At 46.9% G+C, this 53,476-nt stretch overlaps 2 protein-coding genes and 2 pseudogenes across 2 annotated transcripts; all 4 read left to right on the top strand.

The window, feature by feature from the left end:
• Positions 1-330: 330 nt before the first annotated feature.
• On the top strand, positions 331-1,477 carry LOC140126033 (E3 ubiquitin/ISG15 ligase TRIM25-like; annotated as a pseudogene).
• A 7,818-nt stretch (positions 1,478-9,295) lies between these two features.
• On the top strand, positions 9,296-21,317 carry LOC140125868 (E3 ubiquitin-protein ligase TRIM39-like; annotated as a pseudogene).
• Positions 21,318-25,487: 4,170 nt separating this feature from the next.
• On the top strand, positions 25,488-29,351 carry LOC140126032 (E3 ubiquitin/ISG15 ligase TRIM25-like). The gene has a single exon (XM_072145087.1). The coding sequence runs from the start codon at positions 25,514-25,516 to the stop codon at positions 27,242-27,244; it is 1,731 nt and encodes a 576-aa protein (XP_072001188.1). The 5' UTR covers positions 25,488-25,513; the 3' UTR covers positions 27,245-29,351.
• A 2,144-nt stretch (positions 29,352-31,495) lies between these two features.
• LOC140126031 (E3 ubiquitin-protein ligase TRIM39-like) lies at positions 31,496-34,125 on the top strand. The gene has a single exon (XM_072145086.1). The coding sequence runs from the start codon at positions 31,505-31,507 to the stop codon at positions 33,167-33,169; it is 1,665 nt and encodes a 554-aa protein (XP_072001187.1). The 5' UTR covers positions 31,496-31,504; the 3' UTR covers positions 33,170-34,125.
• The last annotated feature ends 19,351 nt before the right edge of the window (positions 34,126-53,476 follow it).

Here is a 53,476-nt window from a genome sequence, read left to right as displayed (position 1 = left end):
GACAGATTTTGGTCCCAGGGACAGAAAATGGTCTCGGGGACAGAAAATGGTCTCGGCGCCAGAAATGTCTCTGCACAGCTCTACAATATTAAATGTGTGTCTTCTTTCCGAGAGCAGGTCGGTAACAAAGCCAATGCAGACACCGACACTTTATGTAAATGTCCCCCATAGAGTTGCCTGTGACATTCCTCCACCACCAGGGAAGGTAGGCAGGTACGCACATTACAGGATTTATAGATTTCTCTCTGATATACAGTAGGTTGTGCAATTTCCTGCAAACCTTAACACGCCCATTAACAATACACTTTCAGTTTCCATTCCCAAAAAGCCATGGCGTCTGCGGATGTGAGAGACGAGCTGCTCTACTCCATCTGTCTCAACATTTTTACAGATCCTGTAACCCTGAGATGTGGACACAACTTCTGCCGGGTCTGTATTGATCAGTTCCTGAATACACAGGAAGGTTCTGGAGGTTATTCCTGTCCTGAATGTAGAGCAAAGTTTTACGAGAGGCCTGAACTGATGAGGAACATAAATCTACATAATGTGGCTGAACATTTCCTATTTACTCATCAGGAGGAGGTCACCGGGATCTGCTGCACTTACTGCATTCACTCTCCTGTACCTGCGGTGAAGTCCTGTCTACACTGTGAGGCTTCTCTGTGTGATGATCATCTGAGAGTCCACAGTAAGGGACCAGAACACGTCCTGACTGATCCCAGCACTTCCCTGGAGAACAGGAAATGTCCTGTCCATAAGAAGATCCTGGAATATTACTGCAAGGAGGACGCGGCTTGTATCTGTGTGTCCTGCAGTCTGGATGGAGAACATCGGGGACACCAGGTGGAGATGCTGGATGAGGCCTTAGAGAAGAAGAAGAAGAAACTGAGAAATGTTCTCCAGAAACTGATAACAAAGAGAGAGAAGACTGAGGGAAGACTCCAGAGTCTGGAGGTGCGCAGGAAAAAAAGGTCAAAAAAAAGCATCTGGAGAAGCGGAGAGAGTCACTGCCCTGTTTATAGACATCAGGAGACGACTGGACTACCTGGAGAAGAGGGTCCTGAGTGACATCTCCAGGCAGGAGAAGGAAAAGTCCCTCTCACTGACTGCTCTGATCCAGAAGCTGGAGATACAGAAGGACGAGCTGTCCAGGAAGATGAAGGACATTGAGGAGCTGTGTAACATGACTGATCCACTGACTGTGTTACAGGAACCAGACACAGGTGACTTGTGTGATCCTGAGGAGGGGGGAGGTGATGAACCTATAAGGAGATATGATAACAGGCAATATGGTGGAGATCAGTATGCAGGGCAAACATTATGTGTGGTCTCACCACTGTGAGAAATGTTTACAGAAATCCCAATGAGGGTGGAAATTTCTTATCTCAGTAAGTTCAATTGTAAACCCTAATTTACATCTTGGACTATACAGCCTCAAGGTCCAAATGAACATGAGACAGAGGTGGATGAAACCCAAAATTACCTAAGTGACCCAAAAGGGGGAAAAATGCACCCATTCAAGGAGCTGAAGCTGGCTTTTTGGTGGCTTTTGCTGTGAAGATGCATGGAATAATCAATTTTCATTGATCATCAGGGTGAGCCTATAGTGAGTCTAATGGTCCTAATGTACAGATGAAGAGGATGAAGCCCTCAATTTCTTTAAGTTGCCCACAAGAGGAAAGTGGTCCCATTAGGAACACAACCTGAAGTTGGCTTTCCAGTTTGTGGTGAAGACGCATTGAATGTGGCTCCTGAGGGTCACTGATTCACTAGTGACAAAAAGAAAACCTTCCTAACAAGTGGAAACCAACTCTGTCACCAAAATGTGGGGGTGATGGAGAGTGCAAGTTCCAACTGATATTGACTCATCTTGTTAAATTGTCAACAGGAGAGGTGAATGAAACCAAAAGTGGATGCACGAGGAAAGAGGGCACTATGGACCTGCCAAGACACTTTACATGAGAACTTTTTGCAATGGTAGCATGGTGCAGCACATGGTAATTGGCAGTCAACCATTAGCAACCCACCACAGAGTTTGGGTTCCTACACACTTTCCAATAAGAAGTTGCCTATAGACATTGCAGATCATAAGATGATGTGTAACCAGACAGACCAGAAGAACCACAATGAATCCATTCATTATAAGGTGGTCTGGCCGAGAGACCTCAATGTACTGGTGCTTGAGAAGAAACCGATGGTCGGCCAGATAGCCACGTATAGTATACAACACCAGAAAACAAGAGAAAGCAATCAAGCATGAAATTAGAAGCTCACGTAGAGTAAAAGACCCACGGAAGAAGAAAAGTTGGAATTCCCAACCTTTAATGCCAGAATTGCTCTAAAGGAGGGAGATAGAAACAACCTCACTGAAAACTGATAGGCACCCAACAGGGTTGGATTGGAGTGCCTGGGGCCCACCAGTGAAATTGATTCTGGCGGCCCACCTACTGGTACACAGAAATATTACCTACCTTATATACCTGAGTATACAAAATTTGTGCTGAAAAACCTTAACTCGGCTCATACTCGAGTCTATAAAAAAAAAAAAAAGAACACTGTACTCACCTTTTCGACGTCCCCCGTTGGTCCTCTTCTGCTTCCCATGCTCAGGTGTCGCCTCAGGTCCTTCGTATCCTCTTCAGGTTCTGCTGCTCCTATTCGGGTCCCCTCGCGATGTCGGCGGCTCACAAACAATGACGTCGGCAAGCAGCTGGCCCGAAGAGGAGCGGAACGTCCCCAGGAGGAGAAGAGGAGCGGAAGAACCACGGTATATTGTGGGAGTCAGGAAATGTATAGACAAGGAGAGGTTGAAATAAAGAATACAGAAATACCTTTCACCACTCTCTTCCAGGTGCACGGTTTTTGGTTGGGAAACTGAGGCTACAACTGTTATTTTAGTGGTTCGGGGGCTTAACTAGAAGAACATAGAAGAACAATATTGTTTAAAAAACACATAGGAAGCCGCTCAGCTCCAGGTTCATGATCCTCCAGCATATACAGGAAATTAAAAATGGATGAGGTCTGCACTCACTTGTTCCATCAACGTGAATACTTTATTGGTCCATGATAAAATAGCTACACATTGACATTCATCAAAAAATAGGGGCTTACTGACGCGTTTCAGGCCCAACTTCGGTCTTTAATCATAGGCATAACTAGAAGTGTCTGGGCCCCATAGCACAATTTTAAATGGGCCCCCGTCCCATAGATGTGTAGCTTGGCTTTCCATCGTCAGGGTCACATCTAAGTTTGTGACTCTGTTCCATAACATTCTGCCAAGTTTCACAAATTACGAAAAACACCTTTTAAAAAAATCTAAAACCTTCAGGTAGTTTTGTCCTCATAAACTACCACCATTGCATTTTTACTGGGTCTGGCAGTGTTGTAAATTGTTGTGATCTACAGAAGCCATCAACATGTCACTCAAATTTGGTGGGAAGGGCTAAAATCCAGAGCCAATGGAACCCCCACTAGTAACGTATTCAGGGACGTAGCTACCATAGTAGCAGCCATTTCTGATACAATGTGGCTCATTTACTAAAGGTCCGCCGGACGCTTTTTTGCCGGGTTTCCCGACGATTTCCATTTTGCGCTGCATTGTCCCTGGGATTTTGGCGCACGCGATCGGCTTTTGGCGCATCTGCGCCAGCTTGCACACGACAGAAATCTGGGTCCGGACCGTCTGACAACCTGATGGATTCGGACAACAAGCGGGAAGAAGCAGTTGAACTCCGTCGGACCTCGGGCTCAGGGGCAGAAGCAACGGATGCAGGAACTCGGGCGCACGACCATTGTGAATCGCGCCAGACCCGAATCCTTGTCGGACAACGCACCGTGGGATCGCGACAGGACCGGGTAAGTAAATCTGCCCCTATATGTACGATTACGGAGATACCAAACATTTACAGGTTTTAATACTTGAGCAAATAAAAACTCCTTATAAGGAAACGGCATTTGCCTAAGTGTTGCCAAATTCTGAGCACTATAATATTTTTTTTCCCCCAATCAAAAGACGATTATTTGGGCTTGTTCATTGAAGGAAAAGGTTAGATTGGTCCAATTGTAGGATAATTCTGACTTTTTGATTGCTTTCTATAAATTTTTTTGGGGCAGTAGGAAGCACTAAAATTGCAATTTTTAATTTAGCTTTTTATTTTTTATACCCTTTACAATAGGGGTATAATAATGTTATATCTTCTTGGCCAAGGTCGTTACGGACGCGTAGGTACCAATGTTCTCCGGTGGGTTTTATTATTTTAATTTTTTAATGCAAAATAGAATTATATATAGGGAAAGGGTGATTTTTGTGTTTTTTGGGGTTTTTTTAATTTATTTTTTTAATTTATTTTTTAAAAACCTTGATCCCTTATTTAATACATTGCAGGACTTCTGACAGTTTGCCTGTTAGACCTAGTCTAGACCTAGGTCTAATAGGTCACAGTACCTGGCAAACATGGGGGTCTTTGTGCGACCTCCGGGTGCCCTGGCGACCCCCGACACCACACCTTGTTCTTCTCCTTGGCTACTGCAATTGTGCTTTATTGGGGGTTGTCCGAGAGCATAAAAAAGCATAAAAACCGAATGGTGGCCAGGAGGCAGCTGGTTAAAAAAAATTAACACTTACCTGTAAACAATAGGGCAAGGAAGCCGCACTACATTCAGCTTCAGACTGGTCAAGGTGGCAGGCCAATCCCAACCGGTCCAACATGACACAGTGCTGGGAATAGGGACGGGTGGGCGTGGCCTGAGGGAAGCGGAACGCAGAGCGGCTTCCGTGCCCCTGTCTATTTACATGGCGCTGGGACCAGAGTGATGGCAGTGTGGGACGCCGGGAGGGACCACGGAGGTAAGTAAGTGTTTATTTTTTTTAACCAGCCCCCTCCCGGGCACCATTCAGGTTTTTTAATGCTCTTAGACAACCCCTTTAATGAAGTGCCCAGCAAGGAGAGATTTCACTGCCGGGCAGACACAGCAGGGGCACAGCTGTACGTAACATCTGGTCTCCTGCTGCGGATCAGGAGGACGTTATAGATCGTCCAAATGCATCAAAAGCCTGCTATTTAGGACGATCTATTTCGTCCCGTGTCTTCAACCAGTTAACATGTAATTTAAACGCAACGTGCAAACGCAGTTTGACTCCTCCTGTTTATATCCATGCCCAGAAAACGAATAGGCATTAATTTTCAAATTGCTTTTTACTATAGTAACATCAGGTGTCAGGTGAATTATGATGGGGAAAAAAAAATCTATGTTTTATTTCTTACAAACCTTTTTTTTTGTTACCGCTGTGCAGATCACATAGAACAACTCTCATTTATTGCTTTATGCGGTCTCCTGCAGTCAGCACCGCCCTTCTCTGTGCCAGGACGGCAGTGAAGGTGCAGACTGGATCTCATAAAAGTTCTGAGCTGACAAGAAGCGGAGACGTGGAGGCACGAGACTCTCTTCTTGAGCTCTTTGATCCACTCAGTCAGAACGCTGCTCTTTGAGCCCTGCTCACACTGCTCTTCACTGACCTAACTACGGGCCCAGGGCACATAAAACAAAGGACCAAGTGGTAGCAACAAAAATTCTCATTAACCCCTTAATGACCAGGCCCTTTTTTCTTTGTTCATTTCCATTTTTTACTTGACACCTTCAAAAAGCTATAACTTTTTTTAAATTTTTCTATGTAAAGAGCTCTGTTTGGGCTTATTTTCTGCGTAACAAATTGCACTTCATAGTGATTGTATTGAATAATTTCATGCCGTGTACTGGGAAGCGGGAAAAAAATTCCAAATGCAGTGAAAATGGTGAAAAACGCATTTGCGCCGTTTTCTTTGGCCTTGGATTTTACAGCTAATTTTTCAGACCCCCTAGGATACTTTAACCCTAGGTTGTCTGAGTGATCCTACCATATACTGCTGTACTACAGCTTCGGGTCTTTGGAAGACCTGAAACTGCCATGGCAACCGATCGACGCTACCCGATGACGTCACGGGGAGCAACTATCGTCACCAAGATGGCGGCGCCCACAATCTTTTTGAAGTTGCCAGCAAAGCGATCGACGGGATAACACCTGTGATCAGTGCTAGCACCGCTCAGCCTGTAAACCCCCTCAGTGCACCCACACCCGATGCGCGCAATACTATTATGGTGCGGGTCAGGAAGGGGTTAAACAAGTAGTGTTCTACAGAGAGGATATAATAGATACACTCGCAACTACCCTGCACTCAGCACTCTCTTAACACACTTCTGGGCCGGGCCCCTGGCACTACGGGCCGCGGTGCAGCTGCTATGGCTGCTACTACAGTAGTTACACCCATGCCGGGGATGGTATAATAATGACCCCTGTTTTCCTACCTGTGGCTGGGCTGTGGTTAGGGATGTAATTGTCAGCACCAATATTAAAAATTAATAACTGATGATAATAATAACTCTAGGCCCCTTTGTCCTCCTTCAGACTTCTCTGTCGTCCTCCTTCAGGCCCTCTGCCTTTCTCCTCCACACTCCTTTGTCCTCCTCCTCCTGGCCCCTCTGTCCTCCTCCTCCAAACTCCTCTGTCCTCCTGCGGGCACATCTGTCTTCTGTCCTCCTCCTTCTCCAGGCCCCTCTGTCCTCCTTCTCCAGACACCTCTGTCCTCCACGAGACACCTCTGTCCTTCTCCAGACACCTCGGTCCTTCTCCAGACACCTCTGTCCTCCTCCAGACACCTCTGTCCTCCTCCAGACCCCTCTGTCCTACTCCTCCAAACTCCTGTCCTCCTCCACACCCCTCTGTCCTCCTCCAGACCCCTCTGTCCTCCTCCTCCAAACTCCTCTGTCCTCCTGCAGGCCCCTCTGTCTTCTGTCCTCCTCCACCAGGTCCCTCTGTCTTCCTCCTTCTACAGGCCTCTCTGTCATCCTTCTCCAGACACCTCTGTCCTCCTCCATACCCCTCTGTCCTCCTCCATACCCCTCTGTCCTCCTCCTCCAAACTCCTCTGTCCTCCTGCAGGCACATCTGTCTTCTGTCCTCCTCCTTCTCCAGGCCCCTCTGTCATCCTTCTCCAGACACCTCTGTCCTCCACGAGACACCTCTGTCCTTCTCCAGACACCTCTGTCCTTCTCCAGACACCTCTGTCCTCCTCCAGACACCTCTGTCCTCCTCCAGACCCCTCTGTCCTACTCCAGACCCCTCTGTCCTACTCCTCCAAACTCCTGTCCTCCTCCAGACCCCTCTGTCCTCCTCCAGACCCCTCTGTCCTCCTCCTCCAAACTCCTCTGTCCTCCTGCAGGCCCCTCTGTCTTCTGTCCTCCTCCACCAGGTCCCTCTGTCTTCCACCTTCTCCAGGCCTCTCTGTCATCCTTCTCCAGACACCTCTGTCCTCCTCCATACCCCTCTGTCCTACTCCTCCAAACACCTCTGTCCTCCTCCGGGCCTCTCTGTCTTCTGTCCATCTCCTTCAGGCACTTCAGTCTCCCTCCTCCAAACTCCTTTTTTCCACTCCAGGCCTTCTGTCCTCCTTGTCCAGACTCCTTTATCCTCCTCCTCCAGGCTCCCCTGTACTCCTCCAGACCCCTCTGCCTTGCTCCTTCAAACTTCTCCATCCCACTCCTCCAGCCCCCTCTGTCCTCTTACAAACTCCTCTGTCCTCCCTCTTCTCGGCCCCTCTATCCTTCTACAGGCCCCTCTGTCCTGCTCCTCCAAACTCCTGTATCCTCCTCCCCCAGGCCCCTCTGTTCTCACACAGACTCCTCTATCCTCCTCCTCCAGGCCCCTCTGTTCTCTAAACTTCTCTGTCCTGCTCCTTCAGCCCCTCTGTCCTCCTACAGGCCCCTCTGTCCTCCTTCTGGCCCCTCTGTCCTCCTCCTACCCCAATCTCCAATCTCCTAGAGGCCACTCCAGATCCTCCTCCTCCAGATCCTTCTGTCCTCCTCCTCCAGGCACCTCTGTCCTCCTCCTCCTCCAGGCCCCTCTGTCCTTCTCCTCCAGACGCAGTTGTGCCCTTCCCCAGGCCCATCTGTCCTCCTTCTCCAGATTTATCTGTCCTCCTCTTTCAGATCCCTCTGTCCTCCTTCTCAACGCCCCACTGTTCTCCTCCTCCAGACATATTTGTCCTCCTCTGCCAGGCCCCTCTCACCTCCAGACTTCTCTGTCCTCCTCCTTTAGACTCATCTGTTCTCTTCCTGCAGGCCCCTCTGTTATCCTCCTCCTCCAGACCCCTTTGTCCTCTTCCAGGTCTCTCTATCCTCCTGCTCCTGATCCCCCTGTCCTCCTCCAGGCCCCTCTGTCTTCTTCCTCCTCCAGGCCCCTCTGTCCTCCTCCTCCAGGCCCCTCTGTCCTCCTCTTCCAGGCCCCTCTGTCCTCCTCTTCCAGGCCCCTCTGTCCTCCTCTTCCAGGCCCCTCTGTCCTCCTCCTCCAGGCCTCTCTGTCCTCCTCCTCCATACCCCTCTGTCCTCCTCCTCCAGGCCCCATTGTCCTCCTCCTTTTCCAGGCCCCATTGTTCTCCTCCTTTTCCTGGCCCCATTGTCCTCCTCCTCTTCCAGGCCCATCTGTACTCTTCCTAAAGACCAGAAGATTTGTCTGGTCTGTCCAGGAATAAGAAATGCATTCAGATGAAGTAAAGTAAAGTGAAAACACAGCTAGTACGATGGTGCTGTCTCTCATTACAAGGAACCAGCATCCCCCTGCATTATCATTGTACTCAACTCTATCTGCATCCACAAAACAGATAGGGGGACATTGACTATGGTGTTTCCGCCAGTTTTGTGGCGCTCTCACCACATGTTCTGCTCTCAGACCTATTTATTAGCTGTCGGGGACAGAAAAAATGACTTTTTCCGTCTGCTCCGACTCTTCTCCGAAAAGGGGCGTGGCTTTGGCGGAGTGGAAACTCAGACAGAATTAATATGTGTCACAGCCATTTTTGGGCGCTGTAAACTGGCGGAAAGTAGACCAAAAGAAAACTGGTCTAGCAGGGACTGTTGGACACATTTCTGGTGCTCGGGACAGATTTTGGTCCCAGGGACAGAAAATGGTCTCGGGGACAGAAAATGGTCTCGGCGCCAGAAATGTCTCTGCACAGCTCTACAATATTAAATGTGTGTCTTCTTTCCGAGAGCAGGTCGGTAACAAAGCCAATGCAGACACCGACACTTTATGTAAATGTCCCCCATAGAGTTGCCTGTGACATTCCTCCACCACCAGGGAAGGTAGGCAGGTACGCACATTACAGGATTTATAGATTTCTCTCTGATATACAGTAGGTTGTGCAATTTCCTGCAAACCTTAACACGCCCATTAACAATACACTTTCAGTTTCCATTCCCAAAAAGCCATGGCGTCTGCGGATGTGAGAGACGAGCTGCTCTACTCCATCTGTCTCAACATTTTTACAGATCCTGTAACCCTGAGATGTGGACACAACTTCTGCCGGGTCTGTATTGATCAGTTCCTGAATACACAGGAAGGTTCTGGAGGTTATTCCTGTCCTGAATGTAGAGCAAAGTTTTACGAGAGGCCTGAACTGATGAGGAACATAAATCTACATAATGTGGCTGAACATTTCCTATTTACTCATCAGGAGGAGGTCACCGGGATCTGCTGCACTTACTGCATTCACTCTCCTGTACCTGCGGTGAAGTCCTGTCTACACTGTGAGGCTTCTCTGTGTGATGATCATCTGAGAGTCCACAGTAAGGGACCAGAACACGTCCTGACTGATCCCAGCACTTCCCTGGAGAACAGGAAATGTCCTGTCCATAAGAAGATCCTGGAATATTACTGCAAGGAGGACGCGGCTTGTATCTGTGTGTCCTGCAGTCTGGATGGAGAACATCGGGGACACCAGGTGGAGATGCTGGATGAGGCCTTAGAGAAGAAGAAGAAGAAACTGAGAAATGTTCTCCAGAAACTGATAACAAAGAGAGAGAAGACTGAGGGAAGACTCCAGAGTCTGGAGGTGCGCAGGAAAAAAAGGTCAAAAAAAAGCATCTGGAGAAGCGGAGAGAGTCACTGCCCTGTTTATAGACATCAGGAGACGACTGGACTACCTGTAGAAGAGGGTCCTGAGTGACATCTCCAGGCAGGAGAAGGAAAAGTCCCTCTCACTGACTGCTCTGATCCAGAAGCTGGAGATACAGAAGGACGAGCTGTCCAGGAAGATGAAGGACATTGAGGAGCTGTGTAACATGACTGATCCACTGACTGTGTTACAGGAACCAGACACCGGTGACTTGTGTGATCCTGAGGAGGGGGGAGGTGATGAACCTATAAGGAGATATGATAACAGGCAATATGGTGGAGATCAGTATGCAGGGCAAACATTATGTGTGGTCTCACCACTGTGAGAAATGTTTACAGAAATCCCAATGAGGGTGGAAATTTCTTATCTCAGTAAGTTCAATTGTAAACCCTAATTTACATCTTGGACTATACAGCCTCAAGGTCCAAATGAACATGAGACAGAGGTGGATGAAACCCAAAATTACCTAAGTGACCCAAAAGGGGGAAAAATGCACCCATTCAAGGAGCTGAAGCTGGCTTTTTGGTGGCTTTTGCTGTGAAGATGCATGGAATAATCAATTTTCATTGATCATCAGGGTGAGCCTATAGTGAGTCTAATGGTCCTAATGTACAGATGAAGAGGATGAAGCCCTCAATTTCTTTAAGTTGCCCACAAGAGGAAAGTGGTCCCATTAGGAACACAACCTGAAGTTGGCTTTCCAGTTTGTGGTGAAGACGCATTGAATGTGGCTCCTGAGGGTCACTGATTCACTAGTGACAAAAAGAAAACCTTCCTAACAAGTGGAAACCAACTCTGTCACCAAAATGTGGGGGTGATGGAGAGTGCAAGTTCCAACTGATATTGACTCATCTTGTTAAATTGTCAACAGGAGAGGTGAATGAAACCAAAAGTGGATGCACGAGGAAAGAGGGCACTATGGACCTGCCAAGACACTTTACATGAGAACTTTTTGCAATGGTAGCATGGTGCAGCACATGGTAATTGGCAGTCAACCATTAGCAACCCACCACAGAGTTTGGGTTCCTACACACTTTCCAATAAGAAGTTGCCTATAGACATTGCAGATCATAAGATGATGTGTAACCAGACAGACCAGAAGAACCACAATGAATCCATTCATTATAAGGTGGTCTGGCCGAGAGACCTCAATGTACTGGTGCTTGAGAAGAAACCGATGGTCGGCCAGATAGCCACGTATAGTATACAACACCAGAAAACAAGAGAAAGCAATCAAGCATGAAATTAGAAGCTCACGTAGAGTAAAAGACCCACGGAAGAAGAAAAGTTGGAATTCCCAACCTTTAATGCCAGAATTGCTCTAAAGGAGGGAGATAGAAACAACCTCACTGAAAACTGATAGGCACCCAACAGGGTTGGATTGGAGTGCCTGGGGCCCACCAGTGAAATTGATTCTGGCGGCCCACCTACTGGTACACAGAAATATTACCTACCTTATATACCTGAGTATACAAAATTTGTGCTGAAAAACCTTAACTCGGCTCATACTCGAGTCTATAAAAAAAAAAAAAAGAACACTGTACTCACCTTTTCGACGTCCCCCGTTGGTCCTCTTCTGCTTCCCATGCTCAGGTGTCGCCTCAGGTCCTTCGTATCCTCTTCAGGTTCTGCTGCTCCTATTCGGGTCCCCTCGCGATGTCGGCGGCTCACAAACAATGACGTCGGCAAGCAGCTGGCCCGAAGAGGAGCGGAACGTCCCCAGGAGGAGAAGAGGAGCGGAAGAACCACGGTATATTGTGGGAGTCAGGAAATGTATAGACAAGGAGAGGTTGAAATAAAGAATACAGAAATACCTTTCACCACTCTCTTCCAGGTGCACGGTTTTTGGTTGGGAAACTGAGGCTACAACTGTTATTTTAGTGGTTCGGGGGCTTAACTAGAAGAACATAGAAGAACAATATTGTTTAAAAAACACATAGGAAGCCGCTCAGCTCCAGGTTCATGATCCTCCAGCATATACAGGAAATTAAAAATGGATGAGGTCTGCACTCACTTGTTCCATCAACGTGAATACTTTATTGGTCCATGATAAAATAGCTACACATTGACATTCATCAAAAAATAGGGGCTTACTGACGCGTTTCAGGCCCAACTTCGGTCTTTAATCATAGGCATAACTAGAAGTGTCTGGGCCCCATAGCACAATTTTAAATGGGCCCCCGTCCCATAGATGTGTAGCTTGGCTTTCCATCGTCAGGGTCACATCTAAGTTTGTGACTCTGTTCCATAACATTCTGCCAAGTTTCACAAATTACGAAAAACACCTTTTAAAAAAATCTAAAACCTTCAGGTAGTTTTGTCCTCATAAACTACCACCATTGCATTTTTACTGGGTCTGGCAGTGTTGTAAATTGTTGTGATCTACAGAAGCCATCAACATGTCACTCAAATTTGGTGGGAAGGGCTAAAATCCAGAGCCAATGGAACCCCCACTAGTAACGTATTCAGGGACGTAGCTACCATAGTAGCAGCCATTTCTGATACAATGTGGCTCATTTACTAAAGGTCCGCCGGACGCTTTTTTGCCGGGTTTCCCGACGATTTCCATTTTGCGCTGCATTGTCCCTGGGATTTTGGCGCACGCGATCGGCTTTTGGCGCATCTGCGCCAGCTTGCACACGACAGAAATCTGGGTCCGGACCGTCTGACAACCTGATGGATTCGGACAACAAGCGGGAAGAAGCAGTTGAACTCCGTCGGACCTCGGGCTCAGGGGCAGAAGCAACGGATGCAGGAACTCGGGCGCACGACCATTGTGAATCGCGCCAGACCCGAATCCTTGTCGGACAACGCACCGTGGGATCGCGACAGGACCGGGTAAGTAAATCTGCCCCTATATGTACGATTACGGAGATACCAAACATTTACAGGTTTTAATACTTGAGCAAATAAAAACTCCTTATAAGGAAACGGCATTTGCCTAAGTGTTGCCAAATTCTGAGCACTATAATATTTTTTTTCCCCCAATCAAAAGACGATTATTTGGGCTTGTTCATTGAAGGAAAAGGTTAGATTGGTCCAATTGTAGGATAATTCTGACTTTTTGATTGCTTTCTATAAATTTTTTTGGGGCAGTAGGAAGCACTAAAATTGCAATTTTTAATTTAGCTTTTTATTTTTTATACCCTTTACAATAGGGGTATAATAATGTTATATCTTCTTGGCCAAGGTCGTTACGGACGCGTAGGTACCAATGTTCTCCGGTGGGTTTTATTATTTTAATTTTTTAATGCAAAATAGAATTATATATAGGGAAAGGGTGATTTTTGTGTTTTTTGGGTTTTTTTTAATTTATTTTTTTAATTTATTTTTTAAAAACCTTGATCCCTTATTTAATACATTGCAGGACTTCTGACAGTTTGCCTGTTAGACCTAGTCTAGACCTAGGTCTAATAGGTCACAGTACCTGGCAAACATGGGGGTCTTTGTGCGACCTCCGGGTGCCCTGGCGACCCCCGACACCACACCTTGTTCTTCTCCTTGGCTACTGCAATTGTGCTTTATTGGGGGTTGTCCGAGAGCATAAAAAAGCATAAAAACCGAATGGTGGCCAGGAGGCAGCTGGTTAAAAAAAATTAACACTTACCTGTAAACAATAGGGCAAGGAAGCCGCACTACATTCAGCTTCAGACTGGTCAAGGTGGCAGGCCAATCCCAACCGGTCCAACATGACACAGTGCTGGGAATAGGGACGGGTGGGCGTGGCCTGAGGGAAGCGGAACGCAGAGCGGCTTCCGTGCCCCTGTCTATTTACATGGCGCTGGGACCAGAGTGATGGCAGTGTGGGACGCCGGGAGGGACCACGGAGGTAAGTAAGTGTTTATTTTTTTTAACCAGCCCCCTCCCGGGCACCATTCAGGTTTTTTAATGCTCTTAGACAACCCCTTTAATGAAGTGCCCAGCAAGGAGAGATTTCACTGCCGGGCAGACACAGCAGGGGCACAGCTGTACGTAACATCTGGTCTCCTGCTGCAGATCAGGAGGACGTTATAGATCGTCCAAATGCATCAAAAGGCTGCTATTTAGGACAATCTATTTCGTCCCGTGTCTTCAACCAGTTAACATGTAATTTAAACGCAACGTGCGAACGCAGTTTGACTCCTCCTGTTTATATCCATACCCAGAAAACGAATAGGCATTAATTTTCAAATTGCTTTTTACTATAGTAACATCAGGTGTCAGGTGAATTATGATGGGAAAAAAAAAATCTATGTTTTATTTCTTACAAACCTTTTTTTTGTTACCGCTGTGCAGATCACATAGAACAATTCACATTTATTGCTTTATGTGGTCTCCTGCAGTCAGGGTCCGCTGATAATAGATGGCAGCACCGCCCTTCTCTGTGCCAGGACGGCAGTGAAGGTCCAGACAGGATCTCATAAAAGTTCTGAGTTGATAAGAAGCGGAGACGTGGAGGCATGAGACTCTCTTCTTGAGCTCTTTGATCCGCTCAGAACGCTGCTCTTTGAGCCCTGATCACACTGCTCTTCACTGACCTAACTGCGGGCCCAGGGCACATAAAACAAAGGACCGAGTGGTAGCAACAAAAATTCTCATTAACCCCTTAATGACCAGGCCCTTTTTTCTTTGTTCATTTCCATTTTTTACTCGACACCTTCAAAAATCTATAACTTTTTTAAATTTTTCTATGAAAAGAGCTCTGTGTATGGGCTTATTTTCTGCGTAACAAATTGCACTTCATAGTGATGGTATTGAATAATTTCATGCCGTGTACTGGGAAGCGGGAAAAAAATTCCAAATGCAGTGAAAATGGTGAAAAACGCATTTGCGCCGTTTTCTTTGGCCTTGGATTTTACAGCTAATTTTTCAGACCCCCTAGGATACTTTAACCCTAGGTTGTCTGAGTGATCCTACCATATACTGCTGTACTACAGCTTCGGGTCTTTGGAAGACCTGAAACTGCCATGGCAACCGATCGACGCTACCCGATGACGTCACGGGGAGCAACTATCGTCACCAAGATGGCGGCGCCCACAATCTTTTTGAAGTTGCCAGCAAAGCGATCGACGGGATAACACCTGTGATCAGTGCTAGCACCGCTCAGCCTGTAAACCCCCTCAGTGCACCCACACCCGATGCGCGCAATACTATTATGGTGCGGGTCAGGAAGGGGTTAAACAAGTAGTGTTCTACAGAGAGGATATAATAGATACACTCGCAACTACCCTGCACTCAGCACTCTCTTAACACACTTCTGGGCCGGGCCCCTGGCACTACGGGCCGCGGTGCAGCTGCTATGGCTGCTACTACAGTAGTTACACCCATGCCGGGGATGGTATAATAATGACCCCTGTTTTCCTACCTGTGGCTGGGCTGTGGTTAGGGATGTAATTGTCAGCACCAATATTAAAAATTAATAACTGATGATAATAATAACTCTAGGCCCCTTTGTCCTCCTTCAGACTTCTCTGTCGTCCTCCTTCAGGCCCTCTGCCTTTCTCCTCCACACTCCTTTGTCCTCCTCCTCCTGGCCCCTCTGTCCTCCTCCTCCAAACTCCTCTGTCCTCCTGCGGGCACATCTGTCTTCTGTCCTCCTCCTTCTCCAGGCCCCTCTGTCCTCCTTCTCCAGACACCTCTGTCCTCCACGAGACACCTCTGTCCTTCTCCAGACACCTCGGTCCTTCTCCAGACACCTCTGTCCTCCTCCAGACACCTCTGTCCTCCTCCAGACCCCTCTGTCCTACTCCTCCAAACTCCTGTCCTCCTCCACACCCCTCTGTCCTCCTCCAGACCCCTCTGTCCTCCTCCTCCAAACTCCTCTGTCCTCCTGCAGGCCCCTCTGTCTTCTGTCCTCCTCCACCAGGTCCCTCTGTCTTCCTCCTTCTACAGGCCTCTCTGTCATCCTTCTCCAGACACCTCTGTCCTCCTCCATACCCCTCTGTCCTCCTCCATACCCCTCTGTCCTCCTCCTCCAAACTCCTCTGTCCTCCTGCAGGCACATCTGTCTTCTGTCCTCCTCCTTCTCCAGGCCCCTCTGTCATCCTTCTCCAGACACCTCTGTCCTCCACGAGACACCTCTGTCCTTCTCCAGACACCTCTGTCCTTCTCCAGACACCTCTGTCCTCCTCCAGACACCTCTGTCCTCCTCCAGACCCCTCTGTCCTACTCCAGACCCCTCTGTCCTACTCCTCCAAACTCCTGTCCTCCTCCAGACCCCTCTGTCCTCCTCCAGACCCCTCTGTCCTCCTCCTCCAAACTCCTCTGTCCTCCTGCAGGCCCCTCTGTCTTCTGTCCTCCTCCACCAGGTCCCTCTGTCTTCCACCTTCTCCAGGCCTCTCTGTCATCCTTCTCCAGACACCTCTGTCCTCCTCCATACCCATCTGTCCTACTCCTCCAAACACCTCTGTCCTCCTCCGGGCCTCTCTGTCTTCTGTCCATCTCCTTCAGGCACTTCAGTCTCCCTCCTCCAAACTCCTTTTTTCCACTCCAGGCCTTCTGTCCTCCTTGTCCAGACTCCTTTATCCTCCTCCTCCAGGCTCCCCTGTACTCCTCCAGACCCCTCTGCCTTGCTCATTCAAACTTCTCCATCCCACTCCTCCAGCCCCCTCTGTCCTCTTACAAACTCCTCTGTCCTCCCTCTTCTCGGCCCCTCTATCCTTCTACAGGCCCCTCTGTCCTGCTCCTCCAAACTCCTGTATCCTCCTCCCCCAGGCCCCTCTGTTCTCACACAGACTCCTCTATCCTCCTCCTCCAGGCCCCTCTGTTCTCTAAACTTCTCTGTCCTGCTCCTTCAGCCCCTCTGTCCTCCTACAGGCCCCTCTGTCCTCCTTCTGGCCCCTCTGTCCTCCTCCTACCCCAATCTCCTAGAGGCCACTCCAGATCCTCCTCCTCCAGATCCTTCTGTCCTCCTCCTCCAGGCACCTCTGTCCTCCTCCTCCTCCAGGCCCCTCTGTCCTTCTCCTCCAGACGCAGTTGTGCCCTTCCCCAGGCCCATCTGTCCTCCTTCTCCAGATTTATCTGTCCTCCTCTTTCAGATCCCTCTGTCCTCCTTCTCAACGCCCCACTGTTCTCCTCCTCCAGACATATTTGTCCTCCTCTGCCAGGCCCCTCTCACCTCCAGACTTCTCTGTCCTCCTCCTTTAGACTCATCTGTTCTCTTCCTGCAGGCCCCTCTGTTATCCTCCTCCTCCAGACCCCTTTGTCCTCTTCCAGGTCTCTCTATCCTCCTGCTCCTGATCCCCCTGTCCTCCTCCAGGCCCCTCTGTCTTCTTCCTCCTCCAGGCCCCTCTGTCCTCCTCCTCCAGGCCCCTCTGTCCTCCTCTTCCAGGCCCCTCTGTCCTCCTCTTCCAGGCCCCTCTGTCCTCCTCTTCCAGGCCCCTCTGTCCTCCTCCTCCAGGCCTCTCTGTCCTCCTCCTCCATACCCCTCTGTCCTCCTCCTCCATGCCCCTTTTTCTTGCTCCTCCAGGCCCCATTGTCCTCCTCCTTTTCCAGGCCCCATTGTTCTCCTCCTTTTCCTGGCCCCATTGTCCTCCTCCTCTTCCAGGCCCATCTGTACTCTTCCTAAAGACCAGAAGATTTGTCTGGTCTGTCCAGGAATAAGAAATGCATTCAGATGAAGTAAAGTAAAGTGAAAATACAGCTAGTACGATGGTGCTGTCTCTCATTACAAGGAACCAGCATCCCCCTGCATTATCATTGTACTCAACTCTATCTGCATCCACAAAACAGATAGGGGGACATTGACTATGGTGTTTCCGCCAGTTTTGTGGCGCTCTCACCACATGTTCTGCTCTCAGACCTATTTATTAGCTGTCGGGGACAGAAAAAATGACTTTTTCCGTCTGCTCCGACTCTTCTCCGAAAAGGGGCGTGGCTTTGGCGGAGTGGAAACTCAGACAGAATTAATATGTGTCACAGCCATTTTTGGGCGCTGTAAACTGGTGGAAAGTAGACCAAAAGAAAACTGGTCTAGAAGGGACTGTTGGACATATTTCTGGTGCTCGGGACAGATTTTGGTCCCAGGGACAGAAAATGGTCTCGGGGACAGAAAATGGTCTCGGCGCCAGAAATGTCTCTGCACAGCTCTACAATATTAAATGTGTATCTTCTTTCCGAGAGCAGGTCGGTAACAAAGCCAATGCAGACACCGACACTTTATGTAAATGTCCCCCATAGAGTTGCCTGTGACATTCCTCCACCACCAGGGAAGGTAGGCAGGTACGCACATTACAGGATTTATAGATTTCTCTCTGATATACAGTAGGTTGTGCAATTTCCTGCAAACCTTAACACGCCCATTAACAATACACTTTCAGTTTCCATTCCCAAAAAGCCATGGCGTCTGCGGATGTGAGAGACGAGCTGCTCTGCTCCATCTGTCTCAACATTTTTACAGATCCTGTAACCCTGAGATGTGGACACAACTTCTGCCGGGTCTGTATTGATCAGTTCCTGAATACACAGGAAGGTTCTGGAGGTTATTCCTGTCCTCAATGTAGAGCAAAGTTTTACGAGAGGCCTGAACTGATGAGGAACATAAATCTACATAATGTGGCTGAACATTTCCTATTTACTCATCAGGAGGAGGTCACCGGGATCTGCTGCACTTACTGCATTCACTCTCCTGTACCTGCGGTGAAGTCCTGTCTACACTGTGAGGCTTCTCTGTGTGATGATCATCTGAGAGTCCACAGCAAGGGACCAGAACACGTCCTGACTGACCCCAGCACTTCCCTGGAGAACAGGAAATGTCCTGTCCATAAGAAGATCCTGGAATATTACTGCACGGAGGACGCAGCTTGTATCTGTGTGTCCTGCAGTCTGGATGGAGAACATCAGGGACACCAGGTGGAGATGCTGGGTGAGGCCTTAGAAAAGAAGAAGAAGAAACTGAGAAATGTTCTCCAGAAACTGATAACAAAGAGAGAGAAGACTGAGGGAAGACTCCAGAGTCTGGAAGAACGCAGGAGAAAAGGTCAAGAAAAAGCATCTGGAGAAGCGGAGAGAGTCACTGCCCTGTTTATAGACATCAGGAGACGACTGGACGACCTGGAGAAGAGGGTCCTGAGGGAGATCTCCAGGCAGGAGAAGGAAAAGTCCCTCTCACTGTCTGCTCTGATCCAGAAGCTGGAGATACAGAAGGACGAGCTGTCCAGGAAGATAAAGGACATTGAGGAGCTGTGTAACATGACTGATCCACTGACTGTGTTACAGGAACCAGACACCGGTGACTTGTGTGATCCTGAGGAGGGGGGAGGTGATGAACCTATAAGGAGATATGATAACAGGCAATATGGTGGAGATCAGTATGCAGGGCAAACATTATGTGATATAATAAGAGGTATAAATATAATCTTCTATGTACAGGATCCTACTGACATATTATTGGATGTAAACACAGCTTCCAATAATATCCTTATATCAGATGACCTGAAAGTTGCATCCTTTACGTTAATCAAACAGATTCGCCCAGAAACCGCAGAGAGATTCCAGGATTCTCCTCAGGTGATGAGCAGCCGGGGATTTACCTCAGGACGACATTACTGGGATGTGGAGATCAGGAGATCAATATTGTGGAGGGTAGGGATGTGTTACCCCAGTATAGACAGGAGGGGGCGTCAGTCATACATTGGAGATAATAACAAGTCCTGGGGTTTGTGTGGAGGGCAGAGGTATAATAATCAGTATTTAGTGAGACATGACAGTAAAGAAATTCAGTTACCTCACCGTATCTCATGTGACAAATTCCGGATCAGTCTGGATTATGAGGAGGGGGAGTTGTCCTTCTATGAGCTGTGTAACCCCATCAGACACTTACACACCTTCACCACCACCTTCAACGAGCCCCTTCATGCTGCGTTACACATATGGGCAGGTTGTATAAATATATTAGGTGGACCATCCTGAGATCTCATCAGGGGTTTCCTGTTCTTGCTTCTCAGTAAAGTGTTTAAAGGTTGAGATAATTTCACCTGATCATTCTACCTGATGGCTTTACAGCAGCAAATATAACCAATAAATCCACACACAGACTTTGTTAATTGGGCTTTTCATGCTTAGTGTCACGGGTGCCCCTGTGACCTATATACCGGGTCGCAGGCGCACCTGTGTGCCTTACTGTGCCCCCGGAGCCTGCCCAAATGTTCACTAACCTCTCCTGGCTCCAGCCTGTCGAGATAAATTCCTGCCCCTTCCTGTGTCCCCTGCCGGATCTTCGTGCCTTGTGCCTTAGAGAAAGCTTGTTCCAATGCCCTGCGCTGTTATTGTGATTTTCTGTTGTGACCCCCGTTCCGTTATGGACTTTGATCCCGTGCTGCTTTTCCGGACCTTCTACTCCGTCCCGACTCTGATCCTGTGCTGCCTGTCTCAACCTCCTGCCTGTCTCTGACTACGATTCTGCCTAACGTCTGTGTACCTCGCCTTGGCTGCCTCCACGGGCAAATTTGTGCCTGTGGAGCGACCTGGTGGTGCTACGCCCAAGCAAGTCCGACTGTTTTGCGGCGGGCTCTGGTGAAAACCAGGCACCACTCCGACTCCGGTTCCAGGTGTCGGCTTAGGGCATCATCCGTGGTGGTCCAGTGGGTCCTCTACCCCTGGTGCATGACACTTAGATAGATTACGTCATGCACTGTGTCTGTGGCAGGGGCCATAATCATATTGATTTGTTAGTTGCTGAGAAGATTTCCCCAAAAACAACCATCAAAATGATAGTGGATGTAGTTTTTACTTTTCCAAAAATGTTTATTGCCAAGTTATATTCGATCATTTAGAATGGGTTTCCTTCAGACAAAAGATAAAATTATTCATCATTTATCAGCCCCTAAGATATAAACCCCACCAGCCTTTAGTTTGGGTTGTCTTCTGATGGACTTTGACGGTCTAGTTTTGGATAAGAGCCTGGTCCCATCTTAGAGTGATCTGTTTCTCTCACACAGTGCTTGGGGATTGCTTACCTGTCCTGACGCGATCCCCAAAAGTGCTTTGTCCGACGATAATACACATCTGCCGTGATTCACTAAGATCGTGTGCCCGAGATCCTGCATGTGTCGCTCCCTCGTTTAGGTCCCCGGAGTTCACCTTCTTCTTCCTGGTGCATGTAAGTGCATTGTCTTGTGACACAATTTGAATCTTAAGTCCCGCACTCAATCCGAATCAGTCGGATCGGCACGCCCCCCCCTCATGCGCCGCATGAAAACCAGTGCAGCTGCGCCACAATCTGATCGCGTGCAAAACAATTCACAGTTAAACCCCTGTCCCAGCGGCACAAATCCCGAAAACGACAGAAAAACCAACGAAAGTGCGATCCGCGGACCCTTAGTAAACAAGCCCCAGTGTATCATGGGTATTGGATGGAAGTATAAAAGTTAACTAAAGTATTTGTAAAAAAAAAAGAAGATATACTATAATTTTTAAAAATCGTCTATCCAATAAAATCTTTAATTTACTACATTTCTTGTATTACTACATAAAATTCTTTGTCTTTCATGTTCACTTTTCGACGCCAAACCACCCACAGTTGGACTGGTAGTGTGACCCAAAACATCCTAAAACACTTCTTTAGGTCTAGTTTCCTAACTTCCAGTTGAGCCGGAGAAACATAAACTAGATGGAGAGGAGGAGGGTAGTAGCAATGAACACATCAAGGGATGGACAGGGAGGATGTGGCTGATGCATCCACCAATGTGTTGGACAACCTAGCCTTCGGTGGCCCAAGCAGTTGCATGGGATGTGTTATAGTATAATCTACCCCATGTCATATAGGGAGATGTTGGACACCAATGAGTTGCAAATCACTCATTTGCAAACCGTTCATTTGTTGGATAGGCATGACTGGTCTGGAGCTTATTCATGTCCTGAATGTAGAGCACAGTTTTGAAAGAGACCAACAACAAAGAGGAACGTAAACTTACATAATGGGGTACATTTACTTACATTCCCGTGGAGTTCACAGAAAGTGCATTGTCCAACGCAATTCCCTAAGTTTGTGCGCCCGATATCCTGCATGTGTCGCTTCTCCACTCAGCTCCGACAGAGTTCACCTTCTTCTTCCTGGTGCATGTAAGTGCTTGACCTTGCAACACAATTTGAATGTTAAATCCCGCGCTCAGTCCGAATCAGTCGGATGGTCCGACTGCACGCCCCCCGATTTGTGTAGCATGGAAGCCGGCGCCACTGTGCCAAAAAACGATCATGTGCAACAAAATCCCAGCGCAGACACGTGCTGAATACCTATCCAAGCTGTGTAATCCCCAAAAGCGGCGCAAAGTCCGACGAAAGTGAGCAGCACCTATAGTAGCAGATATGGGAACTACCTCATGAGGGTGTGGATGATAATGATTAAGAAGTGCTCCTCCTCCTCCAACTTAAACTCCATTCCTGGTTTGGACATCAAAAACTGCATCTAAAACTGAATGTGTGATCGCACTCTCTGGGTATTTATTAATGAATGTAAAAGAGGTAGTACTCTTTATCCATATGGAGACCACCATGAAAAAAAAATTTGTTTACCCTCTTTCAAAAGTTGCAGGACATGAATAATACAACCCAATGACTCATTGGGGCTCATTTACTTACCTGGTCCAGTCGCGATCCAGCGGTGCGTTCTCCGCCGAGGATTCGGGTCTGCCGGCATTCACTAAGTTCGTGTGCCTGATATCCAGTAGGTGTCGCTGCTGCGCCGAAGTCTGCCGGAGTTCACCTTCTTCTTCCTGGTGCATGTAAGTGCTTGATCTAGCAACACAAATCGCTTTTTAAATTCCTCGGTTTTTCCGAATCCGTCGGGTTGGCCGACGGCCATGCCCCCCCGATTTCTGTTGCGTGAAATCCGGCGCCGATGCGCCACAATCCAAATGAGTTTATGAATGTTGTAATCAATAAATATTCATCCAATTGTCATCTCTAAATACAGTAAGTGATTTCTCATGCCTCTAGATATTTTAATAACATTTTAGGTTTTTGACTGTTTAAATTTAAAAGCTACAAGAATCGGTAAAGTTTAGGTGGGTTGTCCAAGCCTTGGCCAACGAAGAAACCATAGCGGTCAAATGAGTGCTGCGGTATCTGGCAAATTGGCAACCCTGGTCAACCAGTCATGGCTATGATTTTCAGAGCTGTGTCAATTGGTCAGTTTGGCTGTTCGCCCACAAATCCGGCAATATGTCCGGGATGTGCGGGACACACCCGAACCCAAAAGGAAAGTTTGAGTCTGCTTATCAATCATTAACATACATACATACATCATCTAGTGATCCCTGGTGGTCCTCTGACTCTTCCAGAAAGTATAATAGTATATATTCATTTACCTTCCCAAGCTATGTTAGTTGTTTTCTTTATGTCCATTCTTTAGAATTAACGACAAATTCCCATAATGCAAAAGCCAAGGCTGGTCCAATGGGAAAGTCACAGGGGGAGGGGGCGGGTTGACTATTACTTATCTTTAGGCCTATTTTTCTGCCGTCTCTTCCTTGTTCTTACTGCTGACCTACTTTGCACTTATTTTCAATAAGTTTACTTCCTTGTCAGACATCACGGCCCTCAAATAGTTCACCTATCCTAAAGTGGAACCCTACTAACTCTTCAACACAAACACATATGAAGAACGCAAGGAAGGAACCACATGTTGAAGGTTGTAGGTGTAGAAGGTTCTGACCCACGCTTGCATTCCTTTTGCCATGTGTGAGAGGTCCAGCTCCTGCTGCAGAAAAATTTAACACTTCCACCACCTTTCACTTTAGGCTCGGCCTTTCCATAAAGTTTCCCATAAGGTCCAAATAACTTGCATTTATCACTAAAATGAACTGTGGACCACTCTATTCACACAACATGCTCCTCAGCAGAGGTAAGCCTAGCCTTCTAATGAGTTTGGTCCCTACAGAGTGCGCTTTTAGTCCAAATTCTCTCAAATACTGAGACACTATGGGGCGTATTTACTTACCCGTCCCTTTGCGTACGCCGATCCGGAATGCCTGACGAGGATTCGGAGCTGCCACGATTCACTTACAGCATGCGCCCGATTTCTTGAATGTGTCGCTTCCCCACTCGGTTCCGCCGGAGTTCCCCTTCTTCTTCCCGGTGTATGTGAGTGCTGATCTTGTGACACAATTTGAATTTTAAATTCCGCGGTTTGTCCGAATCAGTCGGGTTGTGCGACGGCCACGCCCCCCGATTTGTGTCGCATGAAATCCGGCGCCGATGTGCCAAAATCTGATCCATACCTTGTTCCGTCCTGAACTAGCAAGCAATTCCAGCTGCAGTGTTGTTACAATTACCCATGGAGATTCTCTGCATTATCCTGTCCTCTCTTGCATTAGTCTTGAATAAGTTTGTTATGTTGTAAAGATGAAATATTCTAGAAATCACAGACCTGGAACAACCAACTTCTCTTGCTGTGGTGCATGGGGTCACCTCTTTGGCCTTCATCTGGACAACCTGCTGCCGGAGGGTTTCAATCACTTTGGAATAGCACAACAATCTTACAAACTCAGTGAAAACTTTGGTGCCAGTTGCATAGAGATTGTCAGATAATAAGGGAAATTGCAAGGCATTGATGCTAGATTGACTCATTACTCATGTTAGGAAATATTCACATAGGAATACACAATGGGGGTCATTTACTAAGGGCCCGATTCACGTTTTCCCGACGTGGTACCCGAATATTTCCGATTTGCGCCGATTTTCCCTGAATTGCCCTGGGATTTTGGCGCATCGGTGCCGGCATGCACGTTATGGAAATCGGGGGGCGTGGCCGCATGAAAACCCGACGGATTCGGAAAAACCGCAGAGAACGCGCCGCTGGATCGCGAATGGACCGGGTAAGTAAATCTGCCCCATTGTCCTTGGCATTTAAGAAATGTTGTGTTGTTCTCTAATTTTGATCTCCACTGTCAGAAGGAACCTAACATCTGGAATCTAAATCTAATAATCAATAATATGTATTACCAGGGTTGATTAGGAACTTCAAAAAATTGTAAAAGTAGCCCAATGTTGTTTTTAGGTACACTCTGGTAGCAGGGCCATATCAAGCAGGAAGGATCGGCAAGCTGTGGGCTGGCTAAGTGTGGGCTTCAAAAAATTACTGGTGGTTGTTTTGAAGATACAAATTGAATACCAACATATGAAATATATTTATAGCCTCCCCAGTGAAGTGACTTGAGGTAATGCAGAGGGTGAACAGACTCCCAACTGTTAGACAGCGCTGTTTCAACCTGATTGGGTTTCCTCAGTCGACCTGATTGGTTAGGTTCTAATCCCATAGGTCATGCTTGATGTCAAGGGAGCTGCCTTACAAGGTAGCTAAAAGAGGCGTGGTTTTCCTTATTCCATCCTTGAAAAATTTGCATATTTTCCCACATTTCAGATTGCACAAACATAGGTGACATTGTACTTTTAAAATCGTAAAAATCTGTTTAATTTTCTGCTATTGTTCCTATGCAGATATGTTCCTATGCAGAACACAAAGGGTTAGTGTGGTCATTAGTTGTAGGTTGTACCTTATCTTATTTCCTGGAACACACCTTGAAAAATAAACTTTCATTTTCCATTAACGTCATGGCGTCTGCTGATCTGAGAGACGAGCTGCTCTGCTCCATCTGTCTGTCCACTTATACAGATCCTGTAACCCTGAGATGTGGACACAACTTCTGCCGGGTCTGTATCGATGAGCACCTGACTACACAAGACGAGTCTAGACTTTATTCCTGTCCTGAATGTAGAGCAAAGTTTCAGGAACGTCCTGGACTGCAAAGGAACATAACTCTGTGTAATGTAGTACAGACTTTCCTGTCTTCTCGGCTACCTAAAGAGGAGGTCACCGGGATCAGGTGCACCTACTGCATTCACTCTCCTGTACCTGCTGTGAAGTCCTGTCTACATTGTGAGGCTTCTCTATGTGATGATCATCTGAGAGTCCACAGCAAGGGACCAGAACACGTCCTGACTGATCCCAGCACTTCCCTGGAGAACCGGAAATGTCCTGTCCATAAGAAGATCCTGGAATATTACTGCACTGTGGACATGTCTTATATTTGTGTGATTTGCAGATTGGAAGAAGAACATTGGGGACACCAGGTGGAGATGCTGGATGAGGCCTCTGACAAGAAGAAGAAGATATTGAGAAATGTTCTGAAGAAATTGGTCACAAAGAGAGAGGAGACTAACGAAAAAGTCCAAAGTCTGGAGGAGCGTAGAAGAAAAGCTCAAGAAAAAGCCTCTGGAGAAGCTGAGAGAGTCACTGCCCTGTTTATAGACATCAGGAGACGTCTGGAAGACCTGGAGAAGAAAATCCTGTGTGAGATCTCCATGCAGGAGATGATGGTCTCGTTGTCACTTTCTGAATTGATCCAAAATATGGAAATAAAGAAGGACGAGCTGTCCAGGAAGATGAAGGACATTGAGAAGATGTGTAACATGACTGATGCACTGACTGTGTTACAGGAACCAGACACAGGTGACTTGTGTGATCCTGAGGAGGGGGGAGGTGATGGGGACACAGGGGGACATGATGTAGATGTAATTACAGGGATGTTACATGCAGGTATCTCAGATATAATGAAGTATCTACAGACCATCTCACCTGCAAAACCAGTAGAAACAAGGCCCCAGCCCCTTAGACCCCGATCGCTGCCCAATCACACACAAGATTTACCTGCGCCAGGTGCAACATACAAGGGTTATGCAGTAAAAGTCAGGACTGGGGCTGTGGGGGATAAGGAAATAAATACAGGAAAGTGGATCTTTGGGAAGAGTCCTGCAAACATATTACTAGATGTAGACACAGCGGCCAATAATATCGATATAACAAATGATCTGAAAACTGCAACTTGGGCACGAGAGAAACTGGGTCGTCCAGATACAGCCAAGAGTTTTCAGGATTTTCAGGTGATGAGCAGAAATAAATTTACCTCAGGACGACATTACTGGGATGTGGAGATCAGAAGATCCATGCAGTGGAGGGTGGGGATGTGTTACCCCAGTATAGACAGGAGGGGGCGTCAGTCATACATTGGAGATAACAACAAGTCGTGGAGTATGTGTGGAGGCTGGTTGGATAAAAATCAGTGTTCGGTACTACATTGTGGTAAACTGATACGATTTCCTCATAAGATCTCAAGTGGTAGAGTCCGGATCAGTCTGGATTATGAGGCGGGAAAATTGTCCTTCTATGAGCTGTGTGACCCCATCAGACACTTACACACCTTCACCACCACCTTCACCGAGCCCCTTCATGCTGCGTTATATGTTTATGATGGTTCTATATCTGTAGCAGAGGGAACCGCTTAGAAAAAAAGTTGGGTCCGAAAGCAATAAACCAATAAGATGCAGCAGTAGGAGGAGTATAATGTCGTATCCAGTTACCTCTCTCTGCGGCTGAATTGAGCGATAAAACATGGTGTCTATGATGCTGCAAATTTAGTTCATTCAATCAATCAGACCACAGTATAACATGGAAGTGACCCCTCATACATGGACAATGTTTCCAGGTAATTTCGGTCAATTTGATAATTTTTTTGGCACATTTTTACCAGATCATTTATAATAAGAATAATTGGGTCAAACCTGTCACCACATTTTTCACAAATACAGCTAGTGACAGGTTCTCATAGAACCCTATTAACTAACTGACTCCCTTCTTTTAGCTAAAAATGTTTTCCCTCACATCCCCATAAAATCAACTTTATTATCTTACCTGGCATACAGCCAGACTTAGTAGGAGTTGGAGGGTGTATGAGTCCAGCAGCTCCTCCTCATGCACAATGCCTCGTTCTCACCTTCAGCGCTTCATATTATATGACCAGGGTGATGTTATCTATGGTCCTTTACCCACTAACATTTGCAAAATATACCCCATGTATTTATCTGATCCAAGGTCGGCTCCAGATTGCAGTAGGCCCCTAAGCAACACAGTCTCAGTGGACCACTTTGCAGTGAACTCACACGGCGGCATTAAAAATTCAGAAACTGTTCCCTAAAATATTCCCTAGTTTATCATACCAAACAGCCCCCTCTTGGTTATTTTATATAAAGCCCCCCCCCCCCTATGGATTTGCAACATCCCCCACCGGGGCCTAGTCTTTTCTTGGGGCCTAGAGGCAGCCGGGGCCCAGAATACTGGAGTGGCTGGCAGTTGCAGCCTAGGCATGCTGATGTCATGGTGCTTGGTATGGGGACCGGAGGGCTGTCCTACACCCTGGCAGGTCTCCAGCAGATGGTGTTGGCAAGAAATTAGATGAGGGAGAGGCTGATGTACTGGATCTCCCTGGGGCAACCCCTGAGTGTCTGTAAGATATGTCCCTGGGTAATGGATAGGGAAGCCCGTGGTGGTGACAGCCAGATCCAGGGATCAGACGGAGGCAACGTTGTGCAAATTAACTCACAGTTCTTTATTGGAAACAACTGCAGGCAACAGGCTGAAACTATCTCAAAACAGATGCCAGATTGTTGGAGATTCCAGATTACTGGAGTGGTCATGGAAAGGGATCCTCAGGAGTAGATTCACCAGCCTGGTAGTAGATACAGGCTGGGATGGGACTGTGTCCAGATGTGGATGCTGCAGCTTGTCCTGGGATTAGCTGTGTGTCTGTGCTAGAGGTGCACAGACACTGTCCTTCTCTCAGTGGGTGTTCTGGAAGATGTGCTCTCTAGGAGAGCTGGGGCCTAAGAGCTGCTCATGACATGACATGAAGTGTTGAATTGTAAGAGGGTGAATGGGGAGGAGCTGCAGGACTCGGCTGAGCAGACCACACCCCCTCCACCTCCTGATAAATCTGACTGTATGCCCGGTAAGATAAAAATGTTGATTTTATGGGAATGTGAAGGAAACAATTTTTAGCTAAAAGAAGGAAGGCATTTAGTTAATAGGACTCTATGGGAACTGTCACTAGCTGTATTTATGAAAACGTGGTGAAACTTTAATAATAATTGAGCTGTATTATCGATTATTTTAAAGGACATCTACCATCAGAATACCTGATGGTAGATGCTCATACTCACCTACCTGTCCTGTGACGCTTTGCATCAATCTTCTTTCAGTATGTTTAAGAAGTTTTTTATTTTAAAGAAATTGGGCTCTTGCCTCCTCCTATTAGTAAATACTTATGGCTCCCGTTCCCGCTGGCTCCGCCTACATAGCGGTCATAGTTCTCTATAGGTCTAGCATTATGCGTGATCAAAGCATTACATCTATCACTCTGCTATGATTGTGCATAGTGTGAGAATTTCAGAGGGAGAACCGGTGATGTCACGCCAGCTCTCTGACCGCTGTGTAGACGGGGGGGCCAAAGACCAGGAGGGAGCCATGAATAACTTGGGGGCTGTGGTTGTAATTAATACAAATAATACTCTGTAAACCTCTTATATATGTTATAAATCAGAATAAAAACATTTGGAACAAAAATTATGCTCTGGCTTACTGTTTCCTCTATGGCCCCAGACTCTCTGGCTACATTGCCAGTCACATGATGGTCACATGACTGCTGCAACCAATCACTGGTCTCATTGGTCATTGAAGCAAAAGAGAGATACAATACACACCCAGAGGACATCACAATACACACCTCAGCTGCTGCACAGCTTGTTTACCTTCCTATTCTGCATGTATACCCTCCCGAGCTGCATGTATACCCTCCCGTGCTGCATGTATACCCTCCTGAGCTGCATGTATACCCTCCTGTGCTGCAAGTATACCCTCCCGTGCTGCATGTATACTCTCCTGTGCTGCATGTATACTCTCCTGTGCTGCATGTATACTCTCCTGTGCTCCATGTATACCCTCCCCTGGTGCATGTATACCCTCCCATGCTGCATGAATACTTTCCCGTGCTTCATGTATACTCTCCTGTGCTGCATGTATACCCTCCCATGCTGCATGTATACCCTACCGTGCTGCATGTATACCCTCCCGTGCTGCATGTATACCCTCCCATGCTTCATGTATACCCTCCTGTGCTGCATGTATACCCTCCCGTGCTGCATGTATACCCTCCTGTGCTGCATGTATACCCTCCCGTGCTGAATGTATACCCTCCCGTGCTGAATGTATACCCTCCTGTGCTGCATGTATACTCTCCCGTGCTGCATGTATACCCTCCCGTGCTTCATGTATACTCTCCTGTGCTGCATGTATACCCTCCCGTGCTGAATGTATACCCTCCTGTGCTGCATGTATACCCTCCCACACTGCATGTATACCCTCCTGTGCTGCATGTATATCCTCCTGTGCTGCGTATCTCTGTATACCCTCCTGTGCTGCGTATCTCTGTATACCCACCTGTGCAGCGTATCTCTGTATACCCTCCTGTGCTGCATATCTCTGTATACCCTCCTGTGCTGCCTCTATACCCTCCTGTGCAGTGTGTATCCTTGTGTTGGACCTCTCTCTGTATACCCTCTATTGATGTGCCTCTCAGCCTAGTGTTCAGCCAAGCTTCTCTTGCGCTCACATCCTCCTTCTATAAACATCGGACTTTACTATGTTGGTGTCCTGAGGATATGGACGGACAGTAGCGTAATGATATTTTGATATTTGATATTCTGAGATGTGCTCCTCGGTGCCCCCCCCCCCTCTCCATGATTTCTACGGCCCTGCAAGTACACAGGATACTATAACAAATTACCTAAATGCTTGTCTCCAACTTACACACATATTGTGAACCTCTCAAATACTCAAATAATAGTACATTCATGCAACGTCCCATTGAATTAGGGCTTGATTCCAATTTATCATACAAATAATAAAGGGCATCTACCACCAGGATGAAGGACTGTATGCAAATGAGGGGCTCCAGGCTCCATTAACACCTATGGAGCCTGGAGCCCCTCAAGCTAATGTGCATACAGTCCTTTAAGAAATCTCTGTGACACAGTTGTATCACGGCTGCACTTCGCTCGCCGTGACACATATATGTGGATCATTCTGTGTTTTTGGTCTAAATATATGAATATATATGCAATGCTGGAAATTAAATGCCAGGGGCATTTAAGTGGTTAACACCCGGGATCTGTGCCAGCAACGGTCGCGGATGTTAGTGTAAGTAGAGTGTTTGTTGCTTAATCAGCAAGGGTTCAGCCCTTAACTCCTCTTCATACACTCGCTGCTGCACTATGACGTCGGGGAACTTCATTGTGTGGCAAAAGGTTAATGAAAACTTACTGTAGGAGATCATGGGCGCAAAAAGACTTTTTTAAATTGTACATCTTTCACGTTTCATTTAGACCCAACCCTTAAAGGGTTGGTCCGAGATTATAAAAAAAAATCTCGAGGTGGGACACCAAATCTCCTGGGACACCAAGAGTGCTGGAAAAGCGAAGTACAGGTTTGACACAAGCCTTAAAGGGGTTTTCCCACAAAAGATAAGTTATGCCCTATCCATGGGATCATATTGGTAGTACACGTCACTCAACATTAGTAACACCGGGTGCTACTAGGTTACAAGACCGTATAGGATGTATTGAAGAGCCTCTTGGTTAAGAATTGTATTTCCTTTGTGGTGAACACGCCCTATAAAATACACTTTAAGTTTCGTTTCATGTAAACATGTAGACATGGCGTCTGCTGATCTAAGAGACGAGCTGCTCTGCTCCATCTGTCTGAGCATTTATACAGATCCTGTAACCCTGAGATGTGGACACAACTTCTGCCGGGTCTGTATTGAACAGGTGCTTGCCACACAAGATGAATCAAGAATTTATACCTGCCCTGCTTGTAGATCGAAGACTCGGAAGCGTCCAGCTCTGAGGAGAAACATCGATCTGTGCAATGTAACGAAACGTATTCGGTCTACTCAGCCACTGCATGGAGAGGTCACTTGGATCCGATGCACTTACTGCTTTCACTCTCCTGTACCTGCTGTGAAATCCTGTCTGATGTGTGAGGCTTCTCTGTGTGATGATCATCTGAGAGTCCACAGCAAGGGACCAGAACACGTCCTGACTGATCCCAGCACTTCCCTGGAGAACCGGAAGTGTCCTGTCCATAAGAAGATCCTGGAATATTACTGCAAGGAGGACGCAGCTTGTATCTGTGTGACCTGCAGACTGGATGGAGAACATCAGGGACACCAGGTGGAGACGCTGGATGAGGCCTCTGAGAAGAAGAAGAAGAAACTGAGAAATGTTTTCCAGAAACTGGTCGCAAAAAGAGAAGAGACTGAGGGAAGAGTCCAGAGTCTGGAGGAACGATGTAGAAAGGCTCAAGAAAAAGCATCTGGAGAAGCTGAGAGAGTCACTGCCCTGTTTGTAGACATCAGGAGACGACTAGACAATGTGGAGAAGAAGCTCCTGAATGAGATCTCCAGAGAAAGAGAGAACACATCATTGTCACTGTCTGCTCTGATCCAGATGTTTGAGATAAAGAAGGACGAGCTGTCCAGGAAGATGAAGCACATTGAGGAGCTGTGTAACATGACTGATCCACTGACTGTGTTACAGGAACCAGACACAGGTGACTTGTGTGATCCTGAGGAGGAGGGAGGTGATGGGGACACAGGAGGATGTGATATAGGCTATGGAAAGGCAAAATTAATTTCACATATATCCCAAACATTATCTGATCTAATAAAAGATGTAAATGTGACCTTCTATGTCCAGGATCCTGCTGAAATACTGATGGATTTAAACACAGCTGCTAATAATATCCTGATATCAGACGACCTGAAAACTGTAACCAGGACAGAAATGTCACAGAATCGTCCAAAAACAGCGGAGAGATTCCAGGATTATCAGGTGATGAGCAGCCAAGGATTTACCTCAGGACCACATTACTGGGATGTGGAGATCGGTGATTTTGGATGGTGGAGAGTTGGGATGTGTTACCCCAGTATAGACAGGAGGGGAGATCATTCACACATTGGAGATAATAACAAGTCCTGGGGTTTATGTGGAAAATGGTGTGATAATGAGTGTTCAGTGATAAATGACAGTATTGCGATCCAGTTACCTCACCAGATCTCCAGTGATAAATTCCGGATCAGTCTGGATTATGAGGCAGGAAAATTGACCTTCTATGAGCTGTGTGACCCCATCAGACACTTACACACCTTCACCACCACCTTCACCGAGCCCCTTCATGCTGTGTTATGGGTATGGGGGGGTTCTATAAAGATATCTAACAATGTCTCATCTGCTGGAAGCCAAAGTGTTCGGAGACCTCTCCCACCCCTTCGCCTGCCAACCCCTTCACCACCGGGGAGTTTAATTGTTTCAGACTGAGCCTGAGACTGAACGTGTAACTAACTGATATGGCATCACAGGCCTGTGAACCACAATGTGACTTAAACTACAGAACAAGGTCACAACCTGCTAATTCCTGCTTCAGAACCAAATCTATAGATAAGAAAGCGCACATTCAGACACGTATACTATGTTCTTTTAGGCTTAAACTAATTGTACGGGTATTTAAGAAGTGTCCGCGCCACATTTGTGTCACACACAACTGTTTTGTGTCGTGTGTCGTGGCTGTGCCATTCTTCATGCAACACAAATTTCTGCCCTGAAAGGGGCATCCAGTGCTCAGTCGGACCATGCGCCATATTTATCATGCAAAATCCAACAGAATTTTGTTGCACTCCCCATTTTAAGGTGCACCAAAGTGGTGGGGCAGTGCAGGGGGCGCCAGATTCATGAGGAATGAGCGCCAGAAATCCTGAATCTGGCGCCCCCCTGCACACCACACAGGACACTGCACATAGTACACACTGCACATAGTAAACAATGCACATAGTACACACCGCACATAGTACACACCGCACATAGTACACACCGAACTGGTCTTAGTAAATGTGCCCCAGTGTGCTGTGTCAGGGGAATTATGGGATGTGTGGTCAACCAGAGCTCTGCTGTAGCCATATCCAGAGGAGAGGAGCGATGGGGAAAAATATATTACAAATTTGATAACAAATTTATTGGTATGTAAAGTATGTTAGTATATTGATATCTGTACACATCTACAATGTGCCCAACAATCACATGTTATGTATATACATATTTTGTTCTTCTTTTGTGAATACATTTACAAGATGATATATGATTGTGTGAATACAAGACTATGGCCCACATTTACTATGGTGCTTGCGTAAGTTTTCTTTCGGACTTTGCACATTCTTTTTATGTACAAATTGCTTGTACATGTATTTAAGAAGTGTCCAAAACTCATTTGTGTTGCGGCTACACTATTCCCGATGCAACACAAATTGCTCCACTGCAGGGGGTGCTCCGGCACCAAATTAAAAAGGTGCATGTCCCATGTTGTAACTTGAAGCTATTGATATGTGTCAGCTGAAAGACAACCACCAGTGGGCGCTGTGTGTCTCGTATCAAACAGCTTGCCTCTCGTTACGTCTCTGACATAAGCTAACCGGCCTCGTTACTGGAGGTTTCAAACATATATGCCGGATACCCAGCAGAGCCTATGTTTGCCATCTTACTTAACGATTCCAGCATTTATGTTTCTAGTTTAGTTAGCGTAGTGTCTATGTATAATATAGAGGACACTTAGGGACGCAGGATAAAGACCGTTCAATAAATAAAGGATAGGGCCTGCTAAATAAGACTACTAGGCTGTGATCTGACATGTACTGCTATGTCTCTACAATAATTTTAACCAACACCACTGATGATTCCCCAAAGGTAACAAGGGAGATGAAACGTGTTACCTGTGGTGCCTTGGGTATGTGATCAAGATATATGGGTGTAATGAGACAGGACTACTACGCTGTACATATATGAACAATTTGGCACATATGCACTTTTTTCTAGGCCGGTACACATTGTTTATAATGTATACGGGTTGATTCATATGCAGAAGGGGCATTTTTTTAATAACATCCAATTGAAGAAATGTATATATGAGGTAGATACATTGGAATAAATGTCAATGCCCAGATGAAAATATCCCTTTAACATCTTGTTGTAGTGTAGAATAAGCTGTTACATCATATAAGGGAGAAAAATTACCTCAGAAATCAAATAATTACCACAGAGTTTATGAAGACAACATGTCTCCTCATGTATCTGCTCCTACTCACCTCATACACTGCAGACATGGCTGATATATCATATATAGGAGAATTATTACCCAAGGAGATCATGTAGTCACCATGTCTCCTCATGTATCTGCCCCAGTCACCTCATACACTGCAGACATGGCTGATATATCATATATAGGAGAATTATTACCACAGGACATCATGTAGTCACCATGTCTCCTCATGTATCTGCTCCCAGTCACCTCATACACTGCAGATATGGCTGATATATCATATATAGAGGAATTATTACCACAGGAGATCATGTAGTCACTATGTCTCCTCATGTATCTGCTCCAGTCACCTCATACACTGCAGACATGGCTGATATATCATATATAGGAGAATTATTACCACAGGAGATCATGTAGTCACCATGTCTCCTCATGTATCTGCTCCAGTCACCTCATACACTGCAGACATGGCTGATATATCATATATAGAGGAATTATTACCACAGGAGATCATGTAGTAACCTTTAGAGATGAGCGAGCACTAAAATGCTCGGGTGCTCGTTATTCGAGACAAACTTTTCCTGATGCTCGAGTGCTCGTCTCGAATAACGAACCCCATTGAAGTCAATGGGAGACCCGAGCATTTTTCAAAGGGACCATGGTTCGGGAATAAAATGTGTTATTTAATTGAAAAAGAATGGGGGACATTTACTATGGCGTTTCCGCCAGTTTTGTGGCGCTCTCACCACATGTTCTGCTCTCAGACCTATTTATTAGCTGTCGGGGACAGAAAAAATGACTTTTTCCGTCTGCTCCGACTCTTCTCCGAAAAGGGGCCTGGCTTTGGCGGAGTGGAAACTCAGACAGAATTAATATGCGTCACAGCCATTTTTGGGCGCTGTAAACTGGTCTAGCAGGGACTGTTGGACACATTTCTGGCGCTCGGGACAGATTTTGGTCCCAGGGACAGAAAATGGTCTCGGGGACAGAAAATGGTCTCGGGGACAGAAATGTCTCTGCAGAGCTCTACAATATTAAATGTGTGTCTTCTTTCCGAGAGCAGGTCGGTAACAAAGCCAATGGAGACACCGACACTTTAAGTAAATGTCCCCCAATGTCTTCTGATAAGTTAGCAGATGTATGCAAACATCTGCAATCTATTCTTCACTGTTCCGCGCGTATATTATCTCCCGACAAGTTAGCAGATGTGAAGAACAGTGAAGAATAGAATAAAAACAGTGACCACAGGATCATTTAAGTGAAAAACAGTGAAGAATAGATTGCAGATGTTCGGCACATCTGCTTACTTGTCGGTAGATACGCTGTCCCGGGATCCGCTCCTCTTCTTCCACTGAAGTCTCCCCGATCTCTCTGCCCTTCCCGACGTCTCTGTGCCGCTGCCCCGCTGTCTCGGTGCCTGCCGCTGCCCATGCTGCTCCCCGTGCCTGCCGCTGCCTGTGCTGCCTCCGTGCCTGCCGCTGCCCGTGCTGCTCCCCGTGCCTGCCGCTGCCTGTGCTGCCTCCGTGCCTGCCGCTGCCCGTGCTGCTCCCCGTGCCTGCCGCTGCCCGTGCTGCTCCCCATGCCTGCCGCTGCCTGTGCTGCTTCCCGGTGTCTCTGTGCTGCTCCCCGGTGTCTTTGTGCTGCTCCCCGGTGTCTCTGTGCTGCTCACCGTGTTCTTCAATGTGTTCTTCACATACTATTTTGTTGGCACCGTTCCGCGCGTATCTTCCGACAAGTAAGCAGATGTGCCGATCATCTGTAATCTATTCTTCACTGTGTTTTTCACTTAAATGATCCTGTGGTCACTGTTTTTATTCTATTCTTCACTGTTCTTCACTGTGTTTTTTTAATTAAATGCTCGATCTCGAGCAGGGGAAAAACTCGTCCGAGCAACGAGCCGTTTCGAGTACCTTAATACTCGAACGAGCATCAAGCTCGGACGAGTATACTCGCTCATCTCTAGTCACCATGTCTCCTCATGTATCTGCTCCAGTCACCTCATACACTGCAGACATGGCTGATATATCATATATAGAGGAATTATTACCACAGGAGATCATGTAGTCACCATGTCTCCTCATGTATCTGCTCCAGTCACCTCATACACTGCAGACATGGCTGATATATCATATATAGGAGAATTATTACCACAGGAGATCATGTAGTCACCATGTCTCCTCATGTATCTGCTCCCAGTCACCTCATACACTGCAGACATGGCTGATATATCATATATAGGAGAATTATTGCCACAGGAGATCATGTAGTCACCATGTCTCCTCATGCATCTGCTCCCAGTCACCTCATACACTGCAGACATGGCTGATATATCATATATAGGAGAATTATTACCACAGGAGATCATGTAGTCACCATGTCTCCTCATGTATCTGCTCCAGTCACCTCATACACTGCAGACATGGCTGATATATCATATATAGGAGAATTATTACCACAGGAGATCATGTAGTCACCATGTCTCCTCATGTATCTGCTCCCAGTCACCTCATACACTGCAGACATGGCTGATATATCATATATAGGGGAATTATTACCACAGGAGATCATGTAGTCACCATGTCTCCTCATGTATCTGCTCCAGTCACCTCATACACTGCAGACATGGCTGATATATCATATATAGAGGAATTATTACCACAGGAGATCATGTAGTCACCATGTCTCCTCATGTATCTCCTCCAGTCACCTCATACACTGCAGACATGGCTGATATATCATATATAGGAGAATTATTACCACAGGAGACCATGTAGTCACCATGTCTCCTCATGTATCTGCTCCAGTCACCTCATACACTGCAGACATGGCTGATATATCATATATAGAGGAATTATTACCACAGGAGATCATGTAGTCACCATGTCTCCTCATGTATCTGCTCCAGACACCTCATGCAGAGGAGAGCAACCAGGATTATTAGGGGAATGGGGGAACTAGAATACACTGACAGATTAAAAAATTTGGGATTATTCAGTTTAGAAAAAAGACGACTGAGGGGAGACCTCATTACAATGTACAAATACCTGAAAGGACAGTACAAGGATCTCTCCAAAGATATTTTTATACCTCGGCCTGTGACCAGGACAAGGGGGCATCCTCTACGCATAGAGGAGAGGCGATTTTACCATCAACATAGACAAAGGTTCTTTACTGTACGAGCAGTGAGACTATGGAACTCTCTGCCGCAGGAGGTTGTTATGGCGGACTCTATGTACATGTTCAAGAGAGGCCTGGATGACTTTCTGGAGAGAAAAATATCACGGGTTATGGGGATAAAACATTTATTTAATTCTTAAAGGTTGGACTTGATGGACTTGCGTCTAATTCCAGCCTTATATACTATGATACACTGCAGACATGGCTGATATATCATATATAGGAGAATTATTACCACAGGAGATCATGTAGTCACCATGTCTCCTCATGTATCTGCCCCAGTCACCTCATACACTGCAGACATGGCTGATATATCATATATAGGAGAATTATTACCACAGGAGATCATGTAGTCACCATGTCTCCTCATGTATCTGCTCCAGTCACCTCATACACTGCAGACATGGCTGATATATCATATATAGGAGAATTATTACCACAGGAGATCATGTAGTCACCATGTCTCCTCATGTATCTGCTCCGGTCACCTCATACACTGCAGACATGGCTGATATATCATATATAGAGGGATTATTACCACAGGAGATCATGTAGTCACCATGTCTCCTCATGTATCTGCTCCAGTCACCTCATACACTGCAGACATGGCTGATATATCATATATAGAGGAATTATTACCACAGGAGATCATGTAGTCACCATGTCTCCTCATGTATCTGCTCCAGTCACCTCATACACTGCAGACATGGCTGATATATCATATATAGGGGAATTATTACCACAGGAGGTCATGTAGTCACCATGTCTCCTCATGTATCTGCCCCAGTCACCTCATACACTGCAGACATGGCTGATATATCATATATAGGGGAATTATTACCACAGGAGATCATGTAGTCACCATGTCTCCTCATGTATCTGCTCCCAGTCACCTCATACACTGCAGACATGGCTGATATATCATATATAGAGGAATTATTACCACAGGACATCATGTAGTCACCATGTCTCCTCATGTATCTGCTCCAGTCATCTCATACACTGCAGACATGGCTGATATATCATATATAGGAGAATTATTACCACAGGAGATCATGTAGTCACCATGTCTCCTCATGTAACTGCTCCCAGTCACCTCATACACTGCAGACATGGCTGATATATCATACATAGGAGAATTATTACCACAGGAGATCATGTAGTCACAATGTCTCCTCATGTATCTGCTCCAGTCACCTCATACACTGCAGACATGGCTGATATATCATATATAGAGGAATTATTTCCACAGGAGATCATGTAGTCACCATGTCTCCTCATGTATCTGCTCCAGTCACCTCATACACTGCAGACATGGCTGATATATCATATATAGGAGAATTATTACCACAGGACATCATGTAGTCACCATGTCTCCTCATGTATCTGCTCCAGTCACCTCATACACTGCAGACATGGCTGATATATCATATATAGGAGAATTATTACCACAGGAGATCATGTAGTCACCATGTCTCCTCATGTATCTGCTCCAGTCACCTCATACACTGCAGACATGGCTGATATATCATATATAGGAGAATTATTACCACAGGAGGTCATGTAGTCACCATGTCTCCTCATGGATCTGCTCCCAGTCACCTCATACACTGCAGACATGGCTGATATATCATATATAGGAGAATTATTACCACAGGAGATCATGTAGTCACCATGTCTCCTCATGTATCTGCTCCAGTCACCTCATACACTGCAGACATGGCTGATATATTGTATATAGAGGAATTATTACCACAGGAGATCATGTAGTCACCATGTCTCCTCATGTATCTGCTCCAGTCACCTCATACACTGCAGACATGGCTGATATATCATATATAGAGGAATTATTACCACAGGAGATCATGTAGTCACCATGTCTCCTCATGTATCTGCTCCAGTCACCTCATACACTGCAGACATGGCTGATATATCATATATAGGAGAATTATTACCACAGGAGATCATGTAGTCACCATGTCTCCTCATGTATCTGCTCCAGTCACCTCATACACTGCAGACATGGCTGATATATTGTATACAGAGGAATTATTACCACAGGAGATCATGTAGTCACCATGTCTCCTCATGTATCTGCTCCCAGTCACCTCATACACTGCAGACATGGCTGATATATCATATATAGGAGAATTATTACCACAGGAGATCATGTAGTCACCATGTCTCCTCATGTATCTGCCCCAGTCACCTCATACACTGCAGACATGGCTGATATATCATATATAGAGGAATTATTACCACAGGAGATCATGTAGTCACCATGTCTCCTCATGTATCTGCTCCAGTCACCTCATACACTGCAGACATGGCTGATATATCATATATAGAGGAATTATTACCACAGGAGATCATGTAGTCACCATGTCTCCTCATGTATCTGCCCCAGTCACCTCATACACTGCAGACATGGCTGATATATCATATATAGAGGAATTATTACCACAGGACATCATGTAGTCACCATGTCTCCTCATGTATCTGCTCCAGTCACCTCATACACTGCAGACATGGCTGATATATCATATATAGGAGAATTATTGCCACAGGAGATCATGTAGTCACCATGTCTCCTCATGCATCTGCTCCCAGTCACCTCATACACTGCAGACATGGCTGATATATCATATATAGGAGAATTATTACCACAGGAGATCATGTAGTCACCATGTCTCCTCATGTATCTGCTCCCAGTCACATCATACACTGCAGACATGGCTGATATATCATATATAGGGGAATTATTACCACAGGAGATCATGTAGTCACCATGTCTCCTCATGTATCTGCTCCAGTCACCTCATACACTGCAGACATGGCTGATATATCATATATAGAGGAATTATTACCACAGGAGATCATGTAGTCACCATGTCTCCTCATGTATCTCCTCCAGTCACCTCATACACTGCAGACATGTCTGATATATCATATATAGAGGAATTATTACCACAGGAGGTCATGTAGTCACCATGTCTCCTCATGTATCTGCCCCAGTCACCTCATACACTGCAGACATGGCTGATATATCATATATAGAGGAATTATTACCACAGGAGATCATGTAGTCACCATGTCTCCTCATGTATCTGCTCCAGTCACCTCATACACTGCAGACATGGCTGATATATCATATATAGGAGAATTATTACCATAGGAGATCATGTAGTCACCATGTCTCCTCATGTATCTCCTCCAGTCACCTCATACACTGCAGACATGGCTGATATATCACATACCTCCCAACCGTCCCGCTTTCGGCGGGACTGTCACGATTTTTTAGCTGTGTCCCGCCGCCCCGGGAGGTTGAGAGATATTCACGGTTTTCTCTGCATTGTCCCGGGCCAAGAGACTGAGTCCCGTCTCCTGGTCCCGGGACACATCGGCTGCAGAGACACAGCGGCAGCGCGGAGGCTGTGAAGTCTGAGCTCCCAGCACACAGCACTACCCCTCCTCCTCCCCCGGGCCGCCCCCCCCTCCCCTGCCGCCGGGATGTGTGAGGAGGAAACATCAGGGGGGGAAGTGTCACCTGGAGATCCTGAGCTCCCAGCACCGCAGAGCACAGCACGGCCCCTCCTCCTCCCCCCTGTGTGAGCTGCCGTGATGTGTGAGCTGCCGTGATGTGTGAGGAGGGAGGGGGGGTCACCAGGAGAGCGGCTGCAATGTGCCCCGGCCATAGACCCTGCACACTCCTCTGCTCCTTCTCCTGAAGCTGTGGAGGTGCAGGGGGCAGCACAGAGAGAGCAGCACCTTGTGTGATGGCTTACCCCCCTTTAGGAGCTGCAGACGTCCAGCAGAAGCATCTCCCCAGCAGAGATGAGGTAGGACACAGCCTGACCCTCACAGTAACCTGTAGCTGTGTGTGCTGGGTGACAGGACACATCTATCAGGACTTGTATGTCAGCATTGTGACGTACAAGCCCTGAAATAATCGCAATGTCACCGCGCTCTAACACCCACGATCGGAGCCGACTCCGATCGTGGGTGTTAACCCCTTACACGTCGCGGTCAAGCATGACCGCGGCATGTGAGGGGGTTCCCGCTATGGATCGGATCCCCCGCGCCGCTTACCGGGGGAACCGATCCTCTTCTGGCCAGCTCCGAGGACTGGCATGTGCCCCGGAGCTGCCCGATGTCCCTGCCAGTCTGCACGCTCAGACAGTTTACACTGCTCTACAATGAAAAAGTATTGTAGAGCAGTGTATCAGAGCATCGCTGGTTCAAGTTCAAGTAGGGAAAAGTAAAAACATGTAAAAACACTGAACACTACACATTAGAATAAATAAAAAATAAATACATAAAAATATAAGCCCCTAAAATGTCACTTTCCTATAAAAACACTTAATAAAGTATAAAACACACAAAAAACCGCCACATATTTGGTATTGCCACGTCCGTAACAATCTGTATAATAAAACAGAATCATTACTGGACCCGCACGGTAAACGCCAGGGAAAAAAAGGAAAAAACTTTCTGAAAAAAGATCATTTTTAATAAATACCTTTAAAAAAAAATTTCCTAAAGAGTGATAAAAAAAAAGTTCTGCACTCTAAAATAAGACACTAAAAAGAACAACTCTTCTCGCAAAAAATATAAAACATGTAAAAAAATTGTTTAAAAGGCCATACTGTCCTAAAAATGGTAACATTGAAAAGAATTATTGTGTTTTAGATTTTTTTTTAAAATGTAAATCTTTTGTAGAAAAAAAATTCTTCATTTTGCCATACTTTGAGGCCAATAATTTTTCTATACTTTGGTGTGCGGAGCTGTGGAAAGAGGAGCTGTCACCCTGAAAAACAGCACTAGGAGGGCGCGTTCACACGGTGCGTTATGTCCTGCGTTTTCATTGCGTTTGAAACGCATTACATCACCTGAGGAGGCGATTTGCCTAATTACATTACTGTTAACGTTTCCATTTACAGAACGCACTCTAAACGCAATGTCAACGCATGCGTTAACAAGCGTAAACAGTAATTTAATTAGGCAAATCGCCTCTCAGCTGTTGTAATGCATTTCAAACGCAATGAAAACGCAACCAAAACGCACCGTGTGAACGCGCCCAGAGATGTTACTAAAGTAAGCTACTCCTAGTGCTAAGACAGACGCAGCGGTGCTACACTGATAGCGTTACCGGAAACCTCTGATAACACTAACAAACACCGCTGCGCTGTACCCTAGAAACGCCAGACCGCTCTCAAAGGGGTCCGACGTATTCATGAGGGGGCGGTCCCTCTTCCCCTGACCGCCCCCGCTCGTTCCATAGGCCGGCGGTGACTGCCGCGTGTCATGCCCACAATCCCACCCCCTCATGAATACGCCACTTTGAGAGCGGTCCAGCGTTTGTAGTGTACAGCGCGGCAGTGTTAATTAGCGTTATCAGAGGTTCCTGTGTAACACCGCTGCGTTTGGTTTAGCACTAGGAGCTGATTACTTTAGTAACATCTAGTGCCGAATTTCTGGGTGACAGGTCCTCTTTAAGGTGTCATTTATGCGGTATGAGATGACACTTACATTAATACCATTTTGGGGACCTCTTATTGAGCGGGTGCATGTCACAATAATTCAGTGCATCCGCCACAGTGTGTGTTATTTGTGTCTTCCAGGACCGTGCTTGCTGTGGACTACTTCGGATTCGAAGGATTACGTCGATGACTGGCATTTCTAACAAATAAAATGGTCAACGAGGGTGTGTCTGCGTTCTTTGTTCAATTAAATTTATATTTGTTAAAAACGGTGTGATTTCTTTTTTTGCGACAAACTCATAGTTTGCCATAGTAGTGGTGCCGGCTAGGTGACGGTGCTCATTACTAAGGGCTGGCCTTAGTGTTTGCCTTAATTTTTTTGGCAAATTCACACTAACGCCCATACCATTACCCCGGTACCCACCGCCACCAGGGGTGCCGGGAAGAGCCGGGTACAAACCAGTACCTGACCGTCTATAGATGGTCAGGTAGTGGGGCGGCCGCAGGCTGGTATTGTTGCGCTGGAATAGCCCCCTAACAGTGGCCTATCCCAGCTCAGTAATGGCAGGCTGCTGCTGCTTTTTTGTATCTGGCTGATTTGAAAAATAGGGGGCACCCCATGCCGGTTTTTTCCATTTTTTTTTTTAAATGAGGGAAACAGCCTGGGAGCCCCCTTGTAAGGGGGGACCCCATGCATATTTTTGTCAAAAATTTGAAGAAAAAATGGCATGGGGCCCCCCCTATTTTTCAAATCAGCCAGATACAAAAAAGCAGCAGCAGCCTGCCATTACTGAGCTGGGATAGGCCACTGTTAGGGGGCTATTCCAGCGCAACAATACCAGCCTGCAGCCGCCCCACTACCTGACCATCTATAGACGGTCAGGTACTGGTTTGTACCCGGCTCTTCCCGGCACCCCTGGTGGCGGTGGGTACCGGAGTAATGGTATGGGCGTTAGTGTGAATTTGCCAAAAAAATTAAGGCAAACACTAAGGCCAGCCCTTAGTAATGAGCACCGTCACCTAGCCGGCACCACTACTACGGCAAACTATGAAGAGTGTCGCAAAAAAATAAATCACACCGTTTTTAACAAATATAAGTTTAATTGAACAAAGAACGCAGACACACCCTCGTTGGCCATTTTATTTGTTAGAAATGTCGGTCATCGACGTAATCCTTCGAATCTGAAGTAGTCCACAGCAGGCACGGTCCTGGAAGACAAAAATAACACAAACACACAAAAAAGGGCACGCAGCCATTGGGGGGGGGGCATGCTCGTTGTCTAGGGGGGGGCATGCTCTTTGTCTAGGGGGGGGGATATGCTCGTTGTCTAGGGGAGGACATGCTCGTTGTCTAGGGGGGGGGCATACGTGTCTAGGGGGGGGCAAGCTCGTCTAGTGGGGGGCATGCTCGTTGTCTAGGGGAGGGCATGCTTGTTGTATAGGGGGGGGCATGCTCTTTGTCTAGGGGGGGGATATGCTCGTTGTCTAGGGGAGGACATGCTCGTTGTCTAGGGGGGGGGACATACGTGTCTAGGGGGGGCAAGCTCGTCTAGTGGGGGGCATGCTCGTTGTCTAGGGGAGGGCATGCTTGTTGTATAGGGGGGGGCATGCTCGTTGTCTGGGGGGGGGATATGCTCGTTGTCTAGGGGGGACACGCTCGTTGTCTAGGGGGAGTGGAATATGCCCCCCAATTATATACATAAATATACATTGGTGCCAGTGGGGTTAATCCGTGTATGTATATATATATATATATATATGTATATTGCTGCTATATATACATTGGTGTCAGTGGATGCGTTGGAGGTATGAGCAGTGGCGTGGCCATGGGGGTGTGGTTAGGGGGCGGAGCTAGGGTGTGGCTTCTGTGGGTAAAAAAATCGCCGCAGTTTTGTCCCTCTTTCTCCTCAACAAAAGTTGGGAGGTATGATATCATATATAGGAGAATTATTACCACAGGAGACCATGTAGTCACCATGTCTCCTCATGTATCTGCTCCAGTCACCTCATACACTGCAGACATGGCTGATATATCATATATAGAGGAATTATTACCACAGGAGATCATGTAGTCACCATGTCTCCTCATGTATCTGCTCCAGACACCTCATGCAGAGGAGAGCAACCAGGATTATTAGGGGAATGGGGGAACTAGAATACACTGACAGATTAAAAAATTTGGGATTATTCAGTTTAGAAAAAAGACGACTGAGGGGAGACCTCATTACAATGTACAAATACCTGAAAGGACAGTACAAGGATCTCTCCAAAGATATTTTTATACCTCGGCCTGTGACCAGGACAAGGGGGCATCCTCTACGCATAGAGGAGAGGCGATTTTACCATCAACATAGACAAAGGTTCTTTACTGTACGAGCAGTGAGACTATGGAACTCTCTGCCGCAGGAGGTTGTTATGGCGGACTCTATGTACATGTTCAAGAGAGGCCTGGATGACTTTCTGGAGAGAAAAATATCACGGGTTATGGGGATAAAACATTTATTTAATTTTTAAAGGTTGGACTTGATGGACTTGCGTCTAATTCCAGCCTTATATACTATGATACTATGATACACTGCAGACATGGCTGATATATCATATATAGGAGAATTATTACCACAGGAGATCATGTAGTCACCATGTCTCCTCATGTATCTGCCCCAGTCACCTCATACACTGCAGACATGGCTGATATATCATATATAGGAGAATTATTACCACAGGAGATCATGTAGTCACCATGTCTCCTCATGTATCTGCTCCAGTCACCTCATACACTGCAGACATGGCTGATATATCATATATAGGAGAATTATTACCACAGGAGATCATGTAGTCACCATGTCTCCTCATGGATCTGCTCCGGTCACCTCATACACTGCAGACATGGCTGATATATCATATATAGAGGGATTATTACCACAGGAGATCATGTAGTCACCATGTCCCCTCATGTATCTGCTCCAGTCACCTCATACACTGCAGACATGGCTGATATATCATATATAGAGGAATTATTACCACAGGAGATCATGTAGTCACCATGTCTCCTCATGTATCTGCTCCAGTCACCTCATACACTGCAGACATGGCTGATATATCATATATAGAGGAATTATTACCACAGGAGATCATGTAGTCACCATGTCTCCTCATGTATCTGCTCCAGTCACCTCATACACTGCAGACATGGCTGATATATCATATATAGGGGAATTATTACCACAGGAGGTCATGTAGTCATCATGTCTCCTCATGTATCTGCCCCAGTCACCTCATACACTGCAGACATGGCTGATATATCATATATAGAGGAATTATTACCACAGGACATCATGTAGTCACCATGTCTCCTCATGTATCTGCCCCAGTCACCTCATACACTGCAGACATGGCTGATATATCATATATAGGGGAATTATTACCACAGGAGATCATGTAGTCACCATGTCTCCTCATGTATCTGCTCCCAGTCACCTCATACACTGCAGACATGGCTGATATATCATATATAGAGGAATTATTACCACAGGAGATCATGTAGTCACAATGGGGGACATTTACTATGGTGTTTCCGCCAGTTTTGTGGCGCTCTCACCACATGTTCTGCTCTCAGACCTATTTATTAGCTGTCGGGGACAGAAAAAATGACTTTTTCCGTCTGCTCCGACTCTTCTCCGAAAAGGGGCGTGGCTTTGGCGGAGTGGAAACTCAGACAGAATTAATATGTGTCACAGCCATTTTTGGGCGCTGAAAACTGGCGGAAAGTAGACCAAAAGAAAACTGGTCTAGCAGGGACTGTTGGACACATTTCTGGTGCTCGGGACAGATTTTGTCCCAGGGACAGAAAATAGTCTCGGCGCCAGAAATGTCTCTGCACAGCTCTACAATATTAAATGTGTGTCTTCTTACCGAGAGCAGGTCGGTAACAAAGCCAATGCAGACACCGACACTGTAAGTAAATGTCCCCCCATGTCTCCCCATGTATCTGCTCCAGTCACCTCATACACTGCAGACATGGCTGATATATCATATATAGAGGAATTATTACCACAGGAGATCATGTAGTCACCATGTCTCCTCATGTATCTGCTCCCAGTCACCTCATACACTGCAGACATGGCTGATATATCATATATAGAGGAATTATTACCACAGGAGATCATGTAGTCACCATGTCTCCTCATGTATCTGCTCCAGTCACCTCATACACTGCAGACATGGCTGATATATCATATATAGAGGAATTATTACCACAGAAGATCATGTAGTCACCATGTCTCCTCATGTATCTGCCCCAGTCACCTCATACACTGCAGACATGGCTGATATATCATATATAGAGGAATTATTACTACAGGAGATCATGTAGTCACCATGTCTCCTCATGTATCTGCCCCAGTCACCTCATACACTGCAGACATGGCTGATATATCATATATAGAGGAATTATTACCACAGGACATCATGTAGTCACCATGTCTCCTCATGTATCTGCTCCAGTCACCTCATACACTGCAGACATGGATGATATATCATATATAGAGGAATTATTACCACAGGAGATCATGTAGTCACCATGTCTCCTCATGTATCTGCTCCAGTCACCTCATACACTGCAGACATGGCTGATATATCATATATACAGGAATTATTACCACAGGAGATCATGTAGTCACCATGTCTCCTCATGTATCTGCTCCAGTCACCTCATACACTACAGACATGGCTGATATATCATATATAGAGGAATTATTTCCACAGGAGATCATGTAGTCACCATGTCTCCTCATGTATCTGCTCCAGTCACCTCATACACTGCAGACATGGCTGATATATCATATATAGGAGAATTATTACCACAGGAGATCATGTAGTCACCATGTCTCCTCATGTATCTGCTCCAGTCACCTCATACACTGCAGACATGGCTGATATATCATATATAGGAGAATTATTACCACAGGAGGTCATGTAGTCACCATGTCTCCTCATGTATCTGCTCCAGTCACCTCATACACTGCAGACATGGCTGATATATTGTATATAGAGGAATTATTACCACAGGAGATCATGTAGTCACCATGTCTCCTCATGTATCTGTTCTAGTCACCTCATACACTGCAGACATGGCTGATATATTGTATATAGAGGAATTATTACCACAGGAGATCATGTAGTCACCATGTCTCCTCATGTATCTGCTCCCAGTCACCTCATACACTGCAGACATGGCTGATATATCATATATAGGAGAATTATTACCACAGGAGATCATGTAGTCATCATGTCTCCTCATGTATCTGCCCCAGTCACCTCATACACTGCAGACATGGCTGATATATCATATATAGAGGAATTATTACCACAGGAGATCATGTAGTCACCATGTCTCCTCATGTATCTGCTCCAGTCACCTCATACACTGCAGACATGGCTGATATATCATATATAGGAGAATTATTACCACAGGAGATCATGTAGTCACCATGTCTCCTCATGTATCTGCTCCAGTCACCTCATACACTGCAGACATGGCTGATATATCATATATAGGAGAATTATTACCACAGGAGATCATGTAGTCACCATGTCTCCTCATGTATCTGCTCCAGTCACCTCATACACTGCAGACATGGCTGATATATCATATATAGGAGAATTATTACCACAGGAGATCATGTAGTCACCATGTCTCCTCATGTATCTGCTCCAGTCACCTCATACACTGCAGACATGGCTGATATATCATATATAGGAGAATTATTACCACAGGAGATCATGTAATCACCATGTCTCCTCATGTATCTGCTCCAGTCACCTCATACACTGCAGACATGGCTGATATATCATATATAGGAGAATTATTTCCACAGGAGATCATGTAGTCACCATGTCTCCTCATGTATCTGCTCCCAGTCACCTCATACACTGCAGACATGGCTGATATATCATATATAGGAGAATTATTACCACAGGAGATCATGTAGTCACCATGTCTCCTCATGTATCTGCTCCCAGTCACCTCATACACTGCAGACATGGCTGATATATCATATATAGAGGAATTATTACCACAGGGGATCATGTAGTCACCATGTCTCCTCATGTATCTGCTCCAGTCACCTCATACACTGAAGACATGGCTGATATATCATATATAGGAGAATTATTACCACAGGAGATCATGTAGTCATCATGTCTCCTCATGTATCTGCTCCAGTCACCTCATACACTGCAGACATGGCTGATATATCATATATAGGAGAATTATTACCACAGGAGATCATGTAGTCACCATGCCTCCTCATGTATCTGCTACAGTCACCTCATACACTGCAGACATGGCTGATATATCATATATAGAGGAATTATTACCACAGGAGATCATGTAGTCACCATGTCTCCTCATGTATCTGCTCCAGTCACCTCATACACTGCAGACATGGCTGATATATCATATATAGAGGAATTATTACCACAGGAGATCATGTAGTCACCATGTCTCCTCATGTATCTGCTCCTACCCACCTCATACACTGCAGACATGTGCAACATCCCCCACCGGGGCCTAGCCCTTGAGGTGAGGCCTGGAGACAGCCGGGGCCCGCTGTACCGGAGTGGCTGGCGGTTGCGGCCTAAGCACGCTATGGTCACGGTGCTTGGTACGGGGTAACCGGAGGGCTGTCCTACAGCCTGGCAGGTCTCCAGCAGGGTGGTGTTGACAAGAAAAGATGAGGGAGAGGCTGCTATAGCGGATCTCCCTGGGGCAACCCCTTAATGTCCCGAGTGTGAGTCTCTGGGTGATGGACAGGGTGCCCGGTGATGCAGGCAGGGGTAGTAGCAGGGACCAGACGGAGGCAGAAGTTGAAGGAAACAACTTACAGTTCGTTTATTGCAACCGGCAGGAACTGCAGAAAACGTGCCTTTAACAGGTGGAGTACTGGAGAGGTATTTGGAGGGAGCCACAGGATGTAGATCACCAGCCTGGATGTAAGAGCAGGCTGGGAGGCAGCTGTGTCCTAGAGGATGCTTCAGCTCGGTCCTGGATCTCTTCAGGTATCACCCTTGAAGGTAGGATGATACCCCTTTCCTCGCTACACTAACTCTAGTCTTATTGCTCCACTTCAGGCAGGGGCTAGGCTCTTCCTGCACTGGTCTGGTATGCTAGAGACTCTAAGCTACTGCTCAGCGAACTACTCACTGCTTGTGTCCTGCAGACCCAGAGGGCCTGACTAGGACCGGTCTCTCTCCTGAGAGAGATTTCTCTCTAAGAACCCAGAACATTCCTGGCCAGGGGGTTTTATTACCTCCCTTTGGTCAGGTGGTGGCTGCTCCTCCAATTACCTCTCAGTTCACAGAGACAGGATGTAACACAGACATTGGTTGACATTATTACATCACAAATTAACTTCTGCCTTGCCAGGCAGGATTAACCACTGCAATTTCCGCTGTGTGATGTGGTGACATGTTATGGGGCTTATTCGCAAGCACCCACTCGCCATTGCATCGGCGAGGGTGTTGCATACCCCGGGGGCAATTGAAAGAGCCGCCCTCGGCTCGACTACCGATGGTTTGGGCACAGAGGGGGCTAAGGGCACTTCTGGGAAGTGCAGGCTATGTGAGGTGTAGGGACAAACCGCCCATGGTCCTGGAGACAGGCACCTGGGTTGGTGTCGGACTAAGACAAAAACATGTAGCTGTATGACAGTTGGTCGCTGACGCCATTAAACCGAACTGTACAGTAGGAAAGGTGTGGTGTCATGTCCTGTAATCCACTCCTTGCACCAAGGCCTGTATATTTGTTTGATCAACGCTTCTTCCCTGGCGGCAATTATATGGTGTCTATCTGCATTGCATGAGCATATGCGACACGAGTACCTCCTGACTGACAACCTTACCCATGTATGAGTGGCATCCAGGTGCTATCTGTGTAACACCCCCGGTCCCCTAAAGACCCGCAGTTTACGGACTACCCCCACGTGCAAACCTCAGTTTGAGGGATCAGGTAGCGGTCAGTGTTTTACACAAAAAGACGGTCCGACACAGCCACACTACAACCTGAAAAGCCTATGAAAGGGTTAATGCAGACTACTGGCAGATATGACAGTGTGCAAATATTTGGCAAAATCACATTGGCTTAGGAGCCCAATGGGTACACATCTTATAACATAACGTTACAGATAGATAGGCTACTCAGGGTAGCAGAATAAATGTCTCTTTTCCTGAAAAGAAAAGGCATAAAGAAGTGCAAGCAGAATGTCCATACCTAGAAAGGAAGGCATTAAGTGCAAAATAATAGTCAATAGCCATAGCAACTTTTCCTGGAGATTGGCAAAAGTCTCTCAGAAGGTCTCTACTGACAAAGTCCATCTTCTGGGTACAGCCCTTGAGGTGGGGAAAAGTGCACTGAAGAAACAAAGGGTCTCCTCTCTTTGGAGAGGGACAGAGTCCTTCAAAGAAATCCCTGCTGTGGCAGAGGAAGGGTGCTATCATAGCACATGACAGTAGGCAGTTCAAGGAGAGTCTCTTGACTGAGATAAATAAGGGTAAGAGTCTCAGGAACGTCTCTGGCTCTATAGGGATATGGGGATAAATACACACAATATGTACAAAGGACATAGTACCTGGAGAGGGCTACAGCCCTTCAAGGATTAGTCAGTATCGCTGGGTTCAGCAAAGACAGGGTCCAGCTCCTGCAGGGAATCCTGTGCATCCTCAGCGGGAATAGGTGCCGGCTGGGGACACCCGGTGGCAGCAGTGGGTACTGCAGGTGCAGCAACATCCTCCGGACCTTCAGGGGGAGGAGCGCTGTCGCCCGGGGTGTCGGCTGTTCCAGCCGGGGGGCTCAACTGAGCCAGGGACCACGGAGGGGTCCAAGAAGAAATAAACAGAGCCCAGCGGCCGAGCCGCGGCTCCTTCCAGCTCCGGTTCTTCCGGGGCCGGGTTGTCACCCCACTGGTAACCGGCAAGGGGAGATGCGGGCCTAGACGGAACCTCCGGACAAGGTTCGCTAGCCGGGATGTCTTCTCCCACCGAAGAGCCGCGGGACCTGGCAATGCTCCCGGCAGGGGAGCCGATGGGGGTGGCGCCCTGTATCATGCCCGGCCCATGGATAGCAATGGGACCCGTACTCACAATTACTGTGGATGGGGCATTCACGTGGGTCACCGCCCGGGGACTTGCAGCCGAGGAGGAAGAGGTGTTCGGAGACTCCGGCCACTTGTCGTCCTCATACCAGTCGTCCTGCGGGAAGTAACGGTCCTCGTCGGAGTCGGGGATCCGGATCACGCCAGCCGCCCAGGGTCCTCGAGGTCCTTCCTGCAGGGAGAACTCGATGCACTCTCCCGGCTTCAGGTTGTGCAGGCTCTCTGGCAGATCAGGCCTCTTGACGGACCGGCGGGGTATAAATACTTCCCGTCCGGTGTAGTCCTGGGTGGCGAAGCCATAGCCCTTCCGCTTGTCGAAGAACCGGACCATGCCGGTGGTGCGGTTCTTCTCGACCCAAGCTCCAGCTGTAGATCGGCCGGCCATATACCGCTGGGCCTCCTTCTCTCGGCGTCGCTGGTCCGAGACAGCGTCTCGGAGTCGCCGGCGGGCGGCCTCACCTCGGCCTTGAGGCTGCAGAGGTTTCGGTGCTGGGGCTCGTGGTTCCGGTTCAGGCTCGGATCTCCTTGGACGACAGGTAGGTGCCGGAACAGGAGCAGGAACCACCGGAGGGTCAGGAACCACCACAGCGGGGCTAGCAGGCCGCGCAGCAGGAGTAGTAGGCCTCGAAGCAGGTGGAGCGGCAACACTAGGCCCAGGCGTTGGCTCAGCAGGAGTCCGGGCCTCCCCACGTGGCGCCTCCACGTGGACCCGCGGTACCGGGATGGTAGCCGG

This window comes from Engystomops pustulosus, chromosome 4 (genome assembly GCF_040894005.1).
Source record: "Engystomops pustulosus chromosome 4, aEngPut4.maternal, whole genome shotgun sequence".
Taxonomy (NCBI): domain Eukaryota; kingdom Metazoa; phylum Chordata; class Amphibia; order Anura; family Leptodactylidae; genus Engystomops; species Engystomops pustulosus.
Note: the sequence above shows the minus strand (reverse complement) of the source record. Positions and strands in the feature narration are given on the sequence as shown.

What these genes read in the sequence shown, in the direction of transcription:
- LOC140126031 (XM_072145086.1), top strand. Translation starts at nt 31,505, where the DNA reads ATGGCGTCTGCTGATCTAAGAGACGAGCTGCTCTGCTCCATCTGTCTG.
- LOC140126032 (XM_072145087.1), top strand. Translation starts at nt 25,514, where the DNA reads ATGGCGTCTGCTGATCTGAGAGACGAGCTGCTCTGCTCCATCTGTCTG.